The sequence below is a fragment of the Chenopodium album genome, chromosome 21, assembly GCF_948465745.1.
Source record: "Chenopodium album chromosome 21, dcCheAlbu1.1, whole genome shotgun sequence".
In the NCBI taxonomy this organism is placed as follows: Eukaryota; Viridiplantae; Streptophyta; class Magnoliopsida; order Caryophyllales; family Amaranthaceae; genus Chenopodium; species Chenopodium album.
The window spans coordinates 35,865,279-35,926,458 of NC_137854.1; the positions used below are offsets into that span (position 1 = coordinate 35,865,279).

The following is a 61,180-nucleotide window of genomic DNA, read 5'->3' on the forward strand; positions in this document are numbered from 1 at the left end:
TCTTTTCTTTTCTTTTTTCTTTTTTCTTTTTTTTTTTTTTACCGTTCTTTTTGATTGAATTTCTTCTTACTGAAGAATATTACTATATTAAAGGTTTAGCTTTAATCTTTATACTACAGTAATAATCTCCTTGCCAACTCTCTTCCAATGTTGACTATTTAATTAATGCGAAGTATATATGAGTACTTTTTACCAAGATTATAGTTTAACCAAAGTCAACTTAAAACTTCGATTTTTTTATTACATTAATTCTCACTACCACGTGAGTCTTAACAAATCAAATAGAAGAAATTGAGAAAATTAGTTATTATATACTCCATATAAAATAAGATTTTCCTTCCAACCAACTACGGTCTTCTATACTAGAAGAACGTTATAGTAGGGAAAGACAAGTAGAAAAGGACGGTAAAATTTTACCTTGAGATGCAAAACAGCATATTCAATAGCTGCTCCAGAGCCAGGAAATTTTTCCTGCAACATAAAAAATTAATAAAATCCAAAGTTAAACATATGATCCATACCAATAATAACTAACCAGGATTATCCTAAAATTAAAGCAACAAATAATACAGTAAGAAATTATATCAAATTTGGACCATATTAATATTTGTACATAAGTAACAAGAATAACCTTATCATAAGGTGGGACCATGTTGGCAATATTTCTGACAGAAAAGGCCTCCCCAGGCTGAAAATTAAAGATATGGGAGGGGCAAACTCGAGAATCTGAGCAGGCAAACACCAAATACTGCATGTGCAACAAACAAAATTTCGTTAATTAGTTTATTTAATTAAACAATCTTTTTGGAATTAAGAATCTGAAACTTCTATTTTAACTGCTAGTTGTGCATGATTTATATAGTTAAAAAATTAATTAGGTAGGTCTTTTTGACAGAAAAAATGGCAGAAGATCCAACGCATTTATATTTGACTGAATAGTCTTAGATATATGAAAGTTATGAAGAGATTTTATTATAATCATATTCTGTACCATCTCTGTTGATTTAAACCATATTGCTTAAAGGTTAAGATGTTCAACTAACTCCTGATTATAGCATTAGTGTATAAAGATACCTTTTTATGATACCTAATTTATACATCTCACCTACTCGAAATACATAGAAATTATGAAGACAGTTATGTAGACAAAATTTGATCTCAAATTTTGAATACTAACCCTCACATCTTTTTTTAACCAACGTAAATAGTTATTGTTCATTACTCGAATTACACTTTTATACAAGTATTAGATTTATATTATAAACAAAATTGGCTAGCAAATTGTAAATACAAACCCGTTCTATAGCCAAAAAGTACCACAAATCTGTAAACATCGATTTCTCTATCATCTCAGTATTTGCAACTATATAACCAATAATGTTAAGATTTGTGTACATAAAACATCACATTTTACTTTCCCAGAAATAGAATATTGAAAGGATAACGCGTAACTTGTTCACCTCATTGACTTTAAGGGCATAATGCCCTCTTTACAGTGTGGAAGCACATGGTAAGCAATTATGGGTGGCTGGTATCAAATCCTTGTCACAGCAAAAGGCATCATAGATTAGGGGCTACTACTCATTTAATTCCCGTTTATTGGGAGTATTTTCATTAGTATCATATACCTGCTTCAATTATGGATTATGCATGCACTGTATGTAGCGTAAGATTTTTGTTTTGTTTTTGTCTTTTTTATTTTTTTAATTTTTTATTTCCTTTTTTTTAGTGCGAATGATCTACGAGGGCAATGTAAAATTGCAAATTACTAATGGGTGTTGGTCATTTTGAACCTGCATTCCCAATCTTGATTACTATGCTGAGACCTTATCGATATATTACCTCATTATAATTAATTCATATTAATTTAATTACAATAGTATTGAAATATGGTGATGTTGCATTATGTCCTTTTTTTTTAAAAAAAAAAAAAACAAAATTTAAAAAATATTGCATGTTCACTAGTACTCTCACAAATAGGAGAAATATAGTCAAATATGAATCTTGAGTCTTGCTATAAGCATCAGCTTATGTATATTTATAAAACTAAGGCTTGTTCTCTTCAGATTATTTTCAGTTCAGTTCAGTTCCAATAAGTTTAGTTCAATTCTTAATTTCCTTCTCTCATAAAATATTCAGTTCACTTCAGCTCAGTTCAGTCAATCGGAACAGGCCCTAACCTTTATATTTCCTCTTAAATAAACTAGTGTAGCTATTTTACACAAATAAATGAGTAAATATATATGTGTATCATACGCCATACATACTCTTAGTGCCTTAAATTTATCAAAGCAATGCACAATTATATATTACTAGTATAAACAAGTTTTTGTTGTTAATCAAATATCTCACCTTAGGGCTTTGACCATTGGCAAGTTCACGGTACCTCTCAGGATCCTTCCTGATAAAAAGGAAATAAGAAAACAACAAAAAAGTGAGTTTAGCTAAATTAATTACTTAATCTTCACATTATGTACTGTACTTAACTAAAAATACAAATACAAGTACAAATTAAAATCTACTTGAATCTAAATTAATTAAATAAATCAAGCAATGCCAATGATAACTGGACATTAAATTAAAATGAGAAAAATACAAGTTCACATTAATTCATGACGCCCTATTTTGGGGAACTGCAAATGTGCCAGATTCTTGATTCTCTTGTGAAAGTACACTCATCTAGTCTAGTCCTTGTAAGGTCATAGTACGGGCTCAAAAGTAAGGAATTCTTGCAACATGAAAAAGGGTACTAATGGCTGTATTCTCATCATTAATGGCCAATTATGCTAAAGCATATTCTTATCAATTTCTTATAGCCATTAATACTGATCAATTTTTTGAACCATAAATTCTTATCAATTTGTATTCTACTAAGTATTTCATTTTGATAAATAAATTACTCCATAGTTTCATTATACTCCGTAGCAGTATTATCGTTCAATCATGATTTGAATCACACCTTAATTACAATTAGATAATTAGTGTTATGTGCATGTTTATACCTTATATACATTATTATTGTATTACATAACACATTATAGCGTCTAATTCTTCATATATAGTGTTAAGAAAATGAGGTACTCCATACATAATACTTTGTATCTAGATAAACGGTAAATTTAATTTTGATGTATGATTACAATAGCATGTACGAGTAGTATACTTTTAAAAGTTAATTTAAAGCGGAGTAACTAGATAACCTAAATCCATTTCTAAGTTGAGATAGTACATAATAATTGATCATAATTCATAAATAAATAGAGTATAGAGATAAGAAGAAAATTGAACGTACTCGTATTTCTCAGTTTTGAAGTGGCGGAAACCGGTCTTAAGACGCTCAACCGGATCAAAAACTTCCGTAGAATCAGGCTTGGTTACGCCATTCTCGGCCTTCTGTGCCTGCAACTCGGCTGTTAGCTGCTTTATTTTTTCGGCTGCTACGTCATCCAATCCTGCTTTCTCACTGTTTCCAAAGTAACAGATTTCTCGTTATTTGTACCCAATATTTATTATAGACTAACTACCTCTCTTTTTTGTAAATGCAATCACCTTATCACTTACGGAGTAATGTTTACATATTACAAGCAATGTATTGTGTACACGTTCAGTCCATTAATGATTTTTTATCTGCATCATTTTTCATTTCATTGATTTAAAATATGTCTTTATATATGCATATTTTCATATGTAGTTAGTCACACGGTGTAATCGGGATAACTCAATCGGAGTTTACTCAATCAATCAGGGGTAATTGAACATACGTTATTTAGTCAGTCATGGATTATTCGATTGCTAAGGGAGTACGGATTACCAGGTAAATGTTTTAGTGTGTGTCAACTTGACATACAGTGTGGTTGGCCACACTAAATAAGAGCTGATCGATATAATCTGCCAAGATGTCTTTTGTAAATGATGATATTTATTATACGTGCACTAATTAATCACTTTCTAACCGAACAACCACATAGAGCACCGTATTTAAGAATCAAGTTCACTCTATTATTTAAAGAGGTGGAGGGCGATCTATTCATCTATATACAACAATTATAATTCTACCACATAATTTCTTTGTAATAGTTAATGGTAAAGTTTATCAATGAGACAAACAGACTTCATATGATTCTTGGTAAATCCATCCATTAAGACATCAAGTAAGTGTATGCTTTTTATTTTAAAAAGATAAGGTTCATGAATAATTTCAAACAAATTATTATATATATACTCCATAGAAGTATGGTAAATAATCATGATTTCCTCTACCTTAAAATATTATGAGTTATTTGACTTTAATTTACGATTAAAAATGCTTGATCAATAATTTAAATTATAATCCTTTATTAAAATTATAACACCTTATTTATGAATTTAAGAAATACGAGTAAAACCCAAAATAGAAATTTGATCATATTGTGTATATAGTCCTTATATTTTTTTTTTTTTTTGAGGGATATATAGTCCTTATATTACTTTCGCATAATCCATCCAGCAATAATAGGACAAAGACTCAATAATCAAAAGATTTTGTATGCATATTTCAAATTCCTTTCACTTGGAAGAAAATTATAAACATGACTTTTAAATTTTTGAAAGATCATATCATAACTTTATCAACTTCTCCTTCAATTTCCAGCCTAATTTTTTGGAAAATCAACAATTAAACCCCCTAATTTCATCATGACAAAATTTGATTTAATTAAATTAATCACTAAATAATCGTGAATCAACGTAAAAAGGAATTAACAGATGGTGAGTGGGGTAGGTGGTAACGAAATGAACGGCTAATACGGGCAGTACGGTCGTCATGTGGGCCCCAATTTCATAACTTGACCAATGTCCTCCTCTTATTGTATACGGTAAAAAAAAAAAAAAAGTACAGTGATCAAAATGAGTCAAATTAAGCAATTTTTTTTACCTTAAAAGCTTCGAGAGTCCTGCAATGGCTTCCTCGTATTTGCTTCCCATTTTCTCTTTCTTTTATAAAAACAAACCAAAAAAGAAAAGAAAAAACAAAAAGTCAATCATCGAATTGTATATAAATTACTTCTATCTTTGATAAATACAAACAGTAAAGTCCAAGATATAATTTTTGAAAAATAGAGAGGAAATACCTTTTGATTGATTGTAATAGATGAGAGAAGAAGATGATAAAAAATGAAAGGGGGTTTTAAAAGGAGAGAGAAAAATGAAATGAAGGTGATGTATGTTAGAAAATGGGGTGGCCACACTTTTGGTAAGAAAGTGTGGATATCTATATATAGGGAGAAATTTATGATAAGAATTAAAAAGGGTATCCACTAACTATGGTTAAAGGGTAATTAAGTTTAATGATCCCAAAAGGGGGTTGTAAAGTATGTGGATTAGGGAACTTAATTATATTGTAATTTTATTTTTATTTTTTTTTATTTTTTGCATAAAATTGTCTTAATGTTGATGTGAAATGATGAATCTTCCTTTGATTTGTCAAAATAAATAAATATTGGTGAACTATTTTTTGGGGGTGTTAACAATTGATGAAGTGCCATGTGTTTTGTGGTTTTCTATTGTGGAAAGTTGCGCAAATCGACAAGGACCACCCACTTTTTATTCATTTCTTAAAAATTGTTCTTATGGTTTTATACGCCAATTTCCTTTTCTTTTGGAAACCGCCAATTCTAACTCGAGGAGTGGATTTATTAGAGGATAGTACGAGTACATACACATCACTCTAGTTATAAATTCAAGCAAAAAAGGTAAGAAAAGAAGCAAAAGCTAGACCTATCAAGTAAGAAGCCGATAAAGAAAATATTAAGAATATAAAAACATTGATGATATAATTAATTTGCATTTTTTTACAGTCTAAGGGCCTGTTCATATTTACTGAACTGAGCTGAACTGAACTGAACTGAACTGAACTGATTGGAGCTGAACTGAACTGAACTGAACTGATTGAAACTGAACTGAACTGAACTGAACTGAATTGAGCTGAAATGAATATTTTATGTGAGAGGGAAATTAAGAGCTGAACTGAACTGATTGGAGCTGAACTGAACTGAAATTAAGTAAATGTGAACAGGCCCTAAAACTACTCGTATCAAATATATAGTAATTATCATTTTAGAACTTCTAATCTATGTAGTGCTTATAAAGAATACACATATACTGATATACATTATTATTAGTTCATTACTCTAAATTCAAGTATTACGTAGTAGAATTTTATGTAAGTCGTCTATTACTCATCAAACAATAATATAATAAGTATGTACTAAATAAATGAATACAAGTACTATTTTACAGAGTATATAATTTTTAGATAAAATAAAGTGCGCATTATACATTGTATTTACATTACATGAGTCAGGAACATAAAAAATTTTCCCACCATATTAAAATTACATGTAGCTTAAGAGTAAATTGAAAGTCTTAAAGTAAACCGAGGAGGCTACAACTGATTTTAAGCAAAATGATTCGATTATAACAATATTTCAATTGTAAAGACACATATAAAGATACTCGATTATATATTTAGTAGATGCTAAAACAAAGGCGAAAATCTAGATGAAATAGAGGTAATCTAACCAATTTCAGTGATATAGAGATTATTTGATATACTAATGAAAAATAATGAATTTTCCTAATATTTAGGGTTGTATAACATCCAAGCAAAATTGAGTTAGTCTTTGACTTATTTAGTCCCTATAATTTCATATTTTAGAAATGATGAAATTGGGATGAAAGAGATGTTGTGTTATAGAAAAATTTAAAACAATAGTGGCTTTATTGGTGAGGAAGAGTCAACAATGGTATTAGTAAGGAATATTATTGTGACAAATTAAACTATATGGTTAAGGGCCTTGCGGTGGGGGCCAGGAGACAACGTTGACTACTACTCTTATTATGACCCCTTCTATTTACGTAACCCCCTTTAATTTTACGTTACTAATCAAATTATTTAAGAGATAGAGACAAAAATATTAGAAGTTATACAACATGCTTACCAGGAAGGGTTATGTTATGCTAAGTTTAAGCCGGCAAATCATGTATTTTTGGAATTTTAGAACTGGTCTATCATAGCAACTAGCAATTGGTTTCTATTTATTTGCTTCGTTCTCACTTTTGGAATCTTAGTTAAATTAATTAATTTTAGATCATATTCGTTGTCATCCCTACTAATTGGTTGTTGGTGGAGTGGTGATTGGAACTACACTTGATTGGGAGGATCCTCGTTCGATCTCCTAATTGTCTAAAACTGATCTCCGAATTCGGATTACCCCAAAGGATCAACCGGGTGGAACACACAAAAAAAAAAAAAAAAAAAAAAAAAAAAAAAAAAAAATTGTCATCCCTAATAGCAAGTACTCCGAACTATAATTTCCCTCGGTTTCTATTTATTTGCTTCGTTCTCTCTTTTAGAATCCTAGTTAAATTAATCAATTTTAGAGATTCCTATTCTCTGAAAACTAAAATTAAACAATAGAATTAGAAACATTTATATATACTCCTTATTTGTTCCATGTATACTATATAAGTACATATAACTATATAAGTGATATTTTATTTAATTTGTCTAATTAAATATATAATATGTATTTATCAACTTTTTATAAATTTTAATTACATATACTCTCTCCGTTTCTAAATTACATTCCTCTTTCTAGCATTTATTCCTCACATAATAGAAAGAAAAAGGAATGTAATTTAGGGACGGAGGGAGTACTTAATAAAGAGATATGTCAGAAAAAAGTGATTAGAAAACGACGAGGGATTAGAACTTAGAAGCGAAGGACAATACAATTGTCAGCATTGGGATGCATACAACAAGGCTAGCACTAATTATTGGACGATGCAGTTGCATTGGTTAAATTACAGGGATCCCATCAGATAATCAACTTTTAATAATAACAGGATATTCTTGTTTTTAAGTTGCTTTATTAGTGACTCAGCTTAGTAAAATGATCAATTCCCGTGATTTCATACCTTCATTAAAAGTATACACGTTAGATATTTATGACTTCATTGAAATAAGCACTTAAATACATTAAAAAAAATAAATAAATAAATTTTTTTTAAAAAAACAAAAAAATTGTATAGTACCCTTACCAAGATGTATGCATAGTTTGGATTGAATCATCTAATAGCAATTGGTTTTGGCCGTCTTTAATTGTAGTATTAGGGGTAGAAAGTAATTAATTAGGGAATACTTCGTACTATATGATTGGACGCAAATCTATCTTGCAATGTAACAATGTTCGTTATTAGCTCTATTGGCTATCTGAAATGATATATATAGAGTAGTTTTATTTATGTTTTAGGATCATTTGCAATTTCAAAATCTACTTAAAGCCTAATTTATTCATCTAACTTACGTAGATGTAAATTGAATGGAAAGCTCTGATTAACCCTAATTTGAAAAAAAAAGGACAAATAAATTTAGATAAATTCAATTTTTCAACTCCTAATCAAGTTATAGCCGTGAGATACGTTAAGCCATATTATCATATAGTCTATTTAGTATTTCACCAAAAAAAATATAGTCTATTTAGTAGTCTAATAGTGTATTGTATAGTTAGCGTTTGGGCTATATGTTTATAAGCCCGTTTAGTTTGTATAAATATTCTTCTCTACAATAATACAACACCAGGAAAATTAATTCCTGACATGATACCAGAGCCAATTTCACGATATGGGACCGTAAATGGCTAAAAGTTAAACTCGTAGCCAAGTATTTTCTGCTACTCCGATTTTCTAATCTGTTCATATTAATTAAGATAAAGAAGAATTACCGGAAGCGATGGTTTTCCACAACATAGCACCATGCATTTCTTAAAGCTTCCTGCCATAGTATAGAGGGAGATATCTACGCTCTAATTTACTCCAGGTTACTTCAGCAATATCTGACAAAATTAAATACGAGTATTAGAAATGCCATATTAGAATATCAATTTAATCGATCAATATCTAAAAATAAAGGGTACTAAATTTCTACAACTTTGTTTAGGATTCACATCTTTATATAGTTTATTAAGCATTTAAGCATGACACACACCGCAAATCAATTCAAGTAGCATGAAATATGAGAAATTAAGCATTTTTTGTTGTTAGTGGTCGTTTGATTGGACATATAATCAATTAATTAAGTGATAAACGATTGATCTATTAAATTGAGTACAGTTATGATCCTCATTGTTGTAGTGGGCTACAATTTGTTTATTTTATTTTTTTTGAGAGAGGGCTACAATTTATTTTAGGCGATCATGAGTATGACAATTTGGAATACTCTTGTGCCAATCAACTGCCATTATTTCATAAAGTTTTGAGGATGCATTTTGAATTTCTAGCTGAACGCTTATTACAAGAACGACTTATAATGGGTTGACTTGAAAGGAATGAGATATATTATGGCCTACGTTCTTTAAAGACATTGACGCACAAAACATAAAAATTGGGCATACAATGTACTCGATATAATTTCGTAGTGGCTTAAAAATGAATTTAAGACAAGTCAAATCCGTAGTGGCTTAAAAAGGAATGAATTCAAGATAAGTAAAGTCAAACAAGGGTTTATGTAATCGAGCCATATAAATTAGGGTTATAAATGATTAACAAAAAAATGAAGAAAAGATTACCATAGACAAAATAAAGTAATAATGATTAGAGTTTGAAAAAACGGATGAAATTGAAAAGTGAGTAAAACTAAATGAAAGAAATACGTATAAATATGGCATTTTGAGCCCAAAAAAAAAAACCTTGTTTCAATCACTTAGTTTTTGAGGAAATACTGTAGGCCCCGTTCTCTTCACCTTAATTTTGCTGAATTGAAATTATTTTTACTGAACTTAAATTAATTTTACTGAACTGAAATTATTTTTGCAAACTGAAACTATTTTTACTGATTTTTTATTATAATTTTTCTTTAAGAAAACTGAATTTTACTGAACTCAACTTATTTATACTGAACTGAAATTATTTTTACTGAACTGAAATTAATTTTACTGAACTGAACTTATTTTTACTTAACAAAAATTATTTTTACTTAATATTACTTCCTCCGTTTCTATTTAGTTGACGCGTTTGATTTAGGCACATATATTAAGGAGAGGAGAGAGAGTGATAGAGAATGAAAAAACAAGTGGGGTAACTTGTAAATACAAGGTAAAAAATTTACCCAAAAAGGAAACGTGTCAACTAAAAAGAAACTTCCTAAAAAGGATACGTGTCAACTAAAAAGAAACGGAGGTAGTATTTTTTTAAGGTGAAGAGAACAGGGCCTAAGTCTGTAAAAGATTTAATTTATTTTTTTAAATAGAAGAAGGAAAAATATGGGCCTTTTATGGACTGGTAGAAGAATTCATTGTAGGCCCTTAGATTTAAATGTAGGCAGCTTTCGGTAACAAGGCCCAGCAAAATTTACTAAATGCCGTTCGTTGGGGGTAAGCTGAGATTGAGACTAATCAATCAGCACTTTGTGGCCTTGTATTATCCATCTAAAGCTAGGAACTAAAAACACCACATATGACATATCTATAAATCAATTTACAACCATTACGTACTATCCTCATCTCCATATATAGAGTACGGAGTATAAGGCCCTGTTTTTTTCACCTTAAAAAAATAATATTAAGTAAAAATAATTTCAATTCAGTAAAAATGAGTTCAGTTCAGTAAAATTAATTTCAGTTCAGTAAAAATAATTTCAGTTCAGTAAAAATAAGTTCAGTTCAGTAAAATTCAGTTTTCTTAAAGAAGAATTATAATAGAAAAACAGTAAAAATAAGTTCAGTTCAGTAAAAATAAGTTCAGTTCAGTAAAAATAATTTCAGTTCAGCAAAATTAAGGTGAATCAAACAGGGCCTAAGTTTAATTTCATCTAAAACTCTTATTCTTAAACGAACGTCTTAACTTACCGTTTCACTTTTAATCAACAAAATCTCATTTTGTTTTAGTTTATTTATTTTTAATTAATCTCTATTTTAATTTCTATATTCACTAATAAGAATCCACCAAATATCACTATCTCTTCCTTTTTTTTTCCCTTCTAGTTCACCTTTCTGGCTTTCTTACAAACATGTGCAACAAAAAAAACTTTTATTTGAAAATAAGGCGCACAATCAATGGATATAAATCCATAAACCAAACAAGTACTATTAAGAGTACTATGTATGTACTAACCTATTATTTATTCAATGAAATTATATTATCATTAAGAGACTTAAATTATGTACGAGTAATATCTTTTGTTATTTTCAAAGTTGCTTTTTGTACAAAATACATTTCATTCTTTCACTGTGTATTATTTGTGGTTCTTAAACGAGGTATACACATTATATATGACATAAGCACATAACAATTATTGAATTTATATAAGAAATAAGCACATAACAGTTATTGAATCACCAAAAAAGATAATACCTTCCACTTACTTCTTCCACTGGACCAATAATATATTTACCTTTATACACCAAAAAGATGAAAGTTTAATTTATTACAATTCATTAAATTTTATAACTAATATAACCAATTTTCAAACCGACATGCAATAGGGCATGATGTCACTTGTTTGAGAGTCGGGCTATAACAATAAGTTCATATATGTTACATGACATAAAGTATGAGATGAAAAAAACATAGCTACATGAAAATGAGAAGATTAATAAAAAATAAACACGTACGAAAAAAGGAGGATGAAATTACCGGTCACCAAGGGAGAGAGGCAAGTGTAGTTGTATACAAAGTAGCAAAGATATCGAATGAAAATAGCGAATGAAATTTCGTTGAGACAAACACTCTTTAATTTATGAAAGACACCAAAAAAAATGGGAGAAATATAAAAGAGGACAATTATATATATTTGTTGGCGTGTAGAGAAATAGGATAAGGCAAGCGAATGAATGGGGAAGCAAACTTGGATTTCTAATGGCTTACTTCCGTAGATTAGAATGTCACGCTAAAGATTGGTTTGATCTATTTATTTTTCTATTTATCATTTTATGGTCCACATTTAATTCCATAACCATGCAAATCCAAACTTAGATTAAATAATTTCTTGATGAGATCATTTGTAAGCTAGATGTATGTGTGTACACAATTCCACTGTTTTATTCTTTACTAAGCTACAACTAACCTTGAATTTTGTGGTTGTATGTTCACTTTGATTCTAAGAAGATTAATATTGATGGTACGTTTAGGGATCGAGTTACTTGGAATAGGATCCCGAGGCAAGTTCGTTCGTAATCATATCACTAAAGGTGTATATGATCCGATGTTAATTACAATAGTTAGACTTGTACATTCGTGTTTCAAACCACTATGTATGTTATTAATTAATTAGTAAATATACTTAGAGCCTTCACTAGATAAATATAGAAAGTTAAGCTTGCCTTATACGAAGTAATGTTTATTACAAAATGATTGAGTACAATATTAGCATGTGTTGGTCTTGTTTAATTTGTTATATAATGTATGTGTTTCAAGGACTTTCAACTCAACCATGACATATCTCATCGATCGTCAATCCAACTCATACCATGGTCATAAGTCTTATCTATGCAAACTTATTATATTAAATGAAGTCTAGCAAGTATATACTACAAAGGTTGCTTACAGATGATTAATAATTAAAAAGAAAAGAAAGTTAATTAATTAATAACTAAATGGATGGATTAGAACTAGGCCTAGCTAATATGAACCGCTGATCATATCAAGATCAGTGTGCATTGAACTTGTACCTGAATTACTAAATTAAATCTACAGATAGACCAAATACCTAAGCTATTAAGAAGATACAATGAAAAAAAATTACGAAGCAGCTCATATTCTCTTGAATTGATTCATGCATAATGGAAAATGCATGGAATTCTAAGGCCCGAGTAATATTTAATTAGTAAGAGTTCTCTATCTTATGATACTTATCTTGTTTCTTGTCATTTGTTTTAATTAATACATTACATGACATTTATTTACATATGCACGTAAAAAAAAAAAAAAAAAAAAAAAAAAAAAAAAAAAAAAAAAAACTGAATTGGTAACAAAAATATGCGAACTAACCCCATTAGTTGGTTAAAATCCGGAGAAATTGATTTTGTCTACAACATACTCCCTCTGTTTTTTTATATACATCAGTTTGACCGGCACATTTATCGAGACGTTACTTTGACCATTAATATCTTTAATTGTACATTAGTAAAAATTATAATAACATTTTTTATGAAAGTAGACATTATGACAAATCTAATGATATATTATATAATAACATTTATTTATTTTTAGAGGTGAAAAAATTAAGTCAATGATGGTATGTGAATAGTGCAATTGTCGATGCATATAAAAAAAAACGGAGGGAGTAATAAGATTAAACTTTGTGTCTAAATCATTATCCTCGGACTTATTGGTCTAGCAAGAAAAGCTAGTGATCAGGTGAAGATGATTATGGGTAGGCTGTGCACTTGTGCCTCATGTGCCATGTCTGCACGCTTTGGGGTAGGTCTAACCAAAACCACAAGGCCACAAAGCTATGTGTTGAGCTGCAATATAATTTTTTGAAGGTGACCCATTCTTAGGCCCAATTTAAATAGAATCATGCCAAGAGATCTAATAAAAGGGCTTAAACATTTTTGTAAACCGTTAAATCTTACTTCGTAAATGACATCCAAATGTGAATTAACTAGAGTGAGACTTCTAGGTAACCAACCAACAATTAGAAATAATGTCTTCCCTAGTTATATTATACAACCCCGTTTCTCATATTATTTGCAACGATTTGATATAAAGTAGAGAGAAAAATGTCTAATCGTTGCAAATAATATGAAACGGAGGTAGTTATAATTCTACCAATTGGCTGCTGGTGTAAAGGTAATTGGTTGTATATTTGGTAGAGAGGATTCGTATTCGATCCCCACAACAACAATTGGAAGGGGACTGAACGTAATACCTCAAACAAAAATACCCCCAAAAAATGTTTTTGACTTTCCAAGATTTGTTTGTTATCCGAATTAACAGTAATGGTCCACAAAGTTTTCGTGTGTTTATAATTATACCCAAAATTTACCCAATTTCTTATTTTGAAGAAACTCCACATTTCCTGAAAGAGAGGACACCAATAACCGACCTATTCATTCGCCAATTCTTTCTTCTTTCCCCTCTTTCTTTCTCTCTCTCTTTCTAATTGCGTAGCATGCAGGGTTAATCACTGACATCAATCACAGGATATTCTTGTAAGGTAAGTAATTCTCTCTCTTCTAAATCTTATCTTTCCATATTCATCATGCTTCAACTTTCAAATCATAATTTATCCTATTAAGCTTTAAAATTATGCTGATTACTACCTTCTTTTGATTAATTAGATGGATTATTCTATCTTATGGGTGCTCTATTTTTTTTTTTTTTTTTTTTGGTTGAATCTTATGGGTGCTCTAATTCATAAAGTTTTTACCTTTTTGTTTGTGTTTATATAATCTTGATATTTGTCTGGGTCTTTTTTTTTTTTTTTTTTTTTTTTTTTTTTTTTTTTTTTTTTGAATTTGTTGATTTTATGAGGTGGTACCCATTTCCTTGAAGTGGGGCCAATTTGCAATCAGTGAATTATCGATCACCCTCCTTAATTGATTGTTTGATACTCTTATTACTCTACTTATTGATAAAATTCAACAATGGTACATGTTTAGTGTTTGTTTGATATGCTTAAAAAAAAAAAGTGTATGTTTGATAAAATTAAACGTTGGTATGCACTCTCTGTCTATAGTGTAACTTTGAATATAACTTTTACTCTAGGTAGCACGAACATTTTTAGAAGGTGGCATGTTTAATGCCAATTGTATAGACAAAACATTGTCACAATTTTGGATGGATTGTTATAATAGAAAAAAGTTGCCACTAATAAATGTATTGTTTCGCAGTTGTGCCCGTGTCACTGTCTCCATGTAACATAGATTTTTTAGTAATGAATGTTTTTTTGCAAGCGTTTACTTATCAATATAATTCCTCCGTTCCAATAATATTGCAACAATGGACTTTTACGTTTCCTTATTTGACCATATAATATGATTTATATGTTAATTAAAATATAGTTACGTGGGATCTCGTTAGATTCGTCTTATAAAATACTTTCATAATATCAACTTTTTATAATTTTTACTCTTATACAATTATAGCTATTTAACATATAAAATGTGTTTTGGGATGCGTAATTTCATTCTTGGTGCAATATTATTGGAACGGAGGAAGTATATTTTTATCCAACAATCTTGTGTTTAGGTTAGGCATATCAATGAATGGATATATTCCTTATTCCCATATGGGCTGTTGGAAGCTTGGTGATCTTTATCATTGATAACATGTTTTTTAAGCTTAATTGTTCATCATGGGCCTCATGGCTATGTTGACCACTTCGACATTTGGAATAAAGATATTAGATGATGTGATTGCGTATTTAGTAAAATGTTTGTTAATTCAAATGATGTGATGTTGCTGGCTTAGAGTTATTCAAATTGGTCATGATGCTTCATGAAGCATCAAGAAAATATTTGGAACTTTGTAATAGAAAGGAACAAGACCAAGGCAACCCAATGCTCAACATACCAAGTGGTGTGGGCCTGTGTGGTGCATGGATTTTTGTGCACTTCAGATTTTACTTTCACCATAATGTATGAAGAAAGTACTAATGTGTCTACACTCCACTTCACTAGTATAAGGCGTTTGGTGATTGAGTACAAATATTGAGCCGAGTTGAATATTTTATGAGGGAAAGAAATTAAGATAAGAAATGAACTGAACTGAATATTTTATGAAAGAAGGAAATTAAGATAAGAACTGAACTGAAAATAAGCTGAAGATAACAGACCCTCAATGTCAGGATTTTCTTAATTTTCATTACAATTAGCAGAGTCAATGTCAGAATGTATGTCCTGCTTCATACGAAGTATGTTGCATCTTGGACTTTTTGCTACTTTCTATGTACACTTTAGATATGGTCCTCTACTTGAGGAAAATGTTGTTTAGTTTTTTACTTGCACTTTAATGAAGTTAGAAGTCACATTTACAAATGTTAGTACTGGGAGTTTGTATCCTCGAATCCTCGATATTGATCCGGACCTTGAAATTCTTTAGCACAATGTGAAACTGCGAATCATGGGATATAAGATTAATGTTAGAATAGCTGCAGAAGATTAGTATTAACCTTATGAATTGTGATTAGTTGCTCATAGATAAGTTTAGAAAACGTTTAATATAAACCTTCATTTCCCAGTAATCTGTGTGCCTCAAATGAATTGATATATTTTGACTTCTAAGTCACTGCAATCAACTTTTGCTTCTATGAATCTATTGCATTTTATTCTCATGAAAAAAAAAAATCATCAAACAATTGTGTTAATATATGACACAGGATTTAAGAGAATGGTTACCCATCACCCTTCAGCTGCAATTTCCTGCACGGAGGTTGCACCTTATGCTGCACAAGTTTCGCAAGTAACAGTTGGTGATTCACGATATACTTATTCAGAATCTGCGATGCTTGGCCTCAAAAAATTACATATTGTAAGTAAACAAAATCTGCTTGAATTAATTTATACAGTACATGGGCTTTTATAGGTGTCAAACTTTGTTTCTTGTTTACCTTTGCCTCTATTACATATACCTCTATATTGTCAAATGTTAAGGTTGCTTTAGTAATGTTTGATTTTCAAATCAGTCAGCTCAATTAATGGAGGTTTTCCTTGAAATTGCTCGTAACAACACCACCAAGGATCTCGAGACATGTGGGGTTCTTGGTGCTTCCCTTGTAAGATTCTTTTCTATTTCTTTTGTCTGTTTAATCTTAGTTGAAATGATATGCTTCAAGGAGCTTTGCTTCATTGTTACCATTAAGTGCTGCTCATCATCACAATCCATTTATCCATTAATTTTTGTTGGCTTGTGTACAAGCTCCCTTGTAAGCCTCTGTCTTTTAATAATTTGTAATATTTCACAAAATAAGTTTTACACTTTCTCTTATATATATCTCAACACACCCCCTTTTACTTACTTATTTCTCTATTTGTTGACTTAAAAAATCTAACATCACCATGGCAACCCAAAGTTTAAAGATTTTTGACAAAATGCCTGCTGCTTTGTTTCTGCACACAAAAATCAACCTAATTTCATTTGCTGAAAGTCTAAAACCAAGCCAGCATTTTTGCATTCAGCCTGCTTTCTAGAATTCTAGTAGTATTATCCTTCATTAAAATTCTAGCATAGTTCCTATTAAAATAAGAATATTACATTGTAATCGCTTTGATGTAAAGATATATGCATCATTCAATATGTGTCCATGTTGCCTGCAGACCTTTTAAGTTTAGTATTTTACAGTGGTTGGCTGATGACAGCCATCTCATTCTTGAACTAATTCATGTTTTTGATTTGGCCATGTAGACAGATGAGACATTCTATGCTACCACGTTAATAATACCAAAGCAGGAATCAACTTCCAGTTCAGTGAGTCTGTGTTAATACCTTCATGTTGCTACTCTGCATATTCAATTTGATATCTTATCTTAGTAGCCTGCATTGGTCTTATTGTTGTTATTGTAGTGTCAGGCATTGCATGAAGAGGACATCTTTAACATACAGAATGATCGCTCCCTTTTGCCTGTAGGATGGATCCATGTATGTCTCCTTTCTTGCTTCCGCTTAAATTAACCTCTATATTGTTGTTCTTTGTAAACATAGTTTTTTTTTTCTTTTCTGTAATCTTTGCTTGACCATGTTTGAATTAATACACTAACTTTTGGGAATATTTGTGCATTTAAGTGTGAAGTTTTGTTTATACATAAAAACACAAAGAATCCCTGAATAGATTGCTTTTTTCTACTTACCAGACACATCCTTCGCAAAGCTGTTTTATGTCATCGATAGATCTACATACGCAGTATCCATATCAGGTAATCAGCTGAGATATTCCCCTTTATAGATTTGAAACCCTCCTTATTATATCCCTCTATGTATACTAAAGTCTTGTGCAAAAAAAGTTCTATCCCAAAGCATATGCTTTCCACCCCTTTCATAATGTGCTGGTACGGGTGTACAGGCGGTACAACTGTTGTCCTGTAATTTAAAATCTGATTGAAATTACTACACTCTTTGAAATGTTTACTATTTTAAATGGTACTATCTACCGTTTCTTCATATTGGAGTCAAAGGTTAACTGATATATATTTGGGTTTGAACTATAACCAATTAACTTAGAATGGCCTATTGAGGTACGTATGATTCTTAGTTTTTTTGTGAAATAGTGTTATTCATTGTGTATTGTTCGGAACCAATTTGTTATTCTACAGTCGGAATCATCTTTAGAGGTATTGGGGTAATTTTGATGTTGATTCGCCATACTACCTCATCTGCTTTCCTGTTGTTATGCAGGTGATGGTGCCAGAGGCTATCGCTATTGTCGTGGCTCCCACTGATAAGACAAGGTCTGCACTCTGCAGTCTAATATGTCATTTTAAGTTCCTAGCATTCATTGCTTTGATATGTCATATGTGCAACAGATAAATGCGCATGTATGCTTTTGTTCTTCTAGCATTTGGAAAAGAATAACTAGTTACTCCGTATATGTTTCTCCCAAAGTCCCGTGGCTGTTAATTTAGTTAGTCATTGGAGCATCATGTTGATATTTAAGAAAATTGAATTTAGTATACGACGACAAGCTTAGCTTAATTGAGAATGACATATCATTAGGCTCTTTGAAAGATACAATAAGTCAATAATTTGTTCTCCCTTGTCTTTATTTATTCATCATTGTTTTTCCTGGTAAATAATTCTGTAAGTGCATACAAATTCATATTAGGTCTCTACTTAGCGCTAATGTCTCATATTGCACGAATACACCAGGATATAAAAGGATGAAAAACAGTAAAAGTAAAAAGCAAGCAAGGGAAGACAAATTATGGAGCTGAATGACAAGTTACTTTTCTTTATTTTAGGTACTTGTACTACTAGGTGGATCCAGGAATAATTCACTGAGCTGTAACTCTGATTATTGATGTCCTACAGGAACTACGGTATATTCCGGCTGACAGATCCTAGCGGTATGAACGTTCTTAAGGAATGCGAAGAGAAAGGGTTCCACCCTCACCAGGATTCCAGTGACGGGAGGCCATTGTATGAACAATGCTCACATGTTTATATCAACCCAAACTTGAGGTTTGAAATTTTCGACTTGCGTTGATATGACCGAACCTTGCTTGGTTTCTAATTGTGATAGTTGTGAATAGACAAGAGAGGTATGCTTGAGAATCTAGCATGTTAAGCTTAGTTTAGCTTGCATCAGTTCAAGTTTGTACCAACATTGGTGGAAGATAAGGTATATATAGTCAATAGTAATACAGATAATCTCAGATCTCCAGTAAATGCATCCAGTTGTGCATAGATCAATAGAAGGAAACACAAATGTATTGATTTTCCTATTTGAATAAGACACTGTTGAGATGAAATACAACATATTAGTTGACACTTCGACCAACTATGGTCTTGTTCTCTTCAACATACAAAAATTAGTTTAAACTAGTTAAAAAAAACTGAATTATTCAGCTAATATCGAACTATCAATTAGTGTTATCATAACAAAAAGCTGGAGTGTATAAGTTTCTATTATAGCTTAACCGTGACTTGGGTGAGGAATGTTAGCGTAATGTGTAAAAATCATAATATTAACTATATACTCGTGTATATTTGCACCAAAAAAAACTATATACTCGTGTGTATCATAACAATACATTTACACTCATTTATTGGTCATTTGGAGCGACCTATCAAAATGAGCAAAGATGCAATAAACAAGTCTTGGCCTCCCTTGGGTTAACGTTCAATAGATACACCAAGTGTGTAACTGAAATTCAAGTTTCTTGTGGATTTGATATTATTGCAAATTGCATTATTTGTTTTCCATTGTTGTACTAATTAATAAAAGGAACATAAAAAAAGATAAAGTTCAATCTTTTCTCTCTCCAGCCCTCTCTCTCCAAATAACCTCCGTCTTTCTTTTTTTTTTCTCCGGCGATGAGGCTCGCCGGCGGCCGTGTGGCTCACCGCCCACGCCAAATCGTCGGCGAGCCTCCGATCTATTCCCTTAGGTTGTTTTTTTCCTTTTCCATTTTGCTTTTTTGTCTTTTCAGCCTTACAACTTGCGCCGCTCCTTTTCGTCCGCCGCCTCTGTTCATCACCGGCCGTGAGGCCGGCTTGCCGCCGTACTTCTTCTCTGCTTCCTCGCTGCGCCTATGCTCCACCTCTTTGGCTGTTGTAGCGACGTTGATTTCGAGAACGGGGAGGGTGAGTTATCGCCCTCTGAGTCCCTCGTGTAGGGCCGTTCTGAGTCCCTCGTGTAGGGTCGTCGGTGCCGCGGCTCGGGGGTATGTGGGGTCTGGGCTTCTCGGGCGGGTTTCAGCGGTCCGTGCTTTTAAATCAGGCGGTTTGTGGGTTAGGTTGGTGAACCTCGGACCGTTGGTGGTGGGGCTCGATTTGGCGGCGTGGTGGGTTGTTAGGGTTTCGTTCGTTGTTTTAGTTTTTAAGTTTTTTCCTGTTTTTTCTTTTAGGTGCCTTTGTGTGTTTTTTAGTTTTGTTATTTTTTCTGTTTGTGTGGTGTGTTTGGGTGATTTGGGGCTTGCAGATCGGTTTACCGATCTTCTGGTGCAGGATTTAAACCGGGTTTTTTGGCTATGGGGCTTCGGTTTGATCATCTGGTTGTTTGGGCTAAAGGGGTATGCTTCCATGCCGATATTCGTGTTTGAATCGGAGATTGTCTTGTCTATGGTGAAGTGTACGACACCAATTTTGATTTCAGGTCGAGGAGTACGGGATTCTGAGCCAATGAAGGTTCACGTCAAAAACTACAACATATTGCCAGACCCCCTTGCAAGAGGCTGCATAGGACAGCGTTATATGAGCCAAGGGTACTTAAGAATGTCATTTTGCGCGTGCAATTGTAGTTTCCTTTATTTCGAACTTGTAATTGGTTCTGTTGTCTTTGTATTGTTCGATTACGATCTCTTATGTAAGTGCCGTATGGCTTATTATTAATGAATTTTAATCTCCCCCCTTCAAAAAAAAATAAAAAATAAAAGGAACATAAAATATCTAATTCTGAGCAAAATGTTGATATTACATCTTTTTTTAAATGGTCAAGAATAGTTAGCACTAGTTGCATATATAAGCTAGCTGCTTGTGAACTGTCACTCTGCTCTGTATTTTTTTGGTACCATATGATGTACTTTCTCTGTAGGACCATACTGTTCTAAAAGAGAAATTGTCTAATTTGTGATTATATTTTATTATTAAGTACTTTTATGTTATGATTAAAATATACTGTATACGAGTATGTATTACAATTATTTAGAGGATAATAATGGGAAATTTGAAAGTAACCTCTTTTATATCTTTGGGATAGGAACAATAACCATGTTAATATGTGATTATGTGAAGCATTTAGATCCCCGCTTAAAGTGAGCGCATGTATCCCTATGATCATTTTATGATGGGTGATTTGCATGGAAATTAGAGAGGCACAAACACAAATGAATATAGATGAGTTCTTTAACTTGTAATTATGAAGTAACCAATCATTCTCGATTGCTCTACAGACCAGTTGATCTCCAGTACCAATAACTATACTCTCTCCGTTCTTTAGTTGATACTTTTTTTTTTATTTTTTTTAATTACATTTACTGACACATGTTCAACAACAAATTTAACTAATTAATTAGGAATAAGTAAAAACTATACAAGAATTTCTTTTTTTTATAAATATATCTAACAAGATCCCATGATTGCGTTTTCCAAAATAATAAGTCACAAATCGGCGCCAATCAAAATAGATATTATGAATGGTGGCAAAAGTCAAAACGTGTCAATTAAAAAGAACCTAAAAAGTACAGAGTATAGTTTAGACTTGACCAAAACATATCTTTTTATTTGTTTTTTTTTTTATTAGATATCTTCACTTTCATTAAACATTGAGACATAATTAACAATACTTTTTTATTTTTTATTTTTTAACAAAATATGGTCTAGGACTCATAGAGATTATTTTGCAACTTACCAAAAAGATTCAAATCAAAACACAGCCTTAAAACCTTAGACCCAAAAACCCATATATTAGGTGAAGAAAACAATCCACATTTGTTTCGTTAAGAAACCAAGGGTGTAGCTATTCAATTAAGCAAGAAATGCAATATAAAGTGAGTATGTAATGATAGATGCATACAAGCTCGAGGTCCTAATCCCTTCCTAATTGCGTAGGCTATATTCTTACCAACAAAATATGTAGTTCTTACCTTGACTATGATGTACACCTTAAGAGGTTTCCTAATTAACCCCTTGTTAATTGCATAGGCGTTACCTACCAACAAAGTAATACTACTTGCCTTGACTATGATGTAAGATGTAACTACTAATTAACTACACAACCAACACACATCTAATGTACTATGCGTCAATGCCGCAAGTTCTTCTCATATGCATTAATGAATTAACAACTCGTCTTTACATAACATGTTGCAAAATCTCAATTGATAGTGCGAGCAATTAGTCTTAACATTATGAATAATCCTATCAGTTATCAGTTATCACTTATCAGGCCATTATTATCAATAAAGCCTCAACATCTACGTACGAGTAATAAATATCTCATCTCAACCCTAACCATTGGTGCGTGTTTTGTTGAAAATCTTGGTATGATTGGTCATTAACATCAATTGTGTATTATTATTGTAAGTGACATTTAAACATATCACTCTGTCAACTAATGATGTGGTGTGACAATGTGACATAAATGAGAATATGTTATGATTCTTAATCTTTTATATGAACATAATTAAGGCAAAAGTCTCGTGACATAAACATTAAATTGTCTATGATTATTGGCACCAACTTAACAATATGACGAAAAAATTATCATCACAAGTCTCTTTTTTAATATCCAACAACCTGGAGGTATGAAATCTTTGTCATACACTCATACAACTATACAAGTAGTTGTTAAAGTGTTATTATGCGTATAAAGTAAGGCAGATTTATGTTTGTTAAATGTAGAATGTGAATGATTTTAGTGTATTTTTCGTCTTGAAATGTTTTGAGTTAATGACTGTAAAACACCAAAAATTCACATGCTACGTATTATTAGTCATATAATTCTCAAACAAGAGGGTAAGGGATAGCTTAAGTGATTAGAGCTTCTTTCCCAATTCCAAGAGACCTTAAAATAAATTCTCATCAGCTATACTTTGACGCAAAAATGTATAATTCCACAAGAAGCAAAATATATTTACTTTATTAGAATGCATGGAAATTGAGGAGATAAGGGCCTTTAGTTTATTTATGTACACTTGCCCATAATCACATGATAACATTTACTCGTCCATGGATATAATCTCAATACATCAAAATAAATCACTAAACCACCACCCCTCAGAAAAAAAAAAAAAAAAAAAAAAATACAAATTTAGGCATTTAGCAATTAGCATTACATCTTCCCTAATACAATAATATCAATAAAAATGCAAGCCATTAGTCATACAATTATCAACTCCAAACTCACATTTTTTATAACTCCTTTTTGCAAAACAAAATAAACAAATATATTGTTATGAAACTAATAAAGTATTATATTTATTTATTTATTTAATAAGGATGAACATTTCTACTCAAAGCACTACCATTCGTAAAAAAGCCCACCAAATCTTGCCTATATGGCAAATACGATTTCCCACCGCCTTTCTTTTTGTCTTTCCCTCCACCCAAATACAACGCTTCATACGCCGACTTCTCCTTCTTCTTCTTCTTCCCTTCTTTTCTCTCTCCTCCTGACGACGTCGTTTCACCCTTCTTCTCCCCCACTTCTATCTTCAACTCCTTCTTCTTCTTCTCCTTCTCCTTCCTTTTCGCCTCGGCCGATCCCGAGGCGTCGGTTTTCCCGTTTAGGAACACGAATGCGTCTTTCCCGTCACTATTACTCCTATGCAGCAAATCTCTCATCTTCCGAAGCTTCGAGAACCCCGTCGAATTGCTCTTCTTACTCATCTCCGGCGACGGCGCTTTCCACACGCAGTACGATCCTTCTTCTGCCACGTCATCATTTTCCGGCGAGTTTGATACGACGAACACATTCTTCACCGTCCGGCCGTACGACGACGATGACGTCTCTCCTTCGCCGGAATATTCGCCGGAAAACGGTGAGATTACCCGGATCTGACCGTCTTCGAACACTTCTTCCGCTGATACCGGCGATTTTAAACCTCCTCCGAGAAAACAAAACTCGAATTCCTCATTTTCGTCGCCATTTTCATCTTCTTCCTCGTCATCAGATTGACGCGTTGATGACGATTCTAGGGTTAGGGTTTCGTCCAATTTATCAGAAATTTCCGATAATTCTTCATTTTCAACTAGATTCTGATTTTCTTCCATGATTTTTGGTCAAAACAATTGAACAAATTTACCTGAATTTAACCCTAAAAATTTGTTTGATTTTCAGAGGAGAGAGAAAAATTGAAATGATTTTTTGTTAGAGAGAGAAAGAAAGAAGGATAATGACGATAGCTAGATCGTGGGTTTATATATAAAATGTAGAGGAAAGAAAGGTAAGCATTTTTTTAAGACAACAGTCCACGTCATGGGCCCTACACGTGGGTTCCAGAAACTGGGTCCACGTGGTTGTGACCGTGTGAAAATAAGAAAATTCAACCCAAAATTATCTTGGAAAATTAATTAATTTAGGGATTATTAAAATATTGGTGGGAAATTTCGTTTAAGTTACCATTAGTCAATAATTAGTGGTAAACATGACAATTAGTACATTAGAATGAGCTTTTTGGTGCTTTATGGTAAGTGAGGTGAACCTGGCTTTTTGTTATGTTGTGGTGAATGTTTGATTCTTTTTTCTTAATAGTCATACATATATTTCTTGGAAGGATCATAAACTATATACTTCGTATGACTTATATAGTTACATCATTATAATCCAAGATTTTACCTAGAAAGTTACATTTAAAGCGTTAACGGATGGTGGTTGTCAACGATAATTATTTGACACTTTTATTGCAAATGTATAGACGATAACAACTGTTTCTTTATGTGAATTTAAATAATACTAGTAATGTTTTGACACTTTTATTGTTTTATATTTTACTATTTTATATTTACATAGATGTTGTTTTTATTTGAAATTAACAATGGAGTATATAAATTGTTCCAATTACTTTAGAATTACAAACATGACGTAGTTTTATAGAGAAATTAGGTTTACAGAATAATCAATGGAGAAGTTTATGTTGATACGATAACTTTGCAAAGTATTCTCACAAATTCAAATAATATCTAATCGCGCAGGCTTAATACCCTACTTATAACCTATAATACAAATTGAATATCCTTTTTGTAAGATCTATTGATCAATTTGATTCCATTCTTTTCAAATGTCATTTTCAAACAATAATTTAAATTTATTGACAAATCATTTTATTATTAATTTTAACAATTGTCTCTTTCTCTTTGATTAGAAAATGTAACTACAATTATCTACTTTTTTTGTTTTTATTGTTACAATTAAGTTTGACAAAAACTGATAAGTACTCGTATGATACATGAAATAAATAAGTTAGTGTCGTGCACTCGTGCCTATATAATTCATTTACAATAGTGAGTATACCTTTTGGAAATCACTTGGAAAAATAGTCTTGGTTATATTCTAAGAAGAATTAATTAAGTAAATGTGTTACTCCATCCGTCCCTAAATTACATTCCTCCTTTCTATGTTTGGTATTCCAAAATTACATTCCTCATTTCTATTTTTGGTAAGTTTTTTTTAGTAAATTAACTCTCTTTTTCTGTTTTATATTTAATGCTTTATCACTCATCCTTACCTAATGTCACTCATAATCCTTGTGCCAAATTACAATGAATATAATTGGTTAAAAAATTTCAATTAGAAGCATGTGATTGGTCCTTTTTTTTTTGCAAAGGATTGATAACATGTCATAAGTAATAACTAATCTATCTTTGTACTTCTCATTGCATTATCTAATTATTGTTATTTGTCTTATTCTTCCCTCCTTAATTCCCGTGTAAATTTTCAAAGAGGAATGTAATTTAGGGACGGAGGGAGTACAAAAAATCCATCAACAATATGTGTATGAGATTTATCAAGAAATAAAATATTTAAGGTAGGTACAACTTCACAAAGCATCTTAAGATGAAGTGATGTGGATACATATACAAAGAACATACTATAGATGATGGATCGTTTAATCGTTATATGGGCATTACTGTCTAGATAAAGGCCATTTTATACTCATTATAAAACAATATTAAGGGGATTTCAACCCATGATCCAACTCTAGGCTTATACGTTTGAAAACAAAAGATGTATATATTCCCTTTTGTTGCACAACCTTGTCTTATCTACATTGTTTCTATTTTGGCAATTTATTTCACCTGATATCAGGAACTAGCCTATTTTACTTTACTTGAATCATTAAGGGTGTTTAATTGTTCATCATATATTCCCTTTTTGCACAACCTTCTCTTGTCTTTTGGATGCTTGTTAAAATCGTCTTAATGAATAGATTATTAATTTGTAATTTTTATAATTTACAATAATTGATAACTAAAAATTAAATTGATAAAAAGATTTGTATCAACATAAATGCAAGCACAAGAAAAATGGAGGGCTTATTAAAAAATGGAGGGAGTACTATTTAGAAAAATTTAAAACTAATAAAATTTAATCTATTTCACTGATAAATTTACATATTAATTCATAATATAATCGACCAAACAATTAGTAATTTGTGGTTGGTGCACCCAAAAGAACATTTAATATATTTAAAAGAACATAGGTAAAAAATGAACATGTTTTTATTTTATTGCAATTGCAAATCAATCACTCTCTTCTCCTGCAATTTCTCACTCCTCTTTCTCTTCCTATCACTCTCTTTCTTGCTGCCAATTTTCTCTCTCCTTTACACCATTGTTTATTTGTTTTCATCTAAGAATTTCAATGAAGCTCTCAAATTGGGCTCATTTTGCTTCAATCTCGTAATACTGGTACTTCTTCTACTGTTTGAGTAAAAACTATTTCCAAAGTACTAATTTTCTCTCTCTAGAACTTTTCTCTCTATCTTTTTCTATTTTTTCAAAAAAAAATCAAAATAGCAAAATTGTTCATCTTCAAAGTGAAACCCAAGAAAAAAATTGAACTTGTTTCAACAATTCAACCTTCAAACTTGAACAAATGGTGGATTCAAGTAAAATGTAAGTATAAATTTTGTACATGCAAATTATTTTTCGTCAATAATTTTAAAGTCAAAGTGTTTAATTTTGTGAATTTGGGTTTTTTTTTTTTAAAAAAAACTAAAAATAAAATAAAGCTATGAAGTACAAGTTGTTCAAAAAAGAACAATTGGAGGAGAAAGAAGAATAGTAACGAATTGAAGCCAACTGGAAGATAACCAAGCAAGGTTAATTTTTCAAACACTAGCTTGTTATTTTTCAAACAATAACATGTTCTTTTTATTTCATGTTCTTTAAAATATGCCTAATGTTCTTTTCGGAGGCCATGTTCTTTGTCAAACACAAACATGTTCTTTTGTTGAAGATTATATAATGCATGTTCTTTTTCAAATATTAGCATGTTCTTTTTCAAACACTAGCTTGTTCTTTTTTCAAACATTAACATGTTCTTTTTATTCCATGTTCTTTAAAATATGCCTAATGTTCTTTTCAGAGGCCATATTCTTTGTCAAACACAAACATGTTCTTTTGTTGAACACTAGCTTGTTCTTTTTTCAAACACTAGCTTGTTCTTTTTTCAAACACTAACATGTTCTTTTTATTCCATGTTCTTTAAAATATGCCTAATGTTCTTTTCGGAGGCCATGTTGTTTGTCAAACATAAACACGTTCTTTTGTTTAGAGCTGAACTGATTAGAGCTGAGCTGAGCTGAAATGAATATTTTATGAGAGAGGGAAATTAGAAGCTGAAATGAACTGAACTGAATTGATTGGAGCTGAACTGAATTGAACCGAACTGAAATTAAGTAAATGTGAACAAGCCCTAATTTAACCGTTTACATGCATTACATAATATAATCTCAACCTTAAAGTGCATGCTATAAGGTTGTGTTGCAAGTATTTAATATGCAAAAATAAATAAATCTTTTAGTTTAGGAGATAGAGAATATAATAACCATGGTTAGAACCCTAAAAGTAATTTTGTGGATGATCAATTGAATCCCTTAAGAATCAGGATGTTTTTTTTTTTTTAATTTTTTTTTTTTTTAAAGAAGAAACTAGAAAGTGTAAATTGATAAAATAATCAAAAGTAGTAAACATTTTTTAAACTATGAGCAAAAAAACAAGCCTAACTAATACGGAGTAACCGAAAGACAAAGGGTCTGAAGCTACAATATCATACTTGTATATCACAACTGAGCATACCCCGAATACTCTAGAGCGTGGAGGTGAGCCATCGATTAATCAAAATTACTCTCTTCATTTCTGAACAATTGACACAGTCAAACTTTGCAAACATGTCAATGTACTAGTTTGGCAAAAATTAGGTGAGTCATGCGCGAGTTATATATAGGAAAATTGGAAAAGAAAAATATGTAATAATTTCTTATCACTTGGGAAAAATACTGTAACCGTTGCTGCATGGGTGATTGAATTAACTATCAATCAATTCAATGAAAGTTAATAAGTAGGGGAAGAAAAGAATTACTTGTATGTAAATTGAATTGGGAAATAAATAATACAATTGATGAGAATGTTAAGAAGGTGTTTGTTTGGAGGGATAGAAAGAGGATGATAGGGATAAAAGGAAAAGGATTCAAATATTCTCTTGTTTGTTTAGGGGGATAGGGATAACATAGGAGAGGAAATACAAAGTAATTACTAGGTGGTATGAGGGTTGGGGACAAAACAAAGGAGGTGAAATACATTTTTAAACTAAATGAAAGAAAGAATGAAAAAAGAGGAGATATTTGAGTAAGGATAGTTAAATAACTTTCTTACTTATCCCAATATAATTTCCAATTCATACCAAACAAAAAACAACCTCTTTTTTAATCCTTATCTCACTTACTAATCCTCAAAATTTATCCCACCCTTTATCCTCCTTATCCCTATCCCTCATACCAAACACCCCATAAATGGATTTTAATGTTAGAAATGAATGTAGAGAATAGAGTGTTAAGATTAGAAGAATTATAAAAGTTTTCTCTAGGATGTTCAGAATCAAGAGTATAAACCAATCTAACGAAATTATGTAATCCGAGTGACAAATTATGGTCTATATTTTACAATTGGGCCAAATAAAGTCCGCAAGTTCAAATAGTTGGCCCTAAAAAGAACTATTGAGACTTACATTGTAATAACATGTCTATTTTAAAGAAGACTATTCAATGGCTACCTAAAAATTGACAACTATCTCTGTTGATTGCCAAAAAATTGAAACAAACCCTCTTCGGAAAATTACACCATAAAGAATGGAACCAAAAAAGCAGCCAAACTTGGTTATCCTGAGTACAAAAAGACGAGGTGCTCGGAGTTATAAGAGCTAATGAAGAGCTTCAAGGGGCCTGAATTTGAAGAAATCATCCATATCAGTATTAAAGAAACCATGCATACGATCACAACTCCAATTCGATACATGTGCCGGACCTTTTCTTCTTTTCCTATCCCACAAAATTAATAGTCACGTTGATAGTGATTTGAATATAAATTAATACAAACCAAGGCCGTCCGAGGGTGTATATATAACAATTGTAGTTCTAGTATGAGAAGGAAACCAAGACTTCGTGACAACATGGAAACATATTCAAATTACCAGTTCGCCTAATGTAACTACTAACTACCATTAGGAGATTGAGAACGGGTTGTTTTTGAGAATTAAGATTTAGTGATGCAACTATGCAGGCAGCAGGCCCAAAGATAACAGTTGGCTTTCCACAACTTAACAATGACCTACTCTGGATTTATTTGCCATCTCTCAGAGGCTTGCCCCGGGTTCAATCCTCACCCACAACAAGGCGGGTTAGACTGTAGAGTGTATTAAAAAAAAAAGGTTGTCCGGTGTTGGGTGTAGCGATTGAAAGAAGGCAGTCCAAGGATTTCATTCAACCCCAAGAAAATTAAAAGTATTGAGCACAGCCAAAACTTTGGTACGGAGTAACTAATAAACTAGCAATAGTACCATGGATTAGTAGGTAGTGAACAAATGACAGCCAATATATACCGAATTACAGACATACAGTGCTTAGGCTATTTAAGTGAAATAACACCTTCTACAAACTTAAGGCTAGCTAAATACCTAAGTGAAATGACATCTATCAAGTCACAAGGAGCAAACTTGGTTGATTGAATTAATGCTGTTCATCTTCTTGTGAATTGCGGAGCTTGATTTTTAAGCTGTTAGCCTTGATAACGAGTCTCTCAAGTCCTCCTCACGGATCTCTTTTTTGTTTGACTACAAAAAACGCAACAGCAAGGCTACAGTTATTGGGTAACGCCTACTAAATTATCTTTGATCAGATGGTTTCAAAAAAAAAAAAAAATCTCTCTAATCAGAGATAGATGCATGAAGAATACACTCATGTTTTAGTTACAGAATTTGCTGTTACCTGAACTGTAAAAATGGTTGATACTTGGCCATCACACATTGTGAGATTGGCATCTTTTATTGGCAAACCCAAAGCACTTAAAGCCTCCAGCAACTTTGTATACACACCGGGTTTCTGTTGGCATATAATTCTCAGCAAGAAGTTCCCATTTCCAAGCTGGTTCGCTTGTACATTAACCTAGCCAATGGCAATGGTCCAATATGCATATTATTATAACCAAACAAATTTACATTCCAATTAAATTATGCACATAAACACAATCAAGCCTTAAAGGAATTTCTGTAATTCTAATATACCTTTAGTCTTTCAGTGACAGAGGAAGCATGTTTAGGCTTGCTAATTTTTTCTCCCAAATTGGCTTTCAGCTTCAATGTATGCTTTTCATCAGAGTCTTCTTCAATCAAACTTTTCAGCTCATCCTGGAGTTCCTTAATCTCATTATTTAGCTCTTCTATGTAATCAATTGCATCTGATAGAGTAGCGGCTTTGTGCATCTAATTTATCAGAAAATACTGTAAGAGACAGAAATATGTATTTATGCAGGAGGGCAACCATGACAAAATATCAGCAACATAGATTATTATCGTCATCATAACAAAAAATCAAGTAAAGCGGTTTTTACCTTGGTGATCTTTGGGACCAGAGCACGAAGGGAAAGAATGCCATCGTTAATCCTCTGTCTCCTATTCCTCTCAGTTAAAAGATTTTTTGATTTTCCAGTTCCTCTCTCTAGCCCATGTTTCTCCTGTACGATGACAGGATCTTTGTGAGAGGCCATAAGTGGCTTGGACGGTATATCTTGAGACACGGAACAAGGGTTGGAATCAGGAGAAGGGCGCTCATCTGAAGGGAATGAACCAGTAGAGGATCCATCTAATGTAGAATCGCTGTAGCGTTGGGCTATTGATGGGAGCGTGCTGGGTTGAGGCCAAGCTGAGATGTTGGGTTGATTTAGAGATGACAGACCAATATTTGATTTTATATCCAAAAACGGATCAATGGACTGCCCATCAAAGCTTATAGTAGAAGTTGACATAGTTTCTAGCTCTGAATAGATGTTGAACTGACTCTTCACATATTCTATTACACTGTCATCCTCTTCTACCTAACAATTCATAAAATCATTTGAAAATAATGCAGAATTAGTATACACCTAGCATTAGTTCATATCATTTGAAAAGCTAAACGTCTCTTACATGCTTTGATGAATACAGCTCTACCAGACCACCGAACACAGGTATTAAAACATGAGTTCCACAGGATTCCTGGTGAAAGATAGGCAGAAGTTTGTTTGAATCAATTCTGGTATAACTCTGACTAGGAAAGAAAAGTTTCCTTGTGATCAAAGGAATAACAACTACCTCTCTGTTATTACATTTAATTAACAAAAAAGAAATAAAGAACATCTTCATGCAATCTTTATATACCAACATGTTTCATCAACACAGAAAATCTCATAAACAACACCATGTTTCTAGTTTCTACCTAGGCAAAATAAAAAAAGAATATCATCCAAGATATTAAAATCAAGCTATATTATCTAAGAGATGAACATAATTTTAATTTTGAAATCAAAGAAACTTCAGTCTAGTCTCACAATAGCTTAGAACACCAACAACTTATAGACAAAAGCAATCTCATACTCCATAATCAACATGTTATCAAATAAAGGCAATACTAGGCTACTAGCATATCATCCAAAAAACTAAAAATCAAGCTATTATTACATCCAGCAGTCAGTTAAGAAGCAAGAATATCATTTGAGCTACTAAACTACATAATTTAACCTGTTACTCTTCAATGATCAAACAGCATACAATGAACTAAAATAGGAAGGGATTGATACCAACCTCGGTTGACATCTTCGAATCCGATTTCTTACTAGTAAGCCACTGGGGTTGACAGGAAAGCACGACTTCTCCATGAAGCCTGCAATCCAACCCCTCACTAAATTAAATCATTAACCATTGCCACTCCAATCCAATTCATATCATTAAAACAAAACAAGAGAAGAAGAAATACCCAGAATAAATAGACATAAATGGAGGCAAATTAGCAAGAACTTGGCATGGATTTGTATTAGCCAGATGAACATGATTAACATCCCTACAAAATTGCATTGAATTGCTCTTCTCTCTTTTCCTCTTTCTCAAACCCATCTCCTGTTTCCCACCGCCATTACAGCAGCAACCTAGGAATTCAATAAACCTGACAAAATAAAGGATTTTACATAAATCTTCAAACCCAACAAAAAAAAAAAAAAAAAAAAAAAATCCCATTAAACATAACACTTAAATTTGCATAATTTAAAGGAAAAATTGAGTTAATTATAAAAAGGGTACCTAGAAGGATCATCACCAAGCTTCCAAAGAACACAATAATCCCAAATTCCTGATGAATCCAAAACCAAAGGTCTTAACCACTCAAATGCAGTTTCTAAGTGACACATTTCATCAAACACTTGGTATGCAACTCTTAGCTTTCTACTAAAACCTTCTTCTCCAAGTAAAAACCAAAAATTTCTCTCACCCCAGAAAAATTAACCACCCAAATTTATATACCCAAGTTTCAAAAAAACAAAAAAAATCTGTACAAAATCATTGCTTTGTCAGAAACAGCTGACACTTTCTCTCTCCTCTCTCTTGACTAACAGAAAGAAAGAGAAGGGTTTAACGGCCTAAAGAACAGTTCAAAAAAGCGGGAAAGCTACTGGTAACGATCTAGAGAGAGAAAGAAGAGAGAGAATGTTGTAGATGATGATATGATGGACAGGTGGCAATCAGAGAAGGGTGGTCTACTGTAATAACAGTGAGGTGTGATGCAGAGGATTGTAGCTCGTAGCATGCAGATGAAGCGTGAGATTAACGCGTCTGAAAAAGGCGCGTTGGATGGACCACTGTTGTGGTAGTACACTGGTACAAGACAAGGAAGAAGAGAGTCTGGAATCTTTTGGATTTTGGCTATTTTTGGAAAGTTTTTTTTTTTTTTTTTTTTTTTTTCAATTTTATTTACTGTTGCTAATTTTGGAGGAGTGGAAGGTTGGAACTTGGAAGGGGTAAATTTTGATATTCTATTGTAGATTGTAGATTTGTAGGTGATTAAAATTGGTTTAGGCTTGAATAAGACTGGGTTTTGTGGGTTGGTTTAGTCATTTGGAATAGGGCTAAATAGTAAATCTGAATAGAATTGTCTACGTAATTTTATTTTTCCATTATCGTGTAGCTATATATATTACTCGTAATAACTTTATAAAGTAAGACACTTGTTTCAATAAAATTGTGATAAATATGCGACCCGTATAGATGTTTAAAATTTGTGATCTTACTTTCTTACTTGATGGTTGATTATATGGAAGGTAAATATTTTTGGTGCTAGCATATAAACGATTATATGGAATACTTTTTGTAAAACCAGATAGTGTACAAAATTTCCATTTAAAGAATGAGTATGGGCTGTATGGCCCATTCTTGGCAAGGGAGTCATGCTCGTGTTGGGCTTTTCTTGAATAACCACTTTGCAACTTTTATCAGTGTGTGACAAAAGTACGTATTTCATTTACAAATAATAATCAACAATTGTTGCTATTTAAACACCATGTTTGATTTAATTGGTGGTCACAAAATTAGTCGTCAACTCATCATCTATGTGTTGTAGCGTATTTCAAGAACCACCAAACAAATTAGCCATGTTAGTTTTAGGTCAGGTCTATATCTAGTCAAATTTATATAGGTTATGGGTTATGGGTTATGGCTAAACCACATTAATACAGGTTGGAATCAAACCAACTAAGTCCAAATTAATGTGGCTGCAACTTTGGACGCAACTTTGATTGGTTATACTAATTTGGTAACAAAGTTTGTACTTACAAATCATAGTCCATAATTTGAAAAAGAGAGTGTAACTGACAAGTTTTCTGTGAAATTGGCATGAAATATTACATCATGATGATATGGGGTTGGACGATAGAGTATCACAGTACATCTTAATAGACTGTGAGAGAATATCTAGCTGTCTTTTGTGCTTACAAACTTTCCCATTTGTTCCCTTTTATTAATACTGCGCCTAATTAAGCAACTTCACTTGCAAATATTTAGAGGATGCATCAAAACTTTGACTAATAATTTTCATTGATGTATACGAAGTATGTAGTAAATGATTATGCGAGATAATGCTAGATTCGTAGTTCTATAATATCCATTTGTCACGAGTATAGCAATTAAGATCACTGATAGTATAAACCGTACAAATAGAAATAAGAACTATATTACGGAGTATGAGATAAAGGGATGGAGTAGTATAATATAATCTCTTAAATAACTGGAGCGCTTAACTATTTTAATATTCAAATTAGGAAAAAGTGGCATATATTCTATTGTCAGAATCTTGTATTAGCTGGGATCACTTAACCGGCCATGTAATAATTGCTGGCTAAGCTAGATCCAACACCTTAATGATAAAGGCCCAATTTGATTAAAGGCGGGAGAAATTGGTGGAATGTTAAAGTTTATAGCCCCACATTAATCAACACTTCAAAAGCAATTGTCACTGCTTTGGAATTGAAGTCCTTTTAAAATTATCCAATGATTCAAAAATTAATCTATTCAATTTTTTTGGTGGTGGTTTTGGTGGCCGGAGTGGTGGTGGTTGATGAAGCATATGTGTGAGAGAGGATAAAGAGAGGCAAAAACAAAAATAATACGGACAATATAAAGTAATTGCAATTATGTTTAGCTATTCACTATAAAAATACCTTTTTTAAGATGAAGGAAAATAATACTAGTATTAGAAAGCCTCCTTACAAGAGAAATTCCTAATATCAGTTCAGTATAAAATTAATTACTCCGTACATTATTAACATATATATGGAGCAAAAATAATATAAAAAGAATGTAAATTATAAAAAGAAAATATCCTACCACTTCTATTTTTCTCCTTTATTAAATTGTAGAAATTAAACCCTTTTTGTTTATTTAATCAAAAATTCAAAACCCAATTTTAAACAAGTGGCTTCATCACTTCCTTTTGAAATTAAGAAGTACTATGGCGTACATCACTCTGTACTTGAGTTGTGACAATAAAATGTTTGGTTATTGGTAGTATAAGTTAAGACACGTATGTACTCTTTCAATTCCGAAGGTAAATAAAACTGATTTTCAGAACAAAGAGCAAACATGAGCATAGTAATATAGATGAAACGACCATGATTGCTCATCATGTAATTGTAAAATTTGCTACACAAAGAGCAAAATGAAGAGCTAAATCTACGATGATGTACCAAGGAGTAATATAAGTTCCAAACGCCCAAAATCAATAATTACATTAATATTTCTAATTTAAACTAGAAACATGACAATTATATTCGATCCGTACAAAACAAGTGATTAGATTATTGAAGATCTACATATTCTAGCTTGTCAATACTACTCCATATTAGTAGTATTAGTATAAATTTGACATAGGTTTTTTTTTTTTTTTTTTTTTTTTTTTTTTTTTTTTTTTTTTTTTTTTTTTTGTGACATAGCTAGTTGATGACCTTGCAATTTTGCTTCCAAACCCGGATTAATTATACACTATCACTTAGTAATTTAGATGACAATCATTGTCACATATAGAAAAATATACCATTACACATTTTCACCCCTCAACCACCATACCATAATCTAGCTAAAAAAAAAAAAAAAAAGGAAAGATAATTAAATAATTAAGTTGTTTATGAAGGAGATCTTCAATAACAAGATAATCAAGTTACCAAATTTAAGGAAAATCTCTAGGGTTTCCATGGTGATGATGCTCCATACCTCTTCCCATGTTATCAACTCGAAAATCTCTAGGGTTTCCATGTTGGTGATGCGATTCCATACCTCTTCCCATGCTATCAACTCGAAAGTCTCTAGGGTTTCCATGATGATGAGAATCCATACCTCTTCCCATGCTATCGACTCGAAAGTCTCCATTGTTATTAGCAACTTTAGCACTAGGAATTGACCTTGCCTTAGGGTCAAACCCCATCATGATATCGCCTTCCTGCTTAGACCGGTATCCAAACTCAAGGTCTCGGTCCTTAGTCCGGCCTCCACCGTGTTGCTTGTAATTATTATTATTGCTAGATTTGTTACCACCCTTGTGGTTGTTATTACCTTGATGGTGGTTCATCATCATATGATCATGGTTAATGTTGTGGCTATGACCTTTCTTTGACCCTTTATGAGCCTTAGAGTGATGGGATTTGGATGACTTATCGGATTTCTTACCACAAAACCGGCCTAAAACACAAGCAACAGCCGAGACTACAAGAATGATAGCAAGGACTACAAAGACCATCCCAAAGGAACCACTCGAGTGATCATCGGGGCTCGAGTTTTGATCATTGCTTCCCATTGAGGAGGTTGTTGTAGTTGGTGTTGGGTAGACCACCCCGGCTTGAAATGAGCCTTGTTGGGGTGGTCCGGGGTTTGGAAGCGTTTGAAATGAAGCAGACATTATTTTTGATTGATTGTTGTTATGTTTTCGTACTTATGTTAAAAAGATACCGGGTTTAGGATCGGATGGATGAATTTAATTTAAGGGTAAGAGAAGTAATGTAGGAGAAGCTAAGCTAAGCAAAAGCAAGAAGCATAGTCTCTTACAAGCTATGGTTTATATTGTAGAAGTGGATATGATAAGAGGGTTGTTTTGAATTCAAAAAGGGAGGAGGAGCTTATTAAGATGATTTGCTTTTTTCTTTTTTCTTTTTTCTTTAATAAAGAAAAAAAAAAAAAAAAAGAAAGAAAGGGGAAGCTAAGCTAAGTAAAGATTATTCCTTACTGCGGAATAGAAGGAATACTTAGGCAAGTTTTCCTGATTTTTCTGCTTTGTATGAAGAGAAAGCAATAATTTTTATCCTTCCATGGCCACATTCTCAAGTGTGTCCCCAAGAAAGTGTTTGTTTAAGTTCATATTGATCATTAACTTTTGCTTTTTAGAATTAGTGCTTCTTAAGGGGGTCCATGATTTTCATGTTTATGTATCATGTCTTAGTCTCTAGTTCTTAGAGATATTTTAATTAAAGAACACGACTATAGTGGACCGATTATAAAATCAACACATTTTAAGGATTACATACATATACAATGTAGCAAGCTAGTGCTAGACCGTCAATATTATGTTTAAAATTTTACAGGGTGAAAAGTAAAACCTGATGATTTGACTAACGTCTTGAAGTACAATATCAACCTTGGTTAACCCAAGACCGCGTAACTAGCTCTCTACATTACCTTCTCCCAACTGTTGTTTTGGATCAAAAGGAGACGAGCTCAGCTCTTGGGTGATGTGACTTCATTCTTAATGTCTTTGATTACTAGGCTACTCCATTCCTTGTACACAAAATGACAATTAAGGTATCAAATCATGTTAAAGGAACAAATTACTATGTTGCAAGTCAAAATTATTGGCATTGGTGAGCTAAATTTTTATGCATGACGTTAACGGCTATATACATTCACACAAATTTTCATTTGAACAAAAAGAAAATAATAGGCAAAAAAGAGATAGATTGTACTCGTACATACTTAATTGAGTAAAAAAGGAAATTACAAAAATTGGAGTGATTAGAGGCAGTGACAAATTACAATATTCTTTTGAGAGATTTGCTTTTGCCTACCAAAAGGGAACACTTAACACGCCGAACAATATAATCAATTCTTATCTTTATTCTTTGCTTTTTATTTTAGCTAGAGAATGATTCTGACAGAATGTGGTAGGCCTTTTTCATTTGATTTTATCTGTCTTAGTTTTATGATATGATTACTTGTTAATTAGGATTTTTGATCTCTTAATCATTATTACCATCACTACCTCCAATAATGAGGAAAGAATCCAGGCTGCTCTATCCTCAAGGCATAGAAACTTGTAAGGTAACATTTATTAGGTAGTAGGAATTGGCTAGGCTCTATAGAGTATTTGGCAATTTGCGGGTTGATTATTGTTAGCTGGTTATACTAGATGGCTTGACTTGTTCTCATTGTCATTTTCTAAATTTTTCGATCCATTTACATATTGACCGTAGTACAAGATATATTTTTGTTACAATTACAACTTGAATTGAAATTACTCATGTTGATCGGTAGCAATAATCTACTTCGTTTGTATATGACTAAATGTTCCAATAATCCGTATTATTGAATTACACACTTTCAATCTTATAGCATTTATTATAGGATTTTGAATATGCACATTGCATATAAAATAATCCAATTCGAAATCAGGATCAAATCAAGATTGCTTAACATCTCCAATAACAAATCAATGTGTTACGTGTTAAAATCAAAATTAAATTTAGTACTCTTTTCTCTTCACATTTTATTAACTTTTTGGCTTTTAAAAAAATGTATTTACAAAATGTAAACGACTCAACTACGGGCCTGTTCATATTTACTTAATTTCAGTTCAGTTCAGTTTAGCTCCAATCAGTTCAGTTCAGTTTAGTTCAGTTCAGTTCAGTTCAGCTCAATTCAGTAAATATGAACAGGCCCTACGTACCTTTTCTCTATCAGGCTTTACAATGAAGCTCTATAATAGTTCGTTGTTTGTATATGGTTGGACTCTCCTCCTATACATGTCTGCATCATTTGCGGATAGAAGATTTCGACGTTTATGCTTGGAAAGATGTAGGCACCAAACACAATCCTGGAAGTTACTTGGACATACTATAGCTCTGGTCCAGCATGCCAAAAGTTACTAAAAAGCAATATAATTCATCAGTATTCTGTTACATTGTTTGCTTGAGTAAAGTAAGCATCCATATTATAAAGTAAGTAGGCAAATCGAATATATACCCTGTAATGCCTGAAAATTATTGGCCTTTACACAAACTAGATCGAACATACTTACATACTGAATTGAACCTTAATTTTACTAGTAATTACTTAGATATAGATATTATATTATATTATAGTTAAGTTTAGGTGAACTTGCAACATATTCCACTTGGTCTTATTTATATTGTTCCAGCTTTGTTTATTCATTCTTAATTATTTGATTGAAAGGATACTTTTGGCAGATAAAAGAACCACCTTCTAACAGGGAGATATGATTCAGTTCGAATTTAAGCTCTGTTATATGCTATTCTCTAAACTATGTATAATGTTGATTCAAGTTTTGTGACTTCAATCATTAGGTTCGCCTAAAGTGAGGCTTTCTTTAGCACTGGTGGGGTGCTACATTGCCAATTGTGAAGTCAATTAATCCGACTTGTATATACGTGTAGATTATGTGAATTTTCTTTATAATTTTGATATTTTTAGAAAGCTTATTTAATTCTAGTAAAGCAAATTTATTCAACCTTACTATTATCTTTTTCTTAAATTGCTACTGTATTATCAAGATTTGTGATAATTAAATTTGTTTCTTTTTTAAAATTATATATTTCTAACAAGGCAAAAGAGAACGGAGGGAGTACCTCGGTACCACATAGCAGGAAGCCAGGACATATGAGGACTACCCTGAAAGGTCAAGCAATGCAAGTCTAGCTCATTGCTTCAGTTGCTTGCCGGCCCTCACAAATATTGGTCCACATTACATGTTATGTTTGATCGTCAATGTTGGTCCAAGCTAACAGTAATATGATTTATTTGGTCCCAAGTAAGAAACCCCACAGGCTTCAAAACTACTCCTAGTAAACTACATAGAATCTGCCTTTTCTTTTCCTCCCTAATTATCAATTTGTGCGGCTAAAGCTTATATATAATACTCGAATAGTGCACGGAGATGTGTACTGTGTAACATTACATGGTGCACCCCAAACATCGACATATGTGGTACACCGTACACACGTAGTAATTTACGTTTACACTAGCATCCCTTCTCAAATTGTGTCAAAGCGACTATGTAAATAGTATCTGGCGATCCGGCATGACTTGACCTTGCACTCCATAATTTGCTTGTAATAAGGGTATGTTCTCTTCAGATTATTTTCACTTCAGTTCAGTTCTTAATATCCTTGTGTCATAAAATATTCAATTCAGTTCAGTTCAATTCAACTCAGTTCAGTCAATCAGAACAGGCCCTAAGATCCTAATATTGGTTGTTAATCTTGATACTTGTACTAGAAGCCAACAAGTTAAGTTAAAAGTGTTTTTATTTAATTTCCTAGTTATAAAATATAAAGTAACACACCACTTACATGCACTAATATACTTGGACCTAAAAAGACCATATAGCTAACCTTGGTAGGTGATCCTCATAAAAATAAGAGATAAAGTTTTAGGTACATTTTATTTTCAAAAATCTTTATTTGACCGGCCCATTATCATGCACCAATGCAAAAGTTATTTCTCCCATAGGTTGATAATAAGAAGCTAACCTTGTAATAACAATTAAAATTAAAAATAAATCAAATTTTTTAATAAAAAGAAAAATCTTCATTGGTTTGTATGAAAGTGAAAATCACAACAGATCCCTAGGAAAAAAAGTTAATCATTCATGATCCTTTTTTTTTTTAAAAAAAAATTGACTGTTCATACCAAACTATTAACCCAAAATAAACCCTCTTCCAAACTTTTAAACTAATTTCACCCTAATTTTCTCTAATCTCCCATCTTTAAATTTCTTCTCTTTTAATCCATTATCTCAATTTTCCAAATATCAATATGAAATCCCACTATTCTATAGCTTCACTAAAATCACTTCTTTTCTTCCTATTCCTTTTCTCACCTTCAAGTGGTAGGTTTGATTGTACTTTGTATACTTAATAACAAATTATTAACAAAATTCACAGTGATCATACACATACGTATACGACTCATTTGGTAGCCCGTTGCACAATACTACTTCCTCCTTTCGGAATTATATAGTCATGTTGTTGGGTTTATAGTGTAATTGAACCAGCAACGTGACTACTAATTCCCGAGGGAAGGAGTAATATAATAGCTTAATTTAATAAAAATTTGTACTACCATACGTCCATACTGCCATATAATAAGCATATAAATCTAGTTAACACAATGCTAATGATATATTCCTCTATTTTTTTACTTGTAAAATTTCTTTGATCATAAATTTCCTCTGTTCTTGCAGCTGCACCAGTTGGAATATGCTATGGAAATATAGCAGACAACCATCCACCACCATCCTCAATAGTCTCCCTTCTCCAATCGAACGCGATCCCAACTGTTCGAATCTTCAAACCATCACCAGAAGTGTTACAATCATTCTCAGACTCAGGGATCAACCTAATGATAGGTGTCCCCAATGAAATTCTACCTTCTTTAGCCAATAATCCTGTTACATTTTCTTTACAATGGCTTCAATCCAACATTTTAGACTATTTCCCACCTACACAAATCAAATACTTAGCTGTTGGAAATGAAGTTTTTGTTAAAGATCCTTATTACACACCTTTTGTAGTCCCTTCAATTTGGAATCTTCATCAAGCCTTGAAAACCCTTAATTTAGATCAAATGATCAAACTGTCTACCCCACACGCGGCGTGTGTTAATATGAGAAGCATTTTGGGGTTTTTGATCTTAATGGTATGAAGGCTTATTGATAAAGCCGGGCCTGGGCCGCACCCGCAAATCAAGAGAGAGAGTCCACTTCACAAGTCCAAGGAGGTTCCATCCCAAAACCATATGGCAATAGGAGGAGTAGCCCCTTAGCCTTATAAAGTGTTTAACTCTTTCTTCTTCAACCAATGTGGGACTCTTACATGTGTTACTTGTTGGGATATACTTCAACACTTATGATGTTAGCTTTACCTAAGCTAATAATGTAACATGGTTTATTTTATTATCACTAAATTTTCATGTCATTGTGTTCATATACTTGTAAAGTTCGTTGTTCTAGCTAGTTCATATACTTTTTTTTATCATGTATTTCTCCAACTTTAAACAGAAATTACAATGTACTTGCATTATTGCAGTATGTTACAACAATATATTTTTTTTTTGAGGGGGATGTTACAAGTCTTACAACAATATATTATTTGCAAAGAAAAACAACTTAATGTACTTTTTTGTATTATCTGAGAAGTAGATATTAGAGAATTCTTTGTAATTTTTTTAAAGATATCTACTGCCTACTGGCGTGGGTTTATACTCTTGATAGTCTTTCCGGATGTTAAGAAATGAGTGAGAAGGATGCGTAAAATTAAGTCAATATATGCTGAGAGTAACAAAATTACTACTTCCTCCGTGTTTTTTTTAAGTGTTACACTTATTAAATCCGGCTGTGTTTTAGTAAGTATTACACTTCCTATTTTGGACTTACTAATAATTGATTTTGTCTTTAAAAAAAAAATAATAGTTGATTTATGTACTGAGAATTTACAATTTTGCCACATAATAATCAAAGAATTGAATAAGGGGGCATTTGGTTCAAACAATGGTATGGGTTTGGAATGGGGAATGAAACCTGGGTGATATGGGGTTGGAACTAGATACTTGATTTCATGTGTTTGGTTTTTTTGTAGGAATGATAATTATTCTTTTAATTTTAAACCTAAAGGTATAGGTATGAGCCATACCCACCTCCCCCCTTGGGTTTCAAAAACCCATACCTTGGGGGTTTGAGGTATGGGTTTGAAAAATGAAATTTCAAGAAACAAACACAAGGTATGGGTTTTGGTCATTTCAAACCCATACCTTATACCTAATATGCTTGAACCAAACACCCCCTAAGATGACTAGATTAGAATAAAGTCTAAATCGATTCGGTTCGGGTTTTTTTGATAGGTGAGCTGTGAGCTTTCCATAGTACTGATTAGTGTGATTAACTGATTAGAGTTTGGAAAGAATATACCCTAATTAATGATTAATGTAAATCACTTTCTCTGATTCATTCTCTCTATTTTCTCTGTTTCACCTGTACATTGCCATGACAACCCCAACAAAGTCCACTATACATGATCTTCCTTCAATTTTGTCTTCTACTGGAACTCATTTTCTCCTTCGTAACAACCTTCTTCAGGTACCCTTCTCTCTCTATTTTAACATGCTTGTGATTATTGGAGCTTATTCATTGCTATATAACATTTCTCCATTTCTTAATTTCAGTTTTCATCAATTAAATTCTGTGATCCCTTTTTATTTGCTGCAAATTTGCTTCTTTTCTAAATTAAAGAAACAAATTTTAACTTCCGTTGACTTTGGAGAGAATCATTTTGAGGTTCAATACTTCAGTATAAACCTACTCAGTTGAATTTTATTTGTGGGTTTTGTATCTTTATCATTTGCCAGGTTTATTGTAAAATTTTGATATTTAAGTTGTATTTATGCAATAGGTTCAACTCAGTTTATGCAGTTTTCCTGTTCAGCATGTGAAAATCTGAATTAGAGAGGACATTGATTGACAAATGGGATCTTTCAATATGTTCAAACTAAGTTATGGTGTAATTCTTTGGATGTTATTGATCAATTTTGTGTTATAGTTAACATTGTTGGAAATTCAGTGTTTTCCTCGGATACACAAGAACAAACATGAACAAGAAATTACTTAACAATTAACAAAGTAATTTGAATTGGTGTATAAGGGGGAATACGGAACCACTGACTTGAAAACGAAAATTGAACCCAATTGGTGTGCTTGATTGTATTCAGCTATTCGTTCCCTAGGTTACACATGACTGTCACACTGCACTTCAGCGTAAGAGGTTGGATTCACATGAACTTGTGCACAGGAATATTAGGATGAACATGAAAGGTAGAAGAAAATTGAATCTTCCACCAGATTATCAGTGTTTCAATTTGTGCCCTATTGAGTGGCCTTGTCCCGGTGGTTGGGGGAACTTCCGACCTATATTTCGCCACAGTGTCAAATTGCATCATATAGTAAAATTTTATTAGTGGGTTTTGTATCTTTTGATGAATTTCAGATCATTTTCTAGGTTTATTGTGAAAATTTGATATATAAGTTGTATTTATGCAATAGGTTCAAGTCAGTTTATGCAATTTTCCTGTTCAGCATGTGAAAATCTTAATTAGAGAGGACATTGATTGACAAATGGGATCTTTCAGTATGCTTAAACTAAGTTATGTTGTAATTGTTTGGATGTTATTGATCAATTTTGTGTTGAAGTTACCACTGTTGGAAATTTAGTGTTTTCCCCGAATATACAAGAACAAACATGAACAAGAAATTGCTTAATGATTAACAAAATAATTTGGAATTGGTGTATGGATATGGAACCACTGACTTAAAACCGATAATTGAGCACAATTGGGGTTCTTGATTGTATTCAGCGATTCGTTTCCTAGGTTCACACATGACTCTCACACTAAGGCACTTTAGCGTAAGAGGTTGGATTCACATGAACTTGTGCACAGGAATATTAGGATGAACATGAAAGGTAGAAGAAAATTGAATCTTCCACCAGATTATCAGTGTTTCAATTTGTGCTTGTCCCGGTGGTTGGGGGAACTTCCGACCTACAATTTTATTTCGCCACAATGTCAAATTGCGTCATATAGTTTAGACGAAGTTTATTTCCAGCTTTTACTAACATTAAAATGATGTGAAACATCTACATATGATGAAGAAAAGTTTACTGAATATGCATGTGAAAGGTAGTTTTTGAGGCGAATTTCAGCCACAAATATACTACTATGCTGTATTGGACTATCTACTCTACTGTAACATTGAGTTTTCTAGTATCGTCCTAAAGGATGAGTTAGATTGGTCTCTTTGTAGAGGCTAAGCCATATAAAATACGAAGTAAAGGTAATGGTGTAAATCAGAATATCTAATGAATTCAACTTAATAAATATCAGGAATGTTTGCTTACTCACTCGTTTTTGAAGTTTTTTCTGTGTTGTCATCTCCAGTTTCTTTGTTGAGTTCAATCTGATGTATGGTCTTTGTATGCAGGTCAGTATTGATACTTTGAAAGGAAAGAAAGTGGGGCTATACTTTGCAGCATCTTGGTGTGGGCAGTGTTGTCGTTTTACCTCAGTTCTTATTGAGGCTTATAACAAGCTTAAATCTCAGGGAAAAGATTTTGAGGTTGTTGTAATCACAGCAGATGAGGATGATGATTCGTTTGACAAGTGCTTCTCGAAGATGCCCTGGCTTGCCATACCGTTTTCTGATTCAGAAACTTGTGATAATCTAGATGAACTGTTCAAGGTGGAAGAATTTCCACACCTTGTAATTCTAGATGAAAATGGTAAGATTCTTACGGATAATGGTGTTGATATTATTCGTGATTATGAAGCCGAAGGGTATCCATTCACCCCAAAAAGAATCAAGATATTGAAAGAGCAGGAGGAAACGGCTAGGAAGGAACAAACCTTAAAATCTATATTGGTGTCTAGTTCTCGAGATTTTGTGCTCTCTGCTAATGGTAAAAAGGTATTTCACATCTAATTAGAATGTGTTAGTAGCTTTTAACTTGATTGAAATAGTAAATAATCCTACAGTGTAAAATATGCTAGAAAATTATAGCTTGAAATATACAATTACTGCAGTCTGCAGGGTTTGGAATGCATAAATCATTAGTTGTGTCATCTATGGCAGAAATAGGAGTACCTTCCTCCGTAGAAGGGTTCTGTTTACAGGGTCCTCTAACATAGATAAAGTTGTCACATTTGTCCTGAAAAGTAAATTTAGTACAGACCGGGGAGGGGTTTTTTCTAAATACAAGTTCAATACAAACAGTCATCATCAAGTATTGCTACCCTACCTAGATCATCTCCCAGTTGATTTGCATTTCTTCCTCCATATTCTGAAGGCATCTTGTTCTGACAAAAATGCAGGTCTCTGTTTCTGAGCTTCAAGGCAATACTGTCGGTCTATATTTCTCATTGTCTTCATACAGATCATGCATAAATTTCACTCCAGTACTAGTAGATGTTTATAAGAAGTTGAAGGCAAAGGGGGAGAAGTTTGAGATTGTTTTAATTTCCCTTGATGACGATGAAGAACTATTCAGCCAGGGATTGGCCAGCATGCCTTGGTATTCTTTGCCATTTAAGGACAAAAATTGTGTCAAATTGGCCCGATATTTCAATCTCTCAACTCTTCCCACTTTGGTGATAGTAGGACCAGATGGGAAAACCCTTCATACTAATGCAAAAGAGACAATAGAAGATCATGGAGTTGAGGCATACCCTTTTACATCAGAGAGGTTTCAGGAGCTTGCACAGATAGAAAAGGCAAGGCAAGAGGCACAGACCCTTGAGTCCATTCTGATTTCAGGGAAGCAGGATTTTGTTATGGATAAATGTGGCACAAAGGTGATATGTTAAATGATATTTAAGTATATGTGACACTTGTTTGATTATCTTATTATCTTACTTTAAAGCTTGTATTATACTGCATATAAATAATTAAATATGGCATGCCAGCAAATTAGCAATGTTGGTGAAATCAGAAATTACAGTTTAGTTGCTTCAATAATTTTCATCTGACTTGTATAATTGCTGGTCCCTGGGAATTTATCTAAAGATAGAGTTCTTTGATTTGATGCTTATTCCAAGTTTTCTTTGATTTTGAGTCGTAATAATGCCGTGTACTCAATTCTTCTAGTTTATTTTCTGCAGGTTCCTGTCTCTCAGCTTGTAGGGAAGAACATCCTCTTGTATTTTGCAGCACATTGGTGCCCTCCATGTCGTGCTTTTCTTCCAAAACTTGTTGATGCTTATCAACAGATAAAGGCAAAAGATAATAATTTTGAAGTGATCTTCATCTCCAGTGACAAAGACCTAACTTCCTTCGACGAGTTCTTTACTGCAATGCCCTGGTTAGCTATTCCATTCGGTGACAAGAGAGAGGCTTATCTAAGTCGTTTATTCAAGGTCTTTGGGGCTCCTAAATTGGTCGCAATCGGACCTGATGGAAAAACCATCACAACAAAAGCCAGGGAACTCATTATGGTTCATGGGGCAAAGGTTTATCCTTTTACCAATGAGAGGTTGAAAGAAGTTGAATCCGAACTCGAGGAGATGACTAATGGGTGGCCCGAGAAGGTGGAACATGCTCTTCATGAAGAGCATACACTTCTGCTCACAAGGCGTAATGTATATAAATGTGATGGTTGTGAAGAAGATGGGCAGTTATGGTCCTTCAACTGTGAAGAATGCGATTTCGATCTACACCCAAAATGTGCACTGATAGAGGTTAATGGATTCAGAGATCATAATTTGGAGGATCATGAAACTTCAAATGCTGGGTGGAATGATCATGTATGTGTTAGTGTATCATGACAACTTGTACTACTGCATTATCTGAAGACCGAAAATTTATAATTTCACTGTAAGCTTGTAATTATGTTGTGAAGAGTTGAGGAAAACTAGCAGAGAAAGGCAAATCAAGGTGCTATTTTAGTGAAGCCCTTGCTGTTGCATCAGTTGTAGTTCGGCGTTGTAAATTTTGTTGAGAGCTTTTCTTTTTCTTTCTTTCTTGAGTTTCTTCTGTGCTCACGAGTTTATGTAATTGATCCTGTTTGTTGAATTCATTCCTCTGCTATAACAATCAAGGTTGACATGGTTAACCCGGCTCGTAAGTACTTCACTGTATCGACAAGCATGGTGGTTCAAACCCAAATTGGAACTCTGCAAGTTCGATTTTATAGTGAAAAACCAAAACAAAAAGTTTACTATAAACGTAGAAATGTGATTTCTTGCTTACAAAAAACCACCCAAGATGACTGATGAACAAATTCAGAAGGAATTTGATGATGTATATCTGAAATTTACAAGATTCATTAGTATGGAAATCGTGAGGAATAAGCAAGCTGCATTGACTTGGAGTCGTGTTATTTTATTCTGACCTACGCTAAATTTCTGTAATATTTTTATATTTTTCTCACACAATATAAACTCGCATCATTTAACACCGTTTTCATCATCATTCATTATACCAATTAATCCCAACAAATTAGTATTACAAATTCAAGAAATTCTGCAAAATTTAAGTGTGAAATGGCTGATTCTTATGATTTGAGCGCTCTTCTTTCTACAGAGGACAGAGATTTTCTCATTCGCAACAATGGTGACCAGGTAACCTCCTTTCTCTCTTATCTTTTAAATTTTTTGATACTTTTATGGGTTAATTTGTTTGTAAAGTTGTTAACTTTAGCTTATTTTATGATGTGGTGTTATTATGAAATTTCACCATATTTGTTTTTAGACTTTTTGTTGCTTTTTGAACGGGATATTCAATTTCCCATTTATTTGGGGAAATCCCTGTTTCTAGTAAACTAAATTTGTTTTTCAAGGGACATTTTCATAAATAAATTAACAATTTTTTCATCATTGTGAGCTCCACAATTAATTAAAACTGAATAAAATTGTTGATTTATTTACGAAAGTACCATGTTTTGTTTCTCACTATGAGCAACCGGGGCATATATTTGTATTTATTGACATTTTTTCCCATCACCCCATTTTAGAGTTTGATATAAATAATAATTTTTTTTGGGTTGTTTTGCATCTTTTGTTCATATTAGTTGGCGATTATTAGTGTTTACCTTGTTAGGGGGTGTTTGGTTCACAAAGTATGTAGTATGTATCTGAAATCAAAAATAAGGTTAAGGTAGTATCGGGTAGGCATTTTATACTTGAGTTTGATTCAATTCTGGAATGAAATCTCTCAATACTCCTTCCTTTTATTTTGATATGAGAATGGAATGAGTCAAACCCACCCCCCAAGGTTTCTAAACCTCATGCCTTGTGAACTTGAGGTATGGGCTTAAACTACATACTTTTGACAACCAAACATATAATATGAGTTTTAGTCATTCTAAACCCATACCTCATCTTATGGAGTTTATGTAAAAAAGGTGGTTGATTTGATTTTTCATGGATGTTGTTATGCTATGGGATGGTTGACTTTCTGGGGTAAATGTAAATAAGGTTAATTTAATTTCAAAGTTGGCAAAAGTATAGAGCTACATGTTATGCTTTATTTCATTATATATATGATTGCCTGAAGGTGGTTAGTTTGATTGTTTATGGATGTTGTTATGATTTGGGGATGGTTGACTTTCAATGGAAGACAGGTTTTTTATATGGGTGTCAATTTAATTGTTTATGGATAATATGATATGATTTTGATTTGGTTAGTTTATGTTTAAGTGGGCATGTATGAATATTGATGTGGTACTTGGTGATCATTGTAGGTCAAAATCAATGATTTGAATGGAAAGACTGTGGGTTTGTATTTCTCTGCACCATGGTCCTCAAGATGTCGTGAATTCACCCCTATTTTGATCGAAACATATAAAGAACTCTCCGAAAAGGGGTACTTTGAAATCGTTTTTGTTTCATCAGATAGAGATGAGGAATTCTTTCAGTATTACTTCTCTAAGATGCCATGGCTTGCTGTTCCGATTTCTGATAAAGACACAAGAAAGAGTTTGCAGGAAAATTTCAGTTCTATGGTGATCCCACATCTTGTGATCCTTGATAAAGATGGGAAAATTTCAACCAGTGAAGGGGTAGAAATGGTCATGGATTATGAGGCCGAAGCATACCCGTTTACACCGGAAAGAATCAATCAATTGCAAGAGGAGGAAGAGGCTGCAAAGAGAAACCAAACCTTGAAAACTCTTTTGGAAAATGGATCCCGAGATTATGTAATTTCAAGCGATGAAAGGAAGGTATTATTCATTTTTATCTGCTTGGTTGTTGAACTTTGTTTCTTGGTTTAGGACTTGTGTCGTTGAAGACCTTTGACGGTTTTAGGAGGAGTAGGTTTTCGTATGCCATGGTTTATGAGTTTAGGTTTTGGAACTCCGAAAGTATAGAACGAATAGCAGGAATTTTGTTCTCAAATCTACTCCATATATTGAATCACCTATGGGGCTAAGGGTGCCCCGGTTTTTCATAATGAGAAACAAAATTTGTTTCTCACATGACATTTTTGTAAATAAACTAACAACTTTATTTAACTTTATTCAATTCTAGAGCCCACAATATTGAAAAAGTTGTTGATTTATTTACGAAAATGCCCCCATGAGATACAAATTTCATTTCTCAATATGAGAAACAAGGAATTTATGGCAATATAATTTATGAACTACTGTAAATGTCCTTTGAATTGGACTTTCAATGGGTTTTAGATTAACTAAGATGATTGATGCTTTGTCCTGAAGTTGATTTGTGGTGTGTACACTAAGATAATTTGGAAGTCTTGGAAAAAGATATGATTAATAATCCTCATGTTACATGAGAGTGCGAGTTACATACATTTGTTTCTGGAAGTTGGAAAATGTTCAAATTTGTTTCACATTATCTCAACTTACAGTAAATTTTGGTATATATACTTTGTTTGTAATTTACCTTTCCTAGATATTCATGCTTAAATTAATTTTGATTTCCCATCAGGTTTCTGTGAGTGAGCTTGAAGGAAAAATGGTTGGCCTCTATTTCTACATAGGCTCCTATAAGCCCTGCACTGACTTCACCAAGAAGTTGGCGAAGGTTCACAAGGAACTCCAGGAGAAAGGCGAGAACTTTGAGATTGTATTAATCTATTTGGATTTGGATTATGATGAAGAAGAAGAATTTAAGGAAGTGCTGGCACAACTATCATGTTTTGCCTTGCCCTACAAGGATAAGAAGATTGAAAAGCTTTCTTGTTACTTTGAAGTGGAATCCATTCCGAGTCTGGTCTTAATTGGGCCAGATGGAAAAACTCTAAATCCAAATGTTACAAAACTGATAGATAAGCATGGTGCCGAAGCCTACCCTTTTACTCCAGAGAGGCTGGCTGAGATTGAGAAAGCCAAACTTTTGTCGCAGACACTTGAATCAATTCTTGTTTCAGGGGAAAAGGACTATGTCATTGACAAAAGCGGCTCTAATGTAAGGATTCCTCTTTTTTTTCATTTTTTGCATACTTTAAGGGACCATATTTGGAAGGTTGCAAATGTACTTCAAGTTTATGCTATTTACTTCAGTAGTTAATGTTTTGTTTTTCTTATTGTTGCTCAGGTGCCTGTATCTCAGCTTGTTGGGAAATATGTGCTTATTTATTTCTCCGCACATTGGTGCCCTCCATGCCGTGCTTTTACACCACAGCTTATCAAAGTATACCATGAAATAAAGGCGAAGGAGAATGCATTTGAGATCATTTTTGTCTCCAGTGATCGCGGCCAGTCCTCATTTGACAAGTACTATGCAGACATGCCTTGGTTGGCCCTCCCATTTGGTGATGAGAGAAAGACTTTCATGTCACGCAAGTTCAAAGTCCACGGTCTCCCACGTCTTGTGGCGATTGGACCAGAAGGTAGGACAATTACTACTGAAGCCAGACATCTCGTAGGAGCTTATGGCGCAGATGCATTTCCATTCACTGAGGAGCACATAAAGAATTTAAAAGAGAAAATTGAGACCAAGGAAGGATATGTATGTGAAGGTAATGCTTGTCGTAAAACCTAGATATGCACCTCTTTGGCGATCCTATGCTCACTCAATCTTGCAAACATGTATGAAGGTCTTTGGATTATCAGGTTGTGTGTGTTTGATTTGTAACTAATGATGATTATTATAATTGGTTTTTTTTGTAAGGAGTACATTAGTTGTTTTTTTTGAGATTTCCATTCTTGATATGTATGTTGTACTTTTGTTTTTCAACATACTTTCATTGAAAGTAGTCAATGTGAGTTATTATTGACTGCTATAAACTCTTCAAGGGTAAACGTTGACCAGGTTATAAACACTACTTACTTATTAGGAAATTTTGATTTTTACCACCTTCCAATAACGACTTTGTCGAATTTACCACCTCCATAAAAAAAAGATTTACTTTACCACCACCAAAATTTCCAAAAAATCGATTTTACCACCAACTAACGGATTCCATCCATGAATCCGTTAGTAGGGCCCACATTTTGAACGTTTCTTCTTCATCTTCCCCGATCTTCCATGTCAACCAACCAGCAACGAAATCAACTACCTCGGTTGGTCGGAATTTCGTGTGGGTTTCGCGTCTGGGTGGTGGTGGTTTCGGGTCGCGGTGGTTTCGCGTCTGGGTTTGGATGGTGGTGGGGTTGGTCGTAGCTGTTAGGTGGTGGCTAGGGGAAGGGAGGGGCTGGTCGTAAACGGGCAGGGGAAGGGAGGGGCTGGTCGGAAACGGGGAGGGAGAGGGATGGGGTGGTCCGAATCGGGGAGGGAAAGGGAAGGGCTGGTCGGAAACGGGGAGGGAGAGGGAGGGGGTGGTCGGAATCGGGGAGGGAGAGGGATGGGGTGGTCCGAATCGGGGAGGGAGAGGGAAGGAGAGGGATGGGGTGGTCGGAATCGGGGAGGGAGAGGGAAGGGGTGGTCCGAATCGGGGAGGGAGAGGGATGGGGTGGTCCGAATCGGGGAAGGAGAGGGAAGGGTTGGTCGGAAACGGGGAGGGAGAGGGAGGGGGTGGTCGGAATCGGAGATGGTGGCCGGAATTGGGTAGGGGAGGTGGGGCTGCCGGATTTAATTTTTTTTTATTTTTAATTTTTTTTTTGTTTTTAATTTTTTTTTGTTTTTTTTTTTAATTTTTTTTTAAAACTTACCCAATAATATAGCGACACGTGTGCAAAATAGGCCCCACTAACGGATTTATGGACGGAATCCGTTAGTTGGAGGTGATTGGTGGTAAAACTGATGTTTTATTTTTTTATGAGGTGGTAAAGTAAATCTTTTTTTTATGGAGGTGGTAAATTCGACAAAGTCGTTATTGGAAGGTGGTAAAAATCAAAATATCCTACTTATTATGTATAGCATAATTCTGCACAATCTAGCACGTACTCTAGTAAAATTTCTAAACTGTCAATATATTTAGTTCATTTAGAAGTTTTTTGGACGATTAAGTAAGCCCGATTCTATAATAGAGATTATATTATAAAGACTAAAAAATCTAAAATGATAATATGTTATGATAATTAGAGCCCTGGGTGAGCTATACTGCGAGCACATAAATGTTAGGCAAAATTGGTATAAACCACATTTTTTGACCAACTTTTTTGAAAAAATCACCTTTTATTTACTAAACCACCTTTTAAGTACCTAAATTTTTTTATTACACCACTCTTATTTCAAATTTTGACGAAAAATTTAACTGAGAAATCAAAGGGGCCATAACTTATGCTTTTCCCTCCTAAATCATTACATTATGGAAACAAATATTATACTAAAACACCAATTAACTTATCTAAGTTAAATATAGTTTTGTTGGATGAAAAAACACAATTAATAAAATGGTTAAAATGGTAAGACTTGTAACTTAAGATTTGTTGGTCTTGAGTTCAAGTCTTGTTTTAAGCTTTTTATTTAGATGCAAACCTAATACATGTTGTGAAGTTGACATGTGGAAGTGTGGAACATATTTTGTTTTAGGAACGCTTTTTAATAAATAAGTATAGATTATTTATTATCTTCTAAACCCTTTAAAAAAAGCTAAAAAAAAAAAAAAAAAAAAAAAAACCATCCCCATATTAATGTTTCCCAATCAAATAAAAAGCCAACTGGACCAACTCTTGTGCACAAGCTTTTCTCACAATAAACCCAAATTTTCTATTTTAATTACTCGTAGTAAAATGAGTTAAATAATTAAAAAAAAAAAAACATGTAGAACCTTTTTTTTTTTTTTTTTTTTTTTGACAAGATGTAGTACTAAACATGTAATTAAAAAAAAAACATGTAGTTTAATGTAGAACCTAACTGTAAAATACAAGTAGTAAAATAATAATACGGACTTTGAACCGTCCTAGAAGGTTCTGTGTATCGTGTCACTTTCATCTTGATTAGTAAGGAAATGATGAGGATTGAACAAAAAGCAAGCTGCATTGACTTCGAGTCGTCTTTTTTTATTCTTACCCACGCTATATTTCTGTAACATTTCCCTATTTTTCTCACTCTATATAAGCTCATTAAACACCCTTTTCATCATCATTCATTCTACCAATTAAAATCCCAATTAATTATCACAAATTCTGCAAAATTTAAGTGTGAAATGGCTGATTCTTATGATTTGAGCGCTCTTCTTTCTACAGAGGAGAGAGATTTTCTCATTCGCAACAATGGTGATCAGGTAATCTCCTTTCTCTCATACCTTTTTTATTTTTGATACTTTTATGGATTATAATTTGTAAAGTTATTAACTTTAGCTTACTTTATGATATGGGTCTTATGAAATTTCGCCATTCTATTAGCTTTAAACTTTTTAGTTGCTTTTGTAAGGGGAAGGTTCATTTATTCCAAATTTTTGTAATTTTTTTTTTTACCTTTTTCTTGTAAATTAATTTTGCATTTTCATTCTATTAATTAATTTTTGATTGGTCATCCTATTTCCGGGGTTTGATATAAATAATACATAAATTTTTTGGTGTATTTTGTATCTTTTGATGATCATTAGGGTTTTTCATCAACCCTGTTCTGGGGTTTATGTACATTAGATCAAATTATTTTCAATGTTAGCAAATCTAAATGTTTCTGAGTAAAATGTTATATTTATGTTTTTCATGTTTGATTGCCTGAAAGGGGGTTTTATGGATGTTGTTATGCTTTGCGATGGTTGACTTTTTGGGGTTTATGAAAATAAGGTCAATTTAATTTCAATGTAGCAAATGTATAGAGCAAAATGCTAAGTTTGTATTTCGTTATGTGATTGCCTGAAGGTTGTTAGTTTGATTGTTTATTGATGTTGTAATGATTTGGGGATGGTTGACCTTAAATTAAAGCAAGTTTTTTTTGGTATTGTGTATTTAAGTTTAGATGATTATGTCTTCTTTTGTTGGATTGCTAAAGTTGGTCAGTTAAAATGTTTATGGGTGTCAATTTAATTGTTTATGGATAATATGATATGATTTTGATTTGTAAAGTTTATGTTTAAGTGGGCATGTGTTCTGTTGTTGGATTTGAAGTTCCATCAATCGAATTTTGATGTGATATTTGGTGATCATTGTAGGTCAAAATCAATGATTTGAGTGGAAAGATTGTGGGTCTGTATTTCTCTGCATCATGGTGCCCACCTTGCCGTGGTTTCACCCCTACTTTGATTGAAACATACAAAGAACTCTCTGAAAAGGGGGACTTTGAAATCGTCTTCGTTTCATCAGATAGAGATGAGGAATCCTTTCAGGGTTACTTCTCTAAGATGCCATGGCTTGCTATTCCTATTTCTGATAAAGACACAAAAAAGAGCTTGGGGGAAAAGTTCAGTGTGATGGGAATCCCTCATCTTGTGATCCTTGATAAAGATGGGAAAGTCTCAACCAGTGAAGGGGTGGAATTGGTCATGGAAAATGGTGCCCAAGCATACCCGTTTACACCGGAAAGAATCAATCAGTTGAAAGAGGAGGAAGAGGCTGCAAAGAGAAACCAAAACTTGAAAACACTTTTGGAAAATGGATCCCGAGATTATGTGATTTCAAGTGATGAAAACAAGGTATGAATCATTTTATCAGTCTGGTTGTTGAATTTTGTTTCTTGGTTAGGACTTATGTTGTTGAGACCTTTGATCTTGTATCTGTATTGGAGTCTAGGTTCTGGAACTCAGAAGGTATAGAAATTTATTCTCAAATCTACTCCATTTATCGAATCCCCTATAGGCTATGGCACTATGATTAATAAACGCTGTCACGCCAAGAGAATTTGGAACTTTAGGAAATGATATGATTGAAAGTTTGAAACCTTTCGTTAGATGAGACTATCTTCAGATTTGTTTCACATTATCTCAACTTACAGTAAAATTTGGGTAAAATATCTTGTTAGTTACCATTTCTAGATATTCATTTGTGTAAATTAATTTTGATTTCCCGTCAGGTTTTTGTGAGTGAGCTTGAAGGAAAGATGGTTGGCCTCTATTTCTGTGTAGGCTCCTATAAGCCTTGCACTGACTTCACCAAGAAGTTGGCAGAGGTTCACAAGGAACTCAAGGAGAAAGGTGAGAACTTTGAGATTGTTTTAATCTATTTGGATGATGATGATGAAGAAGGATTCAAGGAAGCGTTGGCACAATTGCCATGTTTTGCCTTGCCCTTCAAGGATAAGAAGATTGAAAAGCTTGCTCGTTACTTTGAACTGGCGTCCATTCCCAGGCTGGTCGTAATTGGGCCAGATGGAAAGACTCTGAATCCAAATGTTTCAGAACTGATAGATGAGCATGGTGCTGCTGCCTACCCTTTTACTCCAGAGAAGCTGGCTGAGCTTGCTGAGATTGAGAAAGCCAAACTTTTGTCACAGACGCTTGAATCAATTCTGGTTTCAGGAGAAAAGGACTATGTCATTGACAAAAGCGGCTCTAATGTAAGGATTCTTTATTTATTTATTTATTTATTATTATTTCTATTCTTTTTCTGCTTTTGCATACTTTGAGGGATCATAATTGGAAGATTGCAAATATACTTCAAGTTTCTGCTATTTACTTCAGTAGTTAATGTTTTGTTTTCATTGTTGTTGCTCAGGTGCCTGTATCTCAGCTTGTTGGGAAATATGTGCTTATTTATTTCTCTGCACACTGGTGCCCTCCATGCCGTGCTTTTACACCAAAGCTTATCGAAATATATCATGAAATAAAGGCAAAGGAGAATGCATTTGAGATCATATTTGTCTCCAGTGATCGCGACCAGTCCTCATTTGACGAGTACTATGCAGACATGCCTTGGTTGGCCCTCCCATTTGGTGATGAGAGGAAGACTTCCCTGTCACGTAAGTTCAAAGTGCGAGGTATCCCATGTCTTGTGGCAATTGGACCAGAAGGTAGGACAATTACTACTGAAGCCAGACAGCTTGTAGGAGCTCATGGGGCAGATGCATTCCCATTCACTGAGGATCACATAAAGAATTTAAAAGAGAAAATTGAGGAGATGGCAAAGGGGTGGCCTGAGACACTGAAACACGAGCTTCATGAACACATGCTGGTGAAGACTCGTCGAGATGGTTATTATTGTGATGGATGTAATAATCAAGGGCATAGTTGGTCTTTCAACTGCAAGGAGTGTGACTTTGATCTCGATCCCAAATGTGCCTTGAAGAACGAGAAAAGTGCAGAAGAGGGTGACGAGGGCAAGGTAGAGACCAAGGAAGGATATGTCTGTGAAGGTGATATTTGTCGTAAAATCTAGATATGCATCTCTTTGGCGAACCTATACAGACTGATTCTTGCAAATCAATGAGGCTGTTTGATTGTGTGTGATTGTAACTAATGATGCTTTATGAATAAGGTTATGTGCAAGAAGTATATTAGCTGGTTGTTGAGCTTTCCTTCTTGATCTGTTGTACTTTGATTTCAACATACTTTCATTGAAAGTAGTCAATGTGAGTTATGATTGACTGTTATGAATGAGATGGGAGCCCAGTATTTTAACATACTGCGACATTTTCATTTCTTACTGTAATTTCAATGATAGTTTAACGGATATTGATTTACCCAATTTAATGTTATTGCATAGTTTAATGGATATTGATTTACCTAGTTTAATGTTATTGCTTAATTTGAAGTAAATGATATAATTGATTTACTTCGTATGATATATTTGATCCTACGCAAATAGCCTCATAAGTTTGAATTCACAATTTCCTCAACAAGTTATGGAGTAAGAGTTATCTACTTCCATTTCATAACTGAACAGTGAACATCCATAAATTTATTTTCATTTCATAATTGAACTATAATCCATAATTTTATTTTATTTTTCAATATCTATCGGGAATATACTATAAATATTTTTTAAGGATCAATTCAATGGTGCAATGACAAATCTGTAATTGTAAGGTTTTTTTATTTTTATTTTTTTTAATATAATTTAAATTATCAGTTCTTGGCTCATTTGAGGCCTGGGCGTATGAGGTACGCTAATATGATATGAACAGGTTTCACTTATGAAAAATTAGCACGAGTTCGTCCGAAGCACGGTTCATTATTTGAGCATGATGTCACGACTCAAGTCCCCACACCAACAAAGGCGGCAGCAACGTCAATTGGGCACTAGGCAACATATCGGGCCAAGTGAGATGCCGCTTGGGTGCTAGGAAAGTAGGAAGCACCTTCCCCTTATATAGCTTTATTTAGCACAGGAATACGCAATAATGGGCCATTTAGGGGCCCAAATGAAGCCCAAACGAGCTGAAACTTGGGGGGCCATCGTTTTTGGACCCAATGAAGATGATGGTCGAGCTAGATTTTAGAGATGGGCCCCACAACATTCCAAATTGCACTATAAGGTTCGTGAGTTTCCTGGAAGCTTCTAGAATCTTCTAAGGCAATCTTGAATATTCTTTGTAGACTAGAGTAGTCTAGTTCATTACAGGTGATATTGTACATAGAGAGGAATTAAATAGATTAAAATTATGTAGAACTTTCTAGATTAACCTTGTTCTAGGACCTCCATTTGAGGAGGTTAGAACTTTCTAGAGTAGAAGTCTCTAGGCCTCGGGAAGCACTATAAATAGGAGTTTTCCCCTCATTTGTACATCCATATACACAATTGTACGTTCTCTTAAGCAATACAAAGCATTGTTAAAAGCAATCTTTCTTGTTCTCTCTTGTTTGCTTACTTAGCCATTTTCTAACTTTACTCACTTAACTTTGAGTATCGTACTTAACCCAGCTCAGGTACTTTGGGGATCCTGGACTAGAGTTGTGGAGGTAATTCTAGTAGGACGCGTGCAAGGACTTGGGAAAAATAGTCAGCACGTGACAATGAGACCCATTACACGACTTGTGAGCTTACACATCGTGATGAGTGCCCCTACTCTATTCATTCTTTAACTAAGGGCTTTTTATCTTTACCTTATAAAAATAAGTTTCAGGTTTAATAAGTTCATATCAGTTCAGATAAGTTACAATAAGGTCCAATAAGTTTGATAAGTTCTAATATGTTCAATAAGGTCTTATAAGTTCAATAAGATTTAATAAGTTCCAATAAATTAAATAAGGTGTAATAAGTTTCAATAAGTTAAATAAGGTTTAATAAATTCTAATAATAAGGTCTAATAAGATCCAATAAGTTTTAATAAGTTCTAATAAGTTCAATAATGTCTAATGAGTGTTGTAAAATAAGTGTTTCAAATGCTACCAAAAAATAAGAATGATGTATTTGTTTGATCAAAGGAAAATTGGTGTGTCGTGACATTTCGTCACTGAATTTGAAAACGAATTCCAGCGCAACCGGGTGCACATTGTATCGCCGGTACGTTCCCTAAGGTTACACAACACTCGTCCACTTCCACTCAAAGCCACTTTTGGGTGAGAGGTGGAGCCATATAATTTTATACCCAAAGAAGAAGAATGTGTTTAGCTCTTTTGATATGTAATATATAATAATGTTTTTTATGAAAAGATTCCAAGTCATATATAGACAATACAAGGATTATGAATAGTCAAATGTAACCATCAAATGAGTGATTACATCAGAATAATGAAGATGATTTAATCACAATAAACAACCACTTCAATTAGGGGTTACATAAGAAAAGCAAAAAACCATCAAGGAATCCAAGACAAAGAGTAGAAAGCCAAAGAGTGAATCTAGACATGGAAAAAGTCTACTCCACAGCCCATTTGTGGGAAAACGTAGTATGCCACAACCTATTTGTGGAGTAAATTGATCACACTCTAGAAAACCACAAACAAACCAAGAAACATTACTTTTACTCTCTTTACTCCAACAATAAGTTCAATAATGTCTAATAAGTTCAATAATGTTTAATAAAATCTAGTAAGTTCAAATAATTTCAGGTCCAATAAGGTGAAGAGAACACAAAGTTGTTTAATACATATTTGAACCGATTTGTAATATTCAACTAGTGAGTAGCCCGGGCGTTGCCCCGGGTTACTACTTTTATAGTTGTGCAACTGTTAATTTTAAGAGCATCTAATAGTGTGTATGTGTATGTGTCTTCAATACTTTATAGTACAATATTATTTATTGTGCAAGGTTAAAACATAATTGACAATTAGTTTAGTTGGTTGAACGTCACGTGTTCGAACCTTCTCATCTATATATTTTTTCAATATAGTTGAGACAACATGGAGTATTATTGTTTGTGTGGATGACGTGGCATATTAAGGTGTTGAGTGGATGACGTGGCATACTAAGAAATTGAGTAAGTGACGTGGCGAAATAAGGGAATCTACGTGACGCATAGACGTTTTTAGTAACGCCTTTTAATATATTAGTATAGATTATTAATTATATAATTTTTCTTTAAAAAAAAAACATTAATAAGACTATCACAATTAAAATTAAAAAAAAAAGAAGTGAGTACTTTGTATTATAAGTAGTCTTTAAAAAATATTATAAATATTTTCTCTTTAGAAATACTATTAATTTAAGATTTTCATTTTAAGATATAAGAAGTTGCATTCGCTAAGTCACCAGGTTCATTTTCCCAATTAAGACAAAAGTTACGAATAGAACGGTAGAAGTAACAACTTGCTGTAATGTCCTAAACACTCAATAGTTTTAGTGCATTACCAATTAAAATGAAATTATGAGTTGACATGTCAATTTATGTCTTTTATCTGTCCTAATTTTATTGTCACACTTTTCATTTATGTCTGTTCCATGTTATTATTACATTTTATTTTATTAGACTTTGCGTAAATTCTTATATGTGACTATTAAATCAAGACAAATAGATTAATAATTATAATATTAAGGAACTTGCTAA

General features: G+C 33.1%; 8 protein-coding genes across 12 annotated transcripts in view; 5 read left to right on the forward strand and 3 right to left on the reverse strand.

Annotated features, from left to right (window-relative positions):
- Positions 1-11,879, reverse strand: part of LOC145600974 (carbonic anhydrase 2-like) — a 13,747-nt gene extending 1,868 nt beyond the window's left edge. Inside the window, exons 1-8 of one of the 4 annotated variants that reach the window (XM_081656863.1) lie at positions 11,671-11,879; positions 11,389-11,428; positions 8,763-8,873; positions 4,913-4,971; positions 3,293-3,463; positions 2,353-2,401; positions 632-748; positions 418-471 (exon numbers count right to left, since the gene is read on the reverse strand). In XM_081656863.1, coding sequence (XP_081512989.1) covers positions 418-471; positions 632-748; positions 2,353-2,401; positions 3,293-3,463; positions 4,913-4,971; positions 8,763-8,819 — 507 coding nt within the window. In that variant the 5' untranslated portion in view covers positions 8,820-8,873; positions 11,389-11,428; positions 11,671-11,879. Of the gene's footprint in view, positions 1-417; positions 472-631; positions 749-2,352; positions 2,402-3,292; positions 3,464-4,912; positions 4,972-5,108; positions 5,259-8,762; positions 8,874-11,388; positions 11,429-11,648 lie in introns of those variants that run through there. The other 3 variants (XM_081656862.1, XM_081656861.1, XM_081656864.1) reach the window with 3 other exon arrangements.
- A 2,173-nt stretch (positions 11,880-14,052) lies between these two features.
- On the forward strand, positions 14,053-19,459 carry LOC145602374 (AMSH-like ubiquitin thioesterase 2). Its single transcript, XM_081658569.1, has 8 exons — positions 14,053-14,194; positions 16,358-16,509; positions 16,664-16,753; positions 17,383-17,445; positions 17,542-17,616; positions 17,829-17,891; positions 18,370-18,422; positions 19,003-19,459. Exons 2-8 carry the CDS (start codon positions 16,369-16,371, stop codon positions 19,175-19,177), a joined length of 660 nt encoding a protein of 219 aa, XP_081514695.1. The 5' UTR covers positions 14,053-14,194; positions 16,358-16,368; the 3' UTR covers positions 19,178-19,459.
- A 4,163-nt stretch (positions 19,460-23,622) lies between these two features.
- Positions 23,623-24,405, reverse strand: LOC145600743 (uncharacterized). Its single transcript, XM_081656614.1, has one exon. It carries the CDS (start codon positions 24,403-24,405, stop codon positions 23,623-23,625), a length of 783 nt encoding a protein of 260 aa, XP_081512740.1.
- A 5,674-nt stretch (positions 24,406-30,079) lies between these two features.
- Positions 30,080-33,268, reverse strand: LOC145602407 (transcription factor bHLH90-like). Of its 2 annotated transcripts, none has more exons than XM_081658600.1 (8): positions 32,960-33,268; positions 32,640-32,825; positions 32,468-32,546; positions 31,814-31,882; positions 31,240-31,722; positions 30,914-31,111; positions 30,618-30,794; positions 30,080-30,463 (listed from the first exon to the last, which is right to left on the reverse strand). In XM_081658600.1, the coding sequence occupies exons 1-8, from the start codon at positions 33,064-33,066 to the stop codon at positions 30,401-30,403; spliced, it is 1,362 nt and encodes a 453-aa protein (XP_081514726.1). In that variant the 5' UTR covers positions 33,067-33,268; the 3' UTR covers positions 30,080-30,400. The 2 variants fall into 2 exon arrangements, with proteins under 2 accessions (XP_081514726.1, XP_081514725.1); XM_081658599.1 differs by having other exon boundaries at positions 32,468-32,564.
- A 5,888-nt stretch (positions 33,269-39,156) lies between these two features.
- On the forward strand, positions 39,157-42,130 carry LOC145600744 (glucan endo-1,3-beta-glucosidase, basic isoform-like). Its single transcript, XM_081656615.1, has 2 exons — positions 39,157-39,262; positions 41,670-42,130. The coding sequence occupies exons 1-2, from the start codon at positions 39,157-39,159 to the stop codon at positions 42,128-42,130; spliced, it is 567 nt and encodes a 188-aa protein (XP_081512741.1).
- A 1,296-nt stretch (positions 42,131-43,426) lies between these two features.
- Positions 43,427-48,038, forward strand: LOC145602177 (putative nucleoredoxin 1). Its single transcript, XM_081658345.1, has 4 exons — positions 43,427-43,559; positions 45,456-45,938; positions 46,343-46,822; positions 47,129-48,038. Exons 1-4 carry the CDS (start codon positions 43,467-43,469, stop codon positions 47,789-47,791), a joined length of 1,719 nt encoding a protein of 572 aa, XP_081514471.1. The 5' UTR covers positions 43,427-43,466; the 3' UTR covers positions 47,792-48,038.
- A 470-nt stretch (positions 48,039-48,508) lies between these two features.
- On the forward strand, positions 48,509-52,009 carry LOC145600745 (putative nucleoredoxin 1). The gene is made up of 4 exons (XM_081656616.1): positions 48,509-48,586; positions 49,708-50,187; positions 50,915-51,394; positions 51,524-52,009. Exons 1-4 carry the CDS (start codon positions 48,509-48,511, stop codon positions 51,968-51,970), a joined length of 1,485 nt encoding a protein of 494 aa, XP_081512742.1. The 3' UTR covers positions 51,971-52,009.
- A 2,389-nt stretch (positions 52,010-54,398) lies between these two features.
- Positions 54,399-57,939, forward strand: LOC145601844 (putative nucleoredoxin 1). The gene is made up of 4 exons (XM_081657923.1): positions 54,399-54,596; positions 55,473-55,952; positions 56,330-56,812; positions 56,971-57,939. Exons 1-4 carry the CDS (start codon positions 54,519-54,521, stop codon positions 57,628-57,630), a joined length of 1,701 nt encoding a protein of 566 aa, XP_081514049.1. The 5' UTR covers positions 54,399-54,518; the 3' UTR covers positions 57,631-57,939.
- Positions 57,940-61,180: the final 3,241 nt, after the last annotated feature.

Coding starts and splice junctions, on each gene's coding strand:
- LOC145602374 (XM_081658569.1), top strand. CDS start 16,369: ATGGTTACCCATCACCCTTCAGCTGCAATTTCCTGCACGGAGGTTGCA. Junction 16,510..16,663: donor GCCTCAAAAAATTACATATT/GTAAGTAAACAA, acceptor TTTTCAAATCAG/TCAGCTCAATTAATGGAGGT. Junction 17,892..18,369: donor ATACGCAGTATCCATATCAG/GTAATCAGCTGA, acceptor GTTGTTATGCAG/GTGATGGTGCCAGAGGCTAT.
- LOC145600743 (XM_081656614.1), bottom strand. CDS start 24,405: ATGGAAGAAAATCAGAATCTAGTTGAAAATGAAGAATTATCGGAAATT.
- LOC145602407 (XM_081658599.1), bottom strand. CDS start 33,066: ATGTGTCACTTAGAAACTGCATTTGAGTGGTTAAGACCTTTGGTTTTG. Junction 31,112..31,239: donor TGGTCCCAAAGATCACCAAG/GTAAAAACCGCT, acceptor CTGATAAATTAG/ATGCACAAAGCCGCTACTCT. Junction 30,795..30,913: donor CTGTCACTGAAAGACTAAAG/GTATATTAGAAT, acceptor GCCATTGGCTAG/GTTAATGTACAAGCGAACCA.
- LOC145600744 (XM_081656615.1), top strand. CDS start 39,157: ATGAAGCTCTATAATAGTTCGTTGTTTGTATATGGTTGGACTCTCCTC. Junction 39,263..41,669: donor ACGTTTATGCTTGGAAAGAT/GTAGGCACCAAA, acceptor CTGTTCTTGCAG/CTGCACCAGTTGGAATATGC.
- LOC145602177 (XM_081658345.1), top strand. CDS start 43,467: ATGACAACCCCAACAAAGTCCACTATACATGATCTTCCTTCAATTTTG. Junction 45,939..46,342: donor TCTCTGCTAATGGTAAAAAG/GTATTTCACATC, acceptor ACAAAAATGCAG/GTCTCTGTTTCTGAGCTTCA. Junction 46,823..47,128: donor TGGATAAATGTGGCACAAAG/GTGATATGTTAA, acceptor TATTTTCTGCAG/GTTCCTGTCTCTCAGCTTGT.
- LOC145600745 (XM_081656616.1), top strand. CDS start 48,509: ATGGCTGATTCTTATGATTTGAGCGCTCTTCTTTCTACAGAGGACAGA. Junction 48,587..49,707: donor TTCGCAACAATGGTGACCAG/GTAACCTCCTTT, acceptor TGATCATTGTAG/GTCAAAATCAATGATTTGAA. Junction 51,395..51,523: donor TTGACAAAAGCGGCTCTAAT/GTAAGGATTCCT, acceptor ATTGTTGCTCAG/GTGCCTGTATCTCAGCTTGT.
- LOC145601844 (XM_081657923.1), top strand. CDS start 54,519: ATGGCTGATTCTTATGATTTGAGCGCTCTTCTTTCTACAGAGGAGAGA. Junction 54,597..55,472: donor TTCGCAACAATGGTGATCAG/GTAATCTCCTTT, acceptor TGATCATTGTAG/GTCAAAATCAATGATTTGAG. Junction 55,953..56,329: donor TTTCAAGTGATGAAAACAAG/GTATGAATCATT, acceptor ATTTCCCGTCAG/GTTTTTGTGAGTGAGCTTGA.